A 72,089-nucleotide genomic window follows, 5' to 3' on the forward strand; every position below is an offset into this window, starting at 1 on the left:
TCACTGGGCGAAAGTCAGTGGTCTCTAGAGAGCTAAGTAACGTTTGGTCAATGTCGACTTCGTCATATCAGACGGTAGCTTTCATTTCGAGATGAGACGCTCCCCCTAATAAACAGGGGGCGGGTTTTTAAAAACAAACAAACCGATTTATTGACCTCATTAAAAACTGTCCCGCACAAAATGCTAACTGCGGAATAGCTATCGCCGTCACGTCAATCAAAAATGTACACCTGTATTTTTTTCACACTTTACTATTTTCCAACTGCGCGTCGTCAAGGCTTCGTTTTTTTCTCACGGGCACCTGTTTTTTTTCACATTTCGGGTTTTTTTCACACACACCTACAAACACCCGGGCAACGCCGGGTACCCCTCGCTAGTACATAATAAAATAATATTATTAATAACTAGCATGACCTGTGGAAATTTCACGGCGGTATCGTTCATATATAATATACTAGCCTGCGTGCTCAGCTTTACCCAGGTGTTAGGAGGTGTGTGTTGAGCAAAAAGAAAAAAAAAAGTGGTAGTAGGCAGGCTTGAACCCGTACCGTGAAGGAGGAAAAGAACGTGAAAAAAAATAATGTGATGCATTAGCCGTTGCGGTCATTGTCAAACCGGAAGTGGTGAAGTTTTAAATTAATGCTGGTTAATCGAAAAGAGGGGATGACTTTTGAAAATATTGGCAAAAAAAGCGACCCTCTCCTTGTAGAAAAGAGCCCAGTGGAGGGTGAAGGAATTACTGTTTTTGGCCAATTTTTTAATATTTGTCACCGAAGAGTCGATCTTCAAAACGATACCGATCTTGTGAAAATCCGTCACCTCTGTCGATAGTTTTAGGTAGATATACATACATACATACATACATACATACATACATACAGCCTTTGAGATTTAAAAAAAAAAAATCACTCAACTGCCGGTCGAGTGTGAGGGAAAATATTTTTTCTCGTCCGACTTTATGTCTTTGTTTCAGTCAATAATAGTAAATAATTTTACAACAATTCAAGAAATTACCGTGTGTATAATCTAACAAGAAAATATTTGTTTAACTCTTGTAAATCAACTATTTTATTACTACAAACATTTCAGTAAATATTCAACAAAACGTTAAAATACAACACCAGTTTCTTTATATAGCATCATTCATATTATTGTTCCATAGAAATAAGAATCATTTCTTGGGATGCTTGACGGAACGATGCATTTTTTTTCCTCTTTCAAATGTTCGTCTTTACTTTTGTAAACATGAAGTGTATGTAGTTGTAGCGTCGAAGAATTTTTTTTCCAAATGAATTTCAAAATCAGAGAGCTAAATGAAGGCGCATTTTGACTACACGCTGAATGTGTAAATTTGATCTCTTGTCGACCTTTAGTGTGACCACTCTTTTTTCAATATGATATTTCAATGGTCTCACAGCTAGAGATGAAAGAATTCACAAATGATGAGACATTGAGGGTCATAAAGTAAATGAGTCCCCCCCCGTTTCTTTATTTAAAGAAATTTTATCGACTGCCGGACAAGTGATTTACGACTTTTAGTCGCCCCAAGAAATTTTCAATCGACTGTGGCAACCGATCCTGTAAAGTCTCAAAGGCTGCATACATACATACATAGATTCATACATTTAAACAGACAGGTGAGATTTATATAATAGATTACTGCTAGGCACTTTGCAGACATTCAGCATGAATAGAGACAATTGTAATCCTTTTGTTAAAACTGTAAAATTATTTATCTAAGTATGGTTATATCATCTTAGAATATATCTGGTTAATATCCTGTCAGAATATATCAGCTTATTACAGTTTATCTTCAATATCATTATAAAAGTCAATGAGATAATCTATTGTATGGATCCTCGGCGTGAACGGAAACCCTATGATATCATTATAACATCTTTAGACAGGACAGATACTACTTTTGGACGCTCGCCAGAAGACCCAGAAGGTACATTTTAGTTTCATGTACAGTCCAAAAGCAACATCATTTCTTTTTTATTTAAATGTTTTTTTACAATACATTTTCAGAAGATTCTATATAGTAAAAAAAATGGTAGAAGGTGATAACATATTACGAACATTAAATTAGTATATCTATATACTAATCTAATGTTCGTAGTATGGTGTAACCTTCTATCCTCCTTTTTAATAAATAGGATCTTCTGATCGAATAATTTATAATCTGGAAACTATGACACAGCATGTACATATATTTAAGACACCACAGTATTAATATAAATATATATGTATTAAAATGATTAATAACATAAGAATGAAATTAATAATTAATTCATAATAATAAAATGAATAATAATATATGTGTTATAATTAATAACATAATTAATTAATAATAAATAATAAAATTAAATAAAGAATATATAAATGTTTTTTTAAATTAATTTTAAGAACAATCTAAAAAGACTTTCAAGAGAACACGAACATGTTCTTTTTCCAACCTAATAAGAACAGGCCAGAATAATCAGAAAATTTTGTATAAAAGGATGCATAGTTTTTGTAAACAGTTGCTAACCTGTGAGTTAACAACTAGTTTGAACTCAGACAATATTTCTATAATAGGACGTCGTTCCATCCGAAAGAAACTTCAAAAAGACTATTCCCAGCATTAACTAAATAAATTGAATTATTGGTAAATACAAAGATTTCTCTATAATTTCTCATTGACCAAAGTTATACTGTCAAACTCATAGATTCATTTATAAGCATTTGATTTTTAAGTTAATAAGAGTTATTTCCCTTTGAACTTTGACTTAATATTAACGTTCAAGTCTTGTTATGTTTGTCTATAAATGTTATTTAAATGCCTTTGTTTTTGTAAAAATAAATATCTCATTTTTTATAACTCGGAGTTAATTGGTTTTATTTACTCTTTTCGTTTGTTGCTTGTTTTTTTTTTTGTAACGATTTTAATAGGAAATCGTAGCCATCACAAGACTGATTTTGATCTCAGTAGTTTGAATTAAGTTGTCTCCCTTTGTTTATTAAACCCGGCGGATCAAAACACAGCTCGCTTCCTCATAAAATTTAATTTTCTTACTTAAAAAACACGACTTGATAAATTTATGTGATTTTTTTGGAATATGACAGGTACGTTCCATGACAGTTACGTTCCATGACAGGTACGTAGATCATAAAGATTTGCCAACATCTATTCAAAGTAGCTGCCTTCCACCTCAATCATTGCCTTAATACAAGTCTAGAACTGGGAGCATGCCTTTTCCACAAGTGCCAGCAGATGTCGACGATCGGGCTGGCTTTTGTGTTGTGGGAGGTCATGTTGGTGATGTTCTTGATGTATGACCAAATGAAGTAGATCAGCTGGTTCAGGTTGGGGAAAGAGGGGAGAGAGGGCAGTGAATAGAAGGGTACAAAGTCATAGCACTCCTTCTGAACCCAAACCTGGTCTCTTTGGATTTGTGGGCTGACAGTGAGTCCTGCTGCCCCACCCAGGGTCTGCCAGCGGCCATTTGATTGCACCAAGGATCACCACATTCTTCAGCACATCCTGGTACACTTTGGCGTTGACTTTCAAGCTGACTTCGAAGATGTGAGGTAGCATGATGTAGCCCTCACTTGAAACCAGACCAAAGGCCATAACCGTGGCCAGAAACTTTGTTTTCATCACCCTGGGCGTGCCCCTGTTATTCGTGGCAATCCAATGATGCATGTTGAAGGTGCTGGCAATGGTCCTGTGGTCATTACTTGGATTGGTAGAGAGCATGACTTGTACAGTGGTGCATCTCCGATCTCGCTTGTTGAACATTGTGTCACTTTCAGACATGATAGAAGGCTCCTATCGCTCTTGGGATTTGTACAGCCAACTAGTAGATAGTCTGCAACAACAACGAAAAAAGAAAACCGGTTTTTATCAAACGGAACTAAAATCATGACGTTTTTTTCTAGGGAGAATTTTTTAAAAATAAATTTTATTGTACGGCGATAAAAATTTTTCTTTTAAATAAGTCACCATTAAATTTACAAAAAAAAAAAACCTCAGTTTGGCAAATATCTTTTAAAGTCCATATTCACATACAAGTTTCTAATGACTAGGGCTAGGACAACAGCATATTATTTTCATTGTTTTTACTCTCGAATGTGTACCCGTTGATTTCTTATATGCTTTTATATAAAGTGATGTGGTTCTCGGTTGATTAACTGTGTCTGACTGTGTTGGATATATGCTCAAGAGTCAAAACAATAAAAACAATATGCTGTTGTCATAGTCCTACTAATGACGGTCTTCTGGAGGTTAAAGGTTCAATCTTCAGTACAGGCAATATGAAAAATATGATTAAAAAATGTTTAAGATTTTCACACAGTTATGGATGACAAAACAAAAAAACAATCTACCCCTGTTGAATAAATGAAGGAGTCCATTTGAAATCCCATACAGAGTAGAGAGAACAAGATGCCCCTCAGGAAGATGAAGATTACATCAGCCGAAACATTGTGAGAACAGCATTCAACATGAGAACAGTAGACTGAAAAATTCAAATTCTTTTTCTTTTTCTGAAGATCTAATAAGCTTTTTTGTTGAAACACTAAGTTATAACGAATTTCAGTGTACACTTGAAACGGAAAGAAAAAAAAAATTGACTGGAAAGTATGGTCACAATATTTATGAACAAATCCAAGGACGATAATTCAAGTTTGTAAATTTTCTAGTCTGATTGTAAGATTTATTATCTACTAGTGGGGGTACCCGGTGTTGGCTGAGTGTGTTGCGGTTGTGTAGTAAGAATGTGGAAAAAAGCAGCCGGGGAGTGGGGGGGGGGGGCACAAACAACAGGGTGGAGAGAGGTGTTAAAAAAAAAATGGTGGTCTGTAACGCGAAGGAGGAAAAGAAGGCAAGGTTAAAAAAAAAAAAAAGTGATAGTAGGCAGGCAGGCTTGAACCCGTAATATGAAGGCGGGAAAGAAGGTGAAAAAAAACGTAACGCATTAGCTGATGTCACCATCGCACAAGCAGAAGTTGCGCGCGTCGAATTTAAAGCATAGTCAATCGAACGTACGATGATTTAAATGCTTTGTTGCTTTTTCAAACAGTTTTGCTTTATACGAAAGAGCCAAACAAACGCCCAAGACGATGCCATGGTAGAAATTTTGTTTAACTCGATCAAAAAAAAAGATAGAGACGGTGTCCGTTTGCGAATCTGAGATATTATAATCTGGGAAATATGGAAAAACTTCTCGCAAGAACCCCGACGGAAAAACTTCTCGCGGACATACACAAATGCTTGCACCTGTTTTGTCTTTTATGTATTAGATTAGTTGGAGGTCCTCTGGCTTTGCCGATCGTAAAAGACGCTTACATATATTTTAATTCATGCAAATTTCGTATCTATTATTACAGAGTCAATTCTCTATTGAGTATTATATTTTAAAAAAAAAATTATTTTTCATTCAATTTTCACCCCAAACAAGGTACAGTGCCACTTTGAAGCAGGGGGCTACTATCAGGGACTTAATTTGCAGGGGCATTATGAAGGGAGATGAGTAGAAAGATGTTTGTTCACATTACACTTGAACTTCTGCATATCAGTACAGTTGGGAAAGCAGAATCCCGGAAGGGAGTTCCAAAGACCTACAGTTCTGGGGAAGAAACTATTGGAGTACAAGGCTTTCTTGCACCTAGGGATCTCTACTGTAAAGGGATGAGACTTACTAGTTTGTCGGGTTTGTCGGGGGTAGTTACGTCGAGGAGGTACGAGTGTTTGCAGTTCGTCAGAACATTCACCATTAAAGTATTTGTAGAACAGGCAGAGGGATGCAACATCTCGTCGATGGGACAGATGCTGAAGCCTAGATGATAGTTCAGGACCTATCAGGTTGGCGATTCTCTTTTGAATCCTGTCCAGGAGCGAGAGACAAGCAACAGATGCACCAACCCAGATGTGACAACAGTACTCCATACATGGGCGAATGGTGGCCTTATAGAGGTACAGGATACTTTCAGGCGTAAGTAGCTTTCTAGCACGGTAGAGGGAGCCAACATTCCTTGCAGCAGCCTTGGCAATGCTCTCATATATATACATAATATTGATTTAAAAAAAATTTTAACTGACTTGGGTGCCATCAGTTAGAATCGAAACCAAAACATTTAGCGCTGCAACTATGTTCCAATTTAATGATATCTATGATTGAATTTGCGTATGTATAAAACTAATAGAAATATGTCGGCAAGCTGAAATGAATATTATGCCTTTCAACTTGCAGACATATTTCTGTATGTGCTATTAATCCATCACAACAAACATTTTAATCGTTATAAACCATCCTTGGTCTACGATTACTAGTTCCTGTTAATTTCAATATTATGTGACCAGTAGTTTAAGAGTTTAATGGTTAAACAGAGATACACACACACACATACATGCACATACTGATTTATTTATCTATATATTAATACGATGGAGTGTGTATTATTTTGTGTGTCACGTTTACATCTTTTTTTTCTTTTGAGTGACTGTCTTTTGATTGTTATGACCTTCCATTTCTTGTAATAAATAATTTTACTAAGAATTCTTCATAGGTTTCGGTTTCAATTATAGCTGATGGTACTCAAGTCATCTACTTTTATTATAAACAATTTTACCAAGAATTCTTCATAAGTTTTAGTTTCAGTTTCGATTAAAGCTGAAGGAACTCATGCTATATATATATATATATATATATATATATATATATATATATATATATATATATATATATAGCAAAACTGGTAATTAGTAAAAACCTGAAGGAGGTGTTCAATACTATTGCAGAGCAAAAATATTTTTTTTTCTTACCGTTTTATCTGTTTTAGTTACACATGTTTCTGTTATTGGATCGTATCAACGAATACGAAGTTGCTAGATCGTTGATACGATCCGGTAACAGAAACATGTATGACTAAAACAGTAAGAATATATATATATATATATATATATATATATATATATATATATATATATATATATATATATAGGTTTGAGGTGTTCAAAAGTCGGGACTAATGAAGACAATGAGGTTGTTAGATAGTGCTCGATAAGAAGAGCAAAATTTTTTTTTTGATTATTTGAGGGTAAACAGTTACATATGGTCGCTACAAATAGCCATCTGTTTTGGTCAAAAACTTCCTCAGGCAACCTAGAACCTCTCGCCGTCAAAAAGAAAAAAAGCCCATTTTTTTCTTTTTGGCGGCGAGAAGTTCTAGGTCCCCTGAGGAAATCTCTTTGACTGAAACAGATGGCTATTTGTAGCGACCATATGTAACTGTTTACTCTCAAATAATAAATATATATATATATATATATATATATATACTAGCAAAAGTACCCGTCGTTGTCTGGGTTCAAAAACAGCCTACAGAAAATGGATTCTGATTTATGAAAGTATGATTGGTTATGAAAAGGAAGGGTTGTAAAGAGATAGCTTTGAATTTGGGGGTATCAAAACCAAAGCAAAATATGATGAAAGTAAAAATAAAATAGATAGCCCCCCTAATTTATTATACCATACCTGTTCACACTGAAACACTTATCACAATATTCTGTGGATCTATATTAAAAAACCTTGTTAAACTTTGTGACATATTTCCATTCTATGGAGGTCATGCGCGAATGAACACACCATAATTTTATTATACCATATTTCTTCAAACTGAAACATAATTATCAAAGTATACTTATGCAGATAGATATGAAAAGTCTTTATTAAAGTTTGTGCCTATTTCCATTCTATGGAGGCCAGGTGCGAACGCAGATCTCACAATTTTATTATACCATCCCTATTTAAGTTAAAACATACTTATCAAAGTATTTTTATGTACATCTATATCAAAAACACTTGTAAACGTTTTTTTTTTAATTTTTTATTTCCATACTTTGTGGACCAGGCGCGAACGCAGACCCCACAATTTTAATAAACCACCGTTCTGCCAGATCAAACATACCCATTCCTGTTTTTCGATACATCTTCTTTCATTATATGTAATCAGTTTTTTAAAACAGTCAACCATATAGGAGCCTATTCGTGACCAGACACACACATTCAGCTTTATATTATATATATATATATATATATATATATATATATATATATATATATACGTTTTATTTTTTATTACCGTATCTTTCTGTTAAGTTACATCATTGTTTCGGCTACTCGGCCGTTTTTTTGGTCGTCTGTAGGGTCCTCAGACTTTTACAGAAATGTTCGCTATTTTCGGATGAATATATAGACTTGTATGTAATATACTGAGTTCGTGTAATTCAGTAAATTTTCATATACCAATAAGTTTTAAGCCAAAAAGAGATGACTTAAAAAGTAAGCCACAAAATTATCATATTTCATAATTGAGCATTAATATACTGTGTAAGCAAAATGAAGACATTCAAAAAAGGTGTTTGAAATTGTCGACTGGACATGAGAACAATTGTAACGTAAAATGAAATACACTTTTTGTTGCCATCAACACCTTTTTTGAATGTCTTGATTTTGCTTACACAGTGTGTGTGTGTATATATATATATATATATATATATATATATATATATATATATAGTTTTAACCTTACTACTATTTATCATGTTTAATATAATAAAAAAATGTTTTTATAATAATAATTATGTGATCTACATATATCACCTGAAAGTTTCGATTTCTCTGTTTCAGATATTGACGGTGTGAGACTCAAAGATATCTACTCCTTTTGATAGACATACACCAAAAAACAGGAATTCCTGTTATTATTTTAGTAAGAAACTTTTAGGTGATAAATTCATGGGATTAGTCAAAGAACAATATAGTTTGCAATCCTTTATGCTCCCATTCTGTTAGTATAAAAATAGGAGACATTATTTAACACACAAACACACATGTATAATATATATATATATATATATATATATATATATATATATATATATATATGTGTGTGTGCTGACAAAAGAAGAACTCTCTTCTATGCCTTCCGGAAGCGAATTACTTCCCTTACCGGAAGCGAATTATTTCCCTTTAGTTTTTATCCTATGTATGAAATGTAGAACACGTGGACTCGCTTCTCCGTGTTGTTCTTAGTGAAATAAAGCTTACTTTAAGCTCACTCAGTTCTCCTGTCCTATTTATCACAATTTATTGACCGGGCGAGGTGCACCGCCAGAAATTCTTTTTGCAAAAACTGTAAGAAGAAAGGGCATTTCGCTTATGTCTGCAGATCGCCAACGGCTGCTGCTATAAACTACGGTGAGTCTCTTCTTGCTTCGTCAGTTCCTTCTCTTAACTTTTCGGAGAGTCGCTCTCGTTCGTCCTTATGGGGAAAAATCAAAGGTGAACCCATGAGGATACTCATCGATACTGGGAGCTCAGAAAATTTTATCCATCCTGACAAAGTTAAGGTACTCGGGTTAACGGTCCTGCCAAGTTCTGAGAAGATTTTGATGGCTAGCAGTTCTCATTCGTCCTCTACTCTCGGTCATTGTGTTGTATCTCTGGGTCTGAATGGAAGGGAGTACGATAATGTCAAGTTATCGATTATGGCCAACCTGTGCAGTGATGTAATTCTCGGACATACATTTCTGAACCAACACTCGTCGGTAGAAATACCTTTCAGAGGACCCCTCCCCCTCTCACTGTTTGTGGGCTTACCGCCATTAAAAATGTCCCTTACCCGTCTCCCTTTACAAACTTAACCCCAGACTGTCGCCCAATTGCGGTTAAATCCAGGAGACATACCCTACCAGATGCCAAATTTATTAAATCGGAAATAACCCGCATGCTAAAGGAAGGTATTATAGAGCCCTCTCAATCTCCATGGCGAGCCCAAACGCTCGTAGTGACTCCTGAGAATCACAAGAAGAGAGTTGTTGTGGATTACTCTCAAATGATAAACCGTTTCACTCTCCTAGATGCTTATCCTCTTTCTCGAATGGAGGACATGGTAAATGAGATTGCCACTTATCAAGTATTTAGCACTCTTGATCTAACTAGTGCTTATCATCAAGTTGCAATCAAGCCGGAAGAACGAAAATACACAGCCTTCGATGCTTCTGGATCCCTGTACCAGTTTCGGCGAATTCCGTTTGGAGTAACCAATGGAGTAGCTAGCTTCCAACGAGTAATCGACGATATCATCAAACGAGAAGACCTCCGAGGAACCTTCGCCTACATCGACAATGTTACAGTTTGTGGAAAAAATCAGGCAGATCATGATGCTAATTTAAAATGTTTTATGAAGGCTGTAGAGAAATATGGACTGACACTGAATGAAAGCAAGTGTCACTACTCTCTTGTTTCAGTAGATTTGCTCGGCTATACAATAAGCAAAGGTTCGGTAAAACCAGACACTGACAGGCTTAAAGGGTTGATGGACTTGCCTGTCCCTCAGGATTCTCCTTCTCTTCGACGAGCTATGGGAATGTTCTCCCACTATTCAAAGTGGATATTTAACTTCTCTGAGAAACTACATCCCCTAACTAAGATTACCAACTTTCCCCTCTCTAAGGAACAAACCAACGCCTTTAGGGACCTAAAGAAAGATATTGCTAAATCCTCTCTAGTAGCCATAGACTCCTCTCTTCCCCTTGAGGTTGAAACTGATGCCTCGGAACATGCCATCGCTGCCTCTCTGACCCAGAACTCTCGGCCAGTGGCTTTTTTTTCCAGAACATTAACCTCCGCCGAGCAAAAGCACTCCTCAGTGGAAAAGGAGGCCTATGCAATTGTGGAGGCGATCCGAAAATGGCGACATTTACTGCTCGGGAAGCATTTTAAGCTAACCACTGACCAAAAGTCTGTCTCTTTTATGTTTGACCCTAAAAGAAAGAGCAAAATAAAAAATAAAAAGATAACAAGATGGAAGTTAGAACTTGCCTGTTTTAGCTATGATATTGCCTATCGACCAGGGAAACAAAATGTTACTGCAGACACTCTGTCTCGAATTTGTTCTTCCGCCACCTCCGCTGACAAATTACACTCATTACACACAGACTTATGCCATCCGGGGGTAACCAGGATGCTACATTTCATCAAAACCAAAAATCTGCCGTACTCTGTGGAGGAGGTGAGAGCTGTTTCGAAGACTTGCCGGGTATGTTCTGAAGTAAAACCTAGGTTCTTTAAGTTGGCACCTCAGATTCTCATTAAAGCAAGTCAACCATTCGAAAGAATAAGCGTGGACTTCAAGGTTGACGAATACTCTCGTTTCCCCTTCGCTCTCCCCTGTGCCGACATCTCAGCTGCTACTGTCCGAAAACACCTAATTAGCTTATTCTCCATGTTTGGAAATCCTTCCTTTGTACATTCTGATCGTGGAACAGCCTTCATGTCAGACGAACTAAGAGAATTCTTACTTTCTCGTGGCATTGCTACTAGCAGAACAACTGCCTTCAATCCTCAAGGTAATGGACAAGTGGAAAGATATAACGGTATTATCTGGCAAACAGTGAGTCTAGCTCTACGCTCAAGAAATCTCCATGCTATAAATTGGGAAAGTGTGCTAGATGTAGCCCTCCACAGCATCCGCTCATTGCTTTCCATCTCTACGAACAGCACTCCTCACAAACATCTCTTTAATTTCCAAAGGAAATCAGCCACTGGGAATTCTATGCCCACCTGGCTAACAAATGCTAAATCTGTTCTTTTAAAGCGACATGTACGCGGGAGCAAATACGAGCCCCTAGTCGAGCCTGTAGACCAACTTGAAGTCAATCCTAGCTATGCTCATATCCGTTTCAATAACGGACGGGAAACGACAGTGTCCCTACGCCACTTATCTCCATTGGGTGATAGATCGAGCATTCTAGAGGCAGAAATAGATCCTGTGCCAGAGAACCAACAGCTACAGGACGTACCTCAGCAGCCCGATTCGGACCCCCTGCCACGAGTGCACGAAAACTCTCCCCTCGAGAATTCGGTTCCTACTTCTCCCCAATCAGACGATCCACAGAGGAGATCATCGGAGGACAATGAGGTGCCGAATCTTCGACGCTCTACTAGAGTTCGTCGAAGCCCCCAATATTTAGCTGAAAACTATCTGCTTTGAACTTTTCTTTTCTCTTTTGCTTTGCAGCTTAAACAGAAACCCGCTCCTGCAGTTCCTGGTAACTCTACATCCTAAGATCATCATACAGCCTTGGATTCCTCTGAGTGGCGGAGAATGTGCTGACAAAAGAAGAACTCTCTTCTATGCCTTCCGGAAGCGAATTACTTCCCTTACCGGAAGCGAATTATTTCCCTTTAGTTTTTATCCTATGTATGAAATGTAGAACACGTGGACTCGCTTCTCCGTGTTGTTCTTAGTGAAATAAAGCTTACTTTAAGCTCACTCAGTTCTCCTGTCCTATTTATCACAATATATAAGTTATGCATTTGGATTTTACTGTCACTGGATTATTTATCTTCCACCAGACTATCCATTCATGTGTAATCACCTTTTTCTTCACCATATCCCCTCTGCTTCACTTTTTTTGTTTTCAAGTAAGATCTTTGACTTACTTGTTGTTTCATCAAATACTTTTGCATGCAAAATCCGATCCCGCATTTTGCTAATTCCTACCTTCTGATGAAAAGGAAAGTATTTCTTCGAAACTCCACAGATTAAGGACTATCCACTCATTTAGTGTTTCCTTTTCAGATTCAATATGTTTTTAACTCATTTCAAAGTGTTTTTTTAACATGTTTTATTAACTGTTTGCACGTATATATATATATATATATATATATATATATATATATATATATATATATATATATAGTGAATAAATGACAGAAGACTATATTCCAAAGTTCATGATGTTGACCATCTTATAATTTATTCCTTTAATTCAGTTGACATTTACAATTCTTGACAGTATCTGTTTTGTAGCACAAAATCAATCACTTAATTATTACATCAATCAGTGAATCTATTTTGCCCTTAACTCATCAGAAGAAATAGCAACAGTCAATCCGTCAAAAGGAAATAAAATACGTTTTGACATGATTAAAATCCGAAAATTGGAAGAGAAGCTGTAAATACCTTATAATATGTTTCCATTACGCCATTTTGAATTTCGAAACATTTTAGGAAATAGTTAATTTTTTCTTACTAAAATAATAACAGGAGAAATATATCTTTTCTGGTAAATGCGTAACTGAACTAAAAAAAATTTTAAAAGTGCAGCAAAAAAAAAAAAAAAAAAAAAAATTCCGTTTCATTTTGTTTTCGAGTTCTGGTTCAATGTTTAAGTTTAATGGATGCAGACCATAAAGACCTGTATGATGCACTGTAATTCACTGGTTGCCATGTTGTACACGCGTGCAATAAACAAATATACTTCTCTGTGACTGACACTGCCACCTAGCGGAAACAAATCCACTTTTCTGCGACTGACATTGCCCACTCCCATTTTTTTTTTAATAGTATTTGCGGATCACAACGAATATCAGTTAAATTTGGGCAAATATTTTTCTCTCCCCTCCAAATGGGGTGTGGTCCTGGATATGACCTAAAACTATATCCGATGTTGAGGCCCCAGCTTGCGGGCTTTGGGGAGTGTGGAGCCACCCTTTAAGTGCCATTGCTCCCAGGTCCACTCTGACCCGGAGTGGTAGTACCTGTTAGGGTCCCAACTATGGGTTAAATAGAATCTGTCTTAAAAAAGAAAATACATACTCCATTAAAAATCGTTCCTCAAAATAACTAGATTCGGCATTAAATAACCTGAAAAAGGTTGATATGCCGTAAAACAAAAACAACCAACCAACCAACCAACCAACCAACCAACCAACCAACCAACCAACCAAATGGGGTGTTTATTCTGAAAGCTGTTCTTAACATGGGGAGGTTGGGGGTGTTTATTTCGAAAGCCGTTCTTAACATGAAATTATGAAAAAGTCATAATTGTTTTGTTTTATACGCATACACATTACTAATTTCTCGGTTGTGAAAAAAAAAATGGACTTGTTTCCGCTAGGTGGCAGTGTCGGTTGCAGAGTAGATTTGTTTATCGTGCATGCGTACAACATGGCAGCCAGTGAATCACAGTGCATAATACAGATCTTTATATCTCAAAAACTACTTGTCTCTGCAAAATTTGAATGAGATTTTCTTATTCAGCATAGTCGAAAACTTATAAAAGTCGTAATTTTAAAGAAAATTGTGGAGGTGGACCTAATGTAAAAAAAGGGCTTAAAATCAATGTGGCTATTTTCTGAGGGAAAAAGGTGATCTATATATCTATAAAAGTGAACGTGTCTGTCTGTCTGTGTGTCTGTCTGTTTGTGTACATTTCCCTATGCAATAACTCTGTCAATTTTTAGTCTATAGACTCGAAATTTGAAATACCGGGTACTGAGATTTGGGAAAATCGATGTGACGGGTGTCAACCAGAAATTTGGCTGTTAAGGGGTCAAATTTCAACGATTTGACCTTTAAGAACTCTACCAAACTCCTCCGACAATTTTGGGTCTAGACACTTGAAATTTTAGATATAGGTTCCTTGAACCTGGATCTAACTTAATAAAGTGATTTGAGCCCGAAACTATAAATTTTAAGGGGTCATAATAGGGGTCAAAGTTTTAAAAAATTAACCATTTTTTTTTTGTTTTTTTGCTTTTTTTGCACAGCATACACCTCCAAACACCCGAGCAACGCCGGGCACCCCTGCTAGTTTTCTATAATACTAACCTGGGTGCCCAGCGTTGCCCGGCATTGCCCGGTGTTGCCCGGGTGTTTGGAGGTGTGTGTTGAGCAAAAAGAAAAAGTGGTACTAATTAGACAGCCAGGCTCAAACCCGTACTGCGAAGGCTGAAAAGAATGTGAAAAAAAAAACAAAAAACGTGACGTCTTTGCTGTTGCGTCCATTGCCAAACCAAAAGTGACGTAGGTTTAAATTAAGGCTAGACAATCGAAAAGAAAGGATGACTTTCGAAAATATTGGCGAATAAAGCGACGCCTACCTGTAAAAAAGTGCCCAGTTGAGGGTAAAGGAATTAATGTTTTTGGCCAATTTTTCAATATTTGTCGCCAGAAGGGACGAGTTTTAAAAGGATACCGATCTCATGAAAATCTGTTGAAAGTTTTAGGCAGACATACAAACCTACATAAATAAATACATACATTTAAACAGACAGGTGAGATCTATATTATAAATAAATCTCAAACGTCTATTAGTGTGTGTGTATGTTTGTATATCCTGCTAAAACTTTTGACACACGCAACCAATGCTGAAAAAATTGGCATCATTTGAAAGTTCGGTCTCTCGGATGACAAATATAAAAAAATTGACTAAAAACATTCTTTGATCGTCAACTGGGCCGTTTTTCACAAGTCGACACTTTTGCAAAGTCATCATACGCCTTTTCCTCTTAGCGTTACAGGTTCGAGCCTGCCTGCCTGTTTACTACTTTTTTAGTTTTTGTGCTCACACAGGTACCTGCTGCTATTTTCATTTTTTTTCGGGGGTCGGTTAATTTTTTTTTTTTAAACATTCTTTCAGGGCTCCGTTGCTCAGTACCCTTACCAAAACACCTCTCCACACCCGGGCAACGTCGAGTATTCCCGCTAGTAATTAGTGTGCACATCATAAGTAGTTTGAAATACAAATATTTGATAGGAGATTTGAGTCCTCGCTACCTGGTAAATTTCCATAAAGATTATTGAAGTTCATCTGCATTGCACATAAAATCAAAACCGGTGTTTTTAACGTCTCCCGAAGGAAGATGGAGTTTCTTCAAACACGTGTTGCACTTGAGAAATCGAAAAGAAAACTTTAGCTGTTCTGTGGCATTCTTAGTGATGCTGTTTTTTTTTGTTCTTTTTACAAAGGAGCCACCACTTATCAAGGCCCAGAGGCCACTCGAGGATAAGGGTTAATGAGTGTACAGTGGTCAAGGGGAACATGTCAGTCATTGTTAATAGTGGAAATTTGGTAAATTGGATTACTTAAGAGGGTGGTTCATCAAGAATTTATTTACGTTGGACTTGAAGACAACCATATTGTAGTCAGTTGGAAAGCAGGAAAACTGAATGGCTCATCCAGAACTTGTTCAGATTGGACTTGAAGATGGCCATATTGTAGTCAGCTGGAAAGCAGGTAAACGGAAAAAGTGCCACAGGCATGCACTTCTAAGAAAGAAACTTTGTTCATAGAATTTACGTTTTGATTTAGGCACAGATAAAGAGTGGGGAAAATTCCTGACAGTGGTTTCAGCTAGATGGGTGTTTTTCGTGAAAGATTTGCGGGGAGGGGGGGGGCAGAGGTTGGAGCTCAGATGAGCACTTGCTATGAAAATAACGATAAAGCAGAGACAAGCTTGCGACGTCTCTTCTGTGGGAAAGAGGTTGCAGGGAAGAGAAAAGGGCATTCCCTACTAGGCTACAAAGTCTATTTTGAACTTTGTCAAGGCAGGATAGGCTGCTTCTAGTAGTTCCTGCCCAGATGTGGCAATAGTACTCCATCCTTGGATGCACCTGGCTCTTATACATATAAATAAACAGAGTCTGGCATATGTGACAACCATAAGCAGCGGTGATGGTTACTTATGGAACTGCTTCCTGGATTGTTTAAATTTTGACGGGTTAATCTTTATATACAAGCTTTCTGGAATGTTCCAGCTTGTTTACTATATTCATACACGAGAGTGTGTAAAATAGTTCCTTTTTTTTTATGTGTGCAGTGGTCGCATCACATCACATTCCTACGCGTTTTTCATATGCGTGGGTGTTTCAAAGCGGTGATTGCTGTGAAATGTTCCTGCCACGTATATATTCCAGCTGGGCATAGTGGGTTGCTACACAGTTTTTACAATGTTTTTATTTATTAAATTGTTAGTTAATTTACTAGAATAGCTTGTAAAATTTAGTAAAAAAAAAAATTGAAATCTTTACTCGTTTCAATAATTCGAAATAAGAAAAATGAACCTTTTTATTTTTGGTGTACTGTTGGTAAGGTCACTAAATAGGGTTTGTGGTTGATATGAGAAAATAAGTCTGTGTAGGCATAAAAAATGTTGGCACTTCTATACTATCAGAACAAAATTCTGGAAATCGTAAAACCGAACTTCACATGAAAACAATGCTATCTACGTAATCCTCATATGATTATATCCAAAAATTACGAAAAATCGATAAAGTAGAAAATTATTTGTTAAAGAAAATAAAAAATAGAATTTTATGAAAACGGTCGTAAGACACGGGAGAGTTCAAAAGGGAGGTTATTTTCCGTTTGGATTCAAACAAGATAGTAGAAAATTTTCATCTGCTAACGTGATTAAATTTGTTTTTTTAATTCAATAATATTCGGGCAATTTCGACTGCATAATTTGGAAGCTACCATTGTAACTTATTAGGATTGACAAAAAAATCAGTTGAAACCACTGTTTTTGTACAAAATCTCGTACCAATAGTGTAGAAGTGCCAAAATGTTTCTTATCATAGACATTATTACAAGAGGAGTCATTTCGGATAAAAAGTTAATTTATTTTTCCAATCTAAACTCGAGAAATGCATGATTAAAATGTGTAAACATTTTAATCTATATATCTATAAAAGTGAAAGTGTCTCTGTGTGTATGTTTGTGTATGTGTGTGTGTGTGTGTGTGTGTGTACATTTCCCTACGCAATAACGTTGTCAATTTTCAGTCTACAGACTCAAAATTTGATATACAGGGTATTGAGATTTGGGAAAATCTTTGTAATCTGTTTTCGGCCATAAATTTGGCTGTTAAGGGGGTCAAAGTTCAACGATTTGACCTTTGAGAACTCTACCAAACTCCTCCGCCAATTTTGGGTCTAAACACTTGAAATTTTAGATATAGATTCCTTGGACATGGATCTAACTTAATAACTTGATTTGAACCCAAAACAATAAATGTTAAGGGATCATAATAGGGGTCAAAGTTTAACAAATTGACCGCTTTTTTTTTTTTTTGCCCAACATACACCTCCAAACACCCGGGCAACGCCGGGCTGAAATGCTAGCAGTGTAAAAATCAAGATGGATGACACCTGCAATTTCGTAGAGCAAGTACCAGCTTTGATCTTGCGATCAAAAACCAAGATAAAATGAAACGGAACGAACCGAGGCAGACTGACAATGTAACAACTGAAAAGAAAAATAATTTAAACTACTTTTGATAAAACTTGAGAATGCTCTCATTTATAAGGTTGTTGTAAAAATGGAACGGAAATTTAACTTTCGTTCCATTTTAATCTTTTTTATTATTGTGCCCCCCCCCCCAAAATGAAAGTACCTATTTACTATGCCTCCCCACGGGACAGAGTTAGACACCAGGGTCGTTCCCCTTAAAATGAAAGTAATCGAAAGAATACCATTCAACAATCATACTTTTTATATATAAAAAAAATGAAAGATTTTTTTATAAGAATAAAATTTTATCACAAGAAACGAAATTTAATTTTTAAAAGAAAAAAGTCAATTTCGTATATCTATTTAGTATTTTTTTTTTACATTAGTCCAACTCACCATTCACATTGCAAATGTCTTTTATAGGTTTTCGGGTATGCTTACAACAAATAAACACCTCAACTTCCCTAGGTAAAGAACGGTTTTCAGAATAGACCCCCCCCCAACCTTGCCATGTTAAGAATGGCTTTTGGAATAAACACCCCCTCAACCTTGTCAGCATACCCGAAAACCTATAAAAGTTGACATGACGAGTTGGACGTAATGTAAAAAATGTACCAAATTTAAAATGGAACAAAATTTAAATCTCCGTTCCATTTTTACAACAACCGTAAAACAGAGCATTCTCCTCAAGTTTTACCCAATTTTTACTTGTGTAGAATAAATGCAAGGAAAAAAAACAAAAAAAAAAAAACATGAAAAATAATTTAAACAACTTTTAAACAATTTTTTGGTTTGTTTTACAATCCAGAGATTCGAAAAAGTGATAAAAAAAATATGAAATCTATAACAAATAAATGTTACCTAAGATACGTTACTCTTCTACCTAACTGGGCAGATTTTTTAGTGTTTGTAAAATGTTATTCGGCTCGAAAAACAAGCAATGTCAACAGGTACGCGACCACAAGAAAAATGGCCACATAAATACATTGTATCCATTTTTTTCTTGTGGTCGCATACCTGTTGACATTGCTTGTTTTTCGAACGGTATAAACATTTTACATTAAGTAAAAACACTAAAAACCTACCTAGTTGGGTAGAAGAGTAGCTTATCTTGCCTTTGGTAACATTTATTTGTTATATATTTGTTTTCTGATCACTTTTTGAATCTCTGTAATTTGTAAAACAAACCCAATTTTTATTTCAAATCAATTTTTTTTATAATTTAGAATGACAAATAATTTAAACAACTTTTAAGAAATTTTTTTAAATAATTTTTTTTTTATTTTAATTTAAAATGAAAAATATTTTATGTCGAATAAATGCACGGGATGCAACAAAAGTTTTTGCCGACTTTATTTGTGCCACTCTCGCTTCCCACATAAATTCATAAAGATATGAACTAAACAGATTCACTGAAGTCTCACACTGATGGTGCAGTTTATGTTTTGCCCGCATCCAAGTGTTCTCAATTGAGTATTTATTGCGACACTGTTCAGGTCTCTGGTCTCCCCTCGCCAATCTTTCACGAAAAACACCCGTCGAGATGAAACCACTGTCAGTAATTTTCCCCACTCTTTATCTGTGCCTAAATCAAAACATAGATTCTATGAACAAAGTTTCTTTCTTAGAAGTGCACGCCTGTGGAACTCTTCTGTTTGCCTGTTTCCCACCTGACTACAACTTGGATGTCTTCAAGTCCAACATAAACAAATTCCTGATGAACCGCCCCTTTAAGTAAGACATTTTACCAGATCTCCATTACTAGCGATTACTACAATATTATCCCATTGATAACTGTACACGCAATAACCCTTATCCCTGAGTGGCTTCCGGGCCTTGATAAGTGGTGACTTCCTCGTAAAAAAAAAAAAAATTTCTTTTGTGTACAACCACACCTTGGCTGTATTATAAAGTTTAGGTCTCCTATACTACCATAGGCAATCCACCCATCGCTGATAATTTGTGTGCTTGGTAAAGTCCACTGTTGGATTAGTGGAAGAAGCATCTGTCTCTTCCTGTCTGGCACCTATATCGAATGGTAGTGACCAGAGCCTCGTTGAACTATGCCAAACACCCAATGACCGGTTCCGACAGAACCTCTGCGATATTTTTGAGGATAGAAGTGACTTTCGATCTCTAACTCTTTGCAGTCCCAATTTTCATCTAAATCATCAAATCGGATTTTATTTACATAGATTTTGCTCATTAAATGAGGGTAATGTCACTAAATAGAGTTTGTGGTTGATATTGAAAAATAAGTTCGTATAGGTATTAAAAATGTTTCTTTATTTTAAACATTATTACATGAGGAGTCATTTTGAATAAAAAGTTTGTTTATTTTACCCATCGAAACCAGAGATATGCATGATTAAAATGTGTAAACATTGCACGAAAAATGCTCAAGATGGCTGCCACATGTAATTTAGTAGAGCAAAGTAGCAGTCTTGACTTTGAGATCAAAACCAAGATCAAGTGAAACGGAACGAACCGAGGTAAAACCAACATGTCAGAAAATGACAATGAAACAAGTGTTATATTTTTTTAAGTAAAAAGAAATTAAAAGGAAAATAATTTAAACAGCGGACCTTGTCGGGAGTGTACGACCCTTAAATTCCACAATTTTCACTTTTTTTTTTTTTTTAAACTTTTTTCTTGTTAATATCATTGATTACAGACTTAAACTTGAGATTATAAAAAAAAACAAAAAAAAACAACGTCCGCCGTTTAAACAACTTTTATTTTTCTGATATAGAATAAATGCACAAAAAAAAAAAGATTAATCAACTTTAATTTTTAATTGTTTATTTTTTTTAAATTTAAAATGAAACCGTTTTATTTTTCATGTATTTATTCTACATCAGTAAAAACAAAAGTGGTTTTATTGTCGTTTTCCGACTTGTCAGGTTTTCCTCGGTTCGTTCCGTTTCACTCGATTTTGATTTTTGATTGCAAAGTCAAGGCTGCTTTGCTCTACGAAATTGCGGCTGACAGCCATTGTGAATATTTTCTATGCAATGTTTATACATTTTAATCGTGCATTTTTCGTGTTAAGATGGGAAAAATAAGGCACTTCTGCATGACAATAACATGAAGCGACTGAGACAAGTTATCGACACGTTCTTTGAATGAGAAATGCCCTCTATCGATTGTTCTGTAAACCTCAAATATAAACAAGCGTCTCCAAAAACCCAAAAATGAACTTTCTACTCAAAACAACTCCTTATGTAATAATGTTTAAGATTAGAAACATTCTTATCTTCAGCCAATGAAGGAGAATTCCTTCTAGACTGAGGCAATTTTAATTTGGTGCTTATGTACTCATTGTGCCGTGCTATCTTTTTTTTTTTTAAATAGTATATTTAAGTTTACAACATTTTTTTTTTTTTTTAATAAATTGTTAGGTAAAAGTACAGAAAAATACACCCCCTCCCTATTGCTAAGAACAGCTTTCTAAATAATGTTATTATTTCAGCGCAGTACTTTTAATTTTTGTTCCAATCCAGAGTGCCATATTTGGGAAGCTGGACTGGCGGACGTACACGAGTGAGGCCCCCATTACCAAATAGGCACTAGGTGTGTGAGAATTTTTGACACCCTTAACACAAAACTGCGAGTAAAATATACAAAACTCGCAATTTCTTTTTTAAAAGTGGGTTATTTCATTTCTTTATGGAATATATTTCCAAAATAAACTATTAAAGTTTTTAAAAAAATAGAAGTATTATTTTTTTAAAAAAGTGTTTACAAAGTGCATGCGCACTCATGCAGACATTTTTTCTACGTAATTAAATCAATTGAATTTTATGAGGTAAATTTTTTTTCAATTTGTTTAAATTTAAAAAATCTATCAAAATTTTTCTATTGGTTCAATTTTTAAGATATTTTAAGGTTTAATGTGAAATTTTATGCTCTTTCCAATAAACTGAATATAATATTCTAGACAAACGTTTTTTTTTTAAATTCACCCCTCCCCCATTTTGAAATGTCTATCAAAAAGAAAATAATTTTCTCATCTAAGGTTTGCATATCACAAATTGAAAAGAAAAGATCACTAAATAAAATAATCTAATTTAAAATAAAAACAAAAGAATAGTTATGTGCAAATTTACCTCTAAAGTCAAACATTTAAAACCTTTTTTAAAAAAACATGATTTTTTTTTTTAAGTGAAACCTCATATTTTGAAAATATTGTCCTGTAAAAATTGAATACCTACATCAATTGTTTCTATTTCATTCAATGTTTTCTAAAGAATTTTGAAAAAAAAAATATTCATTGCATAAAGAAATAAAATATTTTAAATCAAAAACTCATGTAATTCTTTAAGAGAATAAAAAAAAAATGAAAAATTTATCAGCGGGTTTGTTTTTAAAATTAAACTTCATTATTCAACTGATGAGTGAAATGTGATCATTTTTCATATACGATGACCCATATCTGACTAACTTAGTTGTTGACAGCAAACACATGTCAGAAATTCAAAGGGGAGATAAGACACATATCAGCACTTCAAATGTTTGTTTCTTTATATAGTTACTACCGGGATTACGTTTGAAATATATTCGGTCTAATGTGTTGTTTTTAGGTTTTTGAAATAATTAATTATGGCGGTTTCTCAACTAGAAGAAAGAGAGACCACTCCGTTGTGAACCTCTCAATATGAAAATTTAAAATCGCGGTCTTTTTGAATCCTTGCTTAAAAAATTCTTTTATTTAAAAAGTACATGGAATATAAAATATAAATATGAATAAATTCTTAACAATGAAGAATGGAAGCACCCATTGATTATTATTTTTTATAGGTAAGTGATTTTTCGGAATTTATATATATTTTTATATTTGAAGTAAGTTAAAATTTGTTGATTTTCTTGAAATCTTTTTTAAAGAAAACCGATTTAAAAAAAAAACACAATATTGCATATTTTTCTATTAAACCTTTTATTATTTTAAAATTTTGTCTTTGCTCCTCTTATTGAAAAATGAGTGATAAAAATTTGAATAATTAGACTCACTGTCTTTCGAAGCTTATAACTACTTGAAAACTATAATTTATACCCTTATTTTTATAAGGGTATAAATTATAGTTTTCAAGTAGTCATAAGCTTCGAAAGACAGTGAGTCTAATTATTCAAATTTTTATCACTCATTTTTAATGGCGACATCTGACACAGCTAAATAGGTACTGGCTACAATTTTGAACGCAGCGCTTGCAGGGATTGTTCGGTAAACAAAAAATGTGTGTATGCGTGGTCCCATTTTTACTTACGTTTTTTTTATCAAATAAAAAAAAAAAAAAAGGGAAATTATAGTTAGAATTTTTTTTTTCCGAGATTCATCATGCGACATATAGTTTCTAAAACAAAAAATAAACATTTTCATGATAAATATGGTAATTAAAAAAAACTCCCAGCAAGTTTCAAAAAAAAAAAAAAAACAGGCTTTGAACAATTAAAAAAAAATATATTTTTGAATAAAAAATAATTTTGAAAACAAAAACAGTCGTATTCTTGTCGAGTAGTTATTTTGGTATTTTTCCATGACCTGCCCCAGCGTAGTATAAACACTCCGAACCATTACATGTTAAGAACGTCGGTAAAAATTTACTTTAAGGCCCGTTTCACGTTCGTATCGAAAAAAAAAAATTTTTTATTGTAGATTTCAGTATGCTAAAAACGAATCTGTTAACAGTTTCCATTGCAAAGAAATAGTTTTCATGATATAAAGAAATTACTTTTTCAAAAAGTGGGTGATCACTTTTTCATGTAAATTTAACTCAAAATGAGCACATACTTTCTAGCCACATAGTGAGGGGAGCATGTTTTTGTTTATTGGCATGTAATTTCTTAGGTTATCAGTGGTAACCATTTCTGTATGCGTAAGCATGCATATTTTTGCTGCAAACAAGTAGTTTCCCGGATATTAAGAAATGTAATTCCTTAGGTTATCAGTGGTGACCATTTCTATACACGCAAGCGCACACACATTTTTGCCGCAAACAAGTAGTTTTCTAAATATTAAGCCATGTAATTTGTAGAGGACAAGGATATATAAATCCTAATCCCGTTACAAAAGAAAATAATGAAACGAATGGAATGAAGGAAACAAAGACTCAATTGATGGATAAGATAAACGTGTCGTTTATTTACTGTTGGAAGAATGAATGTTTTAGATATAACACGTGTTCATGTCCGCGCGGGTGTAACCATTGTTTGTTGCGGTATTGGTAGTATAGAAGGAAAAAGGAAATGTGTGTTCATCTCACGTTCGGGTCACTATCGTTTGTTCGCGCATAGGAAGAGAAGTGAGTGATATAGTAGAAATGAGAATGATAGTCCAGCGTGTAGACAAAGACAAAGGATAGAGGGTTGACATCAGTTAGCAGTCAGCTACGCGAAGGTATTCTCAGGGACAAGTTGTATATATATATAGAGAGAAAGAGTGAGAATGTCAATCCAGGTTATGTAGATAGAAAGCGTATAAAGTGTACGTACTGTCTGTTTGCTCTTTGTCCCACATAGTAGCAAGTGGCGTGAGGCACATGCGTGCGCGTGCCTGCCGAAAAGACACACTGTCGGTCCGTAGACCGCCCAGCTAGGAAGCTGGTCTGAAAAGGGCTGGAAACAGCTTGTCTCTTGCTTTTATAATTGTTTCCGGTGGTCTTTTGCGCATGTGTGGATTTCCTTTGAAAGGGGAAATGACGTTGCCCATGTGTGCGTGTATGTGCGTACGTTAGCGTATGTGGGTGTATACACGTGAATGTGAGTGTATGTACGCGAACGTGAATATATGTACGTGTGTGGACGTGGGCGCATATGTTTGTGTGCACGTATGTATATGACAGGTAATATATCTTGAAATGTGAACGTGTGTTTTTGTGTGAGACTAGAAAAGGCTCGCGCAAATTCTATGTTACCAGTGGTGGCCATTTCTGTACGCACAAGCGCACACATATTATTTTTGCCACGTGCACCGAAATGGCCACCATTGATAACGGATATAGAATTACACGGCTTGAGGGTCTGTATTACTGTACACATAGATTCGAAAAAGTTGTCAAAAAACAAATATATAACAAATAAATGTTATCAAAGGCAAGATAAGTTACTTTTCTACCAAACTGGATATAATTTTCGTGTTTTTATTCAATTTAACATGTTTATTCAGCTCGAAAAGCATACAGTGTTTACCGATATATTGGAAAATTCAAAATGGCGGCCGACTCTCTCTTTAACACGGTAAGTTCGGGAAAAGGTATTATAAATAATAAACTAGACAAAATACTATTAAAAAACCATCAAATATATGTCAAGTTATGTCACGGTAACATATATTGAGCGAATTTCTAACAGTATTTTGTCTAGTTTATTATTTATTACACCTTTTTCCGAACTTACCGTGTTAAAGAGAGAGTCGGCCGCCATTTTGAATTTTCCAATATATCGGTAAACACTGTATGCTTTTCGAGCTGAATAAACATGTTAAATTGAATAAAAACACGAAAATTATATCCAGTTTGATAGAAAAGTAATTTATCTTGCCTTTGATAACATTTGTTATATATTTGTTTTTTGACAACTTTTTCGAATCTATGTGTACACAGTAATACAAACCTCGGTTATATTCTTTTAAAGGATACCGAAATCTACAACAAAAAAAAAAAAAAATTCTATAAGAATGTGAGACGGGCCTTAAAGTAAAATGATACCCAAAATTGTAGCAGGTGCCCATTTGGTAATGGGGCCTCCTCATTCGTGTACGTTAGTCGCTGGATTTCCCCAGATATAAAAAAATATCGACCTTGTGTCTAACTTTGCCCTCGTAGGAAGGCAAGTGAATAGAAACTATATTATACACTTTCGTACGTTAGTTTACAGGTGTGTGTGTGTGTGAAAGTAAAAAATTAATTCATTGAAACGATAAAAGACATAATTTCGCCAAATTTATTTGCACCGGCTTTCTGTCGCCACGTAAATTCGGCTAGATATGCACGATTTTCGTCACCGACGACAGGGTTTTCGTCCATGTTAAGATCTCCAGCCATGTGCGCTTGGCCGGGGTCTTCGTCCACTTCAATTTTGATAGACACTCCATCCTCCCGGACCGGTTCCACCTTTAAGATCTCATCGCAAACCTTCTGTAATGTGTGGAACCACTCGCCCACCGTCTCCTTGGAAACGGCAACCTCCCGGGCTACGCTGCTTTGCGGAAAGTGATAAGCCCACAAATATATTATCCACAGAATTTTCTGAAAACTTAAAGGGCTTTTGGAGAAGAAAGAATTCCACCGGACGGATCGTGTTACCTTGTCTGTTCGACATCGCCATTCCCAAACGTCCACTCCGCGCCTGGAGCATTTCAGAGTGAATGGCCTCCCGCATTCGGGGCAATCCATTTGGTTTAAGATCAGACGGCGCCGAGCAAGCCATTGGATTACCGATAGATTATCCGTAGTTTCCAGCACCAACTTTGCAAATGTGATATTCTCATGTTTAATATAATCGTCCTCGAAGATCTCGTCCACAATGGCAGTCCGTTCTTGTGCGCGACCGGACATTGCGAGCTTACAAACACGTGCTCTCTTTCTCGGCGAAAGCTTTCCTGGTCTGTTTCAGTGTTATGTAATAGATTCCTGAACTCAATTTCGATTCTTCCACCTAAAAAGGTGATTAAATAGATCGAACTCTGTGTCAAATCATATGTTATTGGCTTGGTAAAATCCGGCAACGAAGTAGTTAAAATAATAAAACGCAACCACATAAAATCAAACCTGGATACTGAAACGGAAAACGAAATCATAACATGATCCCTACCCCCAAAACTAACATTTCTTGGTTTATTTACATCTTTTAATGTTTATGCAGAATATGGGCCGTATTTTTACTATTATTTTTATTTATTTATTTATTTTTTTAGATAGGAGTTTCGAGTTAAATTCAATTTTTACATTATCTTTTGTTTATTAGGTGAAAGTACAGAATAGTTACAAAAACGCCTTCTCCCTATGTTAAGAATGGGATTTAAAAAAAATAACATTATTTCAGCACGGTCCGTATTCTGCATAAATACACTTCACTTTTTTTTTAATTGTTGTTTTTATTTTTATTATTTATTACTTTAATAACGGTCGGTTTTTAAAACCTTTAACTAATTTATAATTCACCGACAGAACCGCAACCATGCAAAATCAAATCTGGGTCTCTGAAACGGAACACGCACATCAGAAAACGAAAACCGTTGTTTATTTTAATTTTTGTTGTTGTTTAGTGATTTTTTTTTTTAAATTCATTTATTTAAGAATTGTTAGAGCTTTTTCGTTAAATACCGAAATCCAGCAAACTGAAATATTGAATTTCAAGCAGAACCAATGGTTGAATTTAATAACTTATCCAAAAATTACGAAAAACGATAGGATAGAAAAGTAATTATTAGGTACCTCGAACGCAAGGCAGCCGAGGAGGCACAAGTTTAGGCAGTCTTGCAGTTAAGGGGGGGGCTATTTATTTGCTCCCCCACTGAGCAAATAAGGCACAAGGCCGATTTTTAAAGTGAGGAGTGAAGGGGAAATGGGGACCAACTCCCCGGGGAGTACGGGAGCTGGATAATGACAATTGGTATGAAGGGTTTCCCCTACATTGACCAAGGTCTTATATGTGGGGTTGGGGTTGCCTCCACATATGGTCTTTGCTTGACACTTGTTGCCAAGGCTCCGAAGGACCAGGGCCGGCAGTATTTACACCGTCAAATCATTTGAAAATTATATTGAACGAATTGGAAGTAACCACTTGATTAAATAAAGCAACGAACAAAATATACATTTTTATATATTTATAACTAGTTATTTAACAGAAAAAAGAAACAATTTTTAAAAAGTGTATTGTCTTAACAGAAAAAAATATAATAATAAAAACAAAAACTTTGTCGCGTGTAAAGCGTAAAACGTGAAATAAAATATTTTTTTAAAAATATTTTTAAATATTTAAATATTAAAAAAAAATATTTTTAAATAGCTAAATATTAAAAAAAAATATTTTTAAATATCTAAATATTTAAAAAAAAATATTTTTAAATATCTAAATATTTAAAAAACATATTTTTAAATATCTAAATATTTAAAAAAATTTTTTAAATATCTAAATATTTGAAAACATTAATAATTCGTAATAACGTGATAAAACTTTAATAATCCATCCGTGTGCCCGATACTACTGGTCAATATGCAAGCCTCCTAGACCTTTTTCTTTCAACTTCCCCTGAGCTATGTTCATGTTCCGTTCATTCTCCTCTAGGATCCTCCGACCACTCTGTCATATGAGTTAAGATAAAAATGAAATATAATAAGTCCCCAGACGTACCTCTCCACCATACTGTATACCGATACTCTATGGCTGACTGGGATAGCTTCCGTACATTTATAGCTGATCTACCTCTGCATTCCATGTTTAAAAAGGATATGTCCTCTATAGTATCAGACCTGATCGATTGGTTAATTGTAGGCATAGACCGATTCAAACCATCCAAAAAATTCCAAAACAAAAACCTAACAACCAGCCGTGTTTCTCCCCAGAGTGTGCTGCTGCCATCGCGCACAGAAATCACTTTTTCCATAGCTACCAACGTAATAGATGCACTGAGACTAAAGCTGCTTTCAGGAACGCCAGCAACCACTGTAAAAGAGTAATAAAAAATGCAAGAGAGCCATATGCCCAGTCTGTTAAATCCAAAGAAGCTGATCAGCGGCTTGGTTCCCACCAGTTTTGGCAAATAACAAATGGGATCCTGAACAGAAGTGTGCGTTCTATCCCAACCATTATCAATGGACCAGAGGTCATCTCATCAGCATCAGACAAGGCCAAACTATTTGCCAAAAACTTTGCAGCTAATTCTATCCTATGCGACGAAGGCCATCAACTCCTCATATTTCCTCCTATTTACACAGAACACGCTAGGTAACATACAAATATCTGTGCATGAGGTCGCCAAGCTAATCAAGAACCTTGATTCCAGTAAAGCAACTGGCCCTGACGGCATCCCAATTATAGTGTTAAAAAAGCTTCAACCAGAACTTGCTTCCATACTTACGAAACTGTTTAAGCATTGCCTTAAGGAGAAGTGCTTTCCGACTCCCTGGAAAACCTCATCAGTATGCCCTGTATTTAAGAATTCAGGTGATAAGTCATCTCCCTTTCAGTAAAGACCAATAAGTCTCCTGTATGTTATGAGTAAGTTGCTGGAATCCATATTAAATGGAGAAATAGTGAACCACCTCAGCAGAAACAATCTTCTTAGTGACACACAATATGATTCCCGTTCTGCAAGATCTACCGCAGATGTGCTAACGGTTATATCTCACAGGATTAGAGAATCTCTTGACAAAAGTTTCCTTTCTAGGGCAATTGCTCTTGACATATCAAAGGCCTTCGACAAGGTATGGCATAAGGGCCTACTTCACAAGATTTCCAGCTACGGTATAACTGGAAATGTTTTCTCAATCATTAAATCATTTCTCTCCGATAGGCTCATAAGAGTAGTGGGCGATGGACAAAAATCAGAAGCCTGCAGTATTAATGCTGGAGTCCCTCAAGGGTCAATCCTGGGCCCAACTCTCTTCCTGATCTACATCAATGACCTCCCTAAACACATATTTAAATCATTCGTTGACATCTATGCTGATGACACGACCATCTACGGCAACACATCAAAGGCTGTAAATGACAAAGTTCTCTCTGATTCTCTCTCCTCTGATCTTGAGCGCGTGGTTCAGTGAGGGAAGACGTGGCTGGTTACCTTTAATGCATCTAAAACCAAACTCCTATCTTTACATCATCAACGCTCTAATCCCCATCTGGCATCAATTGAAATGGATGGCTCTCGTCTAGGAGAAGCCCCGTGTTTTGACAAGCTTCTGGGTTTGACCTTTACTCCTGATCTGAAATGGAACACGTACATCAAGTCTGTTGCCAAGGTCGCTGGAAAGATGGTGGGATCCTTCTACCGCTCCAGGAGATATCTCACTACTGATGCAATTCTCTATCTGTATAAAAGCCAAGTACGTACAAGGATGGAGTACTGCTGCCATATCTGGGCAGGAGCTGCTAAAAACAGCCTATCCTGCTTTGACAGAGTACAAAATAGACTTCGTGGCTTAGTGGAGGATGCCCTTTTCTCTACCCTGCAACCTCCCTCCCACAGAAGAGACGTTGCGAGCCTATCCTTGTTTTATCGTTACTTCCATGGCAGGTGCTTGTCTGAACTCCAATCTCTGGTCCCCCCTCGCCAATCTTTCACGAAAAACACCCGTCTAGCTGAATCCACTGTAAAAAATTTCCCCCACTCTTTATCTGTGCCTAAATCAAAACGTGGATTCCATGAACAAAGCTTCTTTCTTAGAACTGCATGCTTGTGGAACTCTGTTCCGTCTGCCTGCTTCCCACCTGACTACAACTTGGATGTGTTCAAGTCCAACATAAATAAATTCCTAATGAACAGCCCCCTTAAGTAAACACTTCATCAAATCTCCACACTAACGTACTGTACTTGCAATAACCCTTATCCCTGAGTGGCTTCCGGGCCTTGATAAGTGGTGACCACCGTATAAAAAAAAAAAATAAAAATAAAAAAATAATATCATGATTTGACGATTTTACCCTCAAATTAAAAAAAAATATTAAAATATTTTTTAAAAACCATGAAACTTTGCTGTGCATAATAAAAGAAAAAAAAAGAAAAATACTTAAATAATTTTTAAAATATTTTTTATTAAATATTAATTAAATTTTTTTTTTATTTTATGTTTTAAAACTTTAATAATTCGTAATATCGTGATTTGACGGTGTAAATACTGATGTGGCCCTTCTACAGTTGTCAAACTTACTTTCGAGTTTGCCGGGCTTAACTGCAAGACTGCCCAGATTTAACCCCGGTATATGTAATACGATTGAACTGTAATTTAATTTAATAGGTAATCTGGAAGAAAGAGAGAGCCTGTTTCCTTCGTTTGACTATAGGTGGCGTTACTGTCTGTCCACCCTGTTACGGAAGCACAAAATGTATATAATGGCACCCTTGAAATAAAAATAAATGTTTTTGTTATATTTTAAATTTAAACATGTTTTTTATTGTTTTTTTTTTCAAACATATTTACGTTTTGTTTTTTCTTGCAAACATATTTAAGTTTTATTTTTCCAAACATTTACGTTTTGTTGCTTGTTTATTTTCAAACATTTATGTTTTTTTTGGTTTACGTTTTTTTTTAAATAAAACTTAAATATGTTTGCAAAAAAAAACAAAAAAAACCTAAATATGTTTGAAAAAATAAAACTTAAATATGTACCCCCACGACATGAACACCCTCGACAAACCCGAAAGGCTGCTAAATCACACCCCCACACTATAGAGATCCCTAGATGTAAAAGATCTTTCTACTCCAGTAGTTTCTTCCCCAGAACCGCTAGACTTTAGAATTCCATTCCAGGTCCCTGCTTTCCCAACTGTACCGACATGCAGAAGTTCAAGTGCAACGTGAACCGACATCTTGCTGCCCAAATCCTTACATAGTACCACAGTAGTTGTTACCTCTGATAGTAGCTCCCTACACCAAAGTGGCAATTTGCCTTGTTTGGGGTGAAAATGTAATAAAAAAAAAAAGAAAAAGAGATGGGATTCATTTCTAGAGGACTTCTTTCAATCCCGGCTCCAAACCAGGAGTTTCAAAGGTCAAGAGTTTTCCTAAGGATGTTGGTGGTACCTACGATAGCAGAGGTCTGAAGACCGCCTAAAACATCGGGAATTCATAGTTTTTTCAATTGTTCTTCCAGACGACTTGATACTACTCCTAACGTACCAACTACAACTGGAATTATTTGGAGTTTAACCTCATGTATAGGCCTTATCTCCAAGGCCGCTGGAGTATAATTTCACCATTTCTCGTTTTCCTTCTCTCTCATGTTCCTGTTCTGTGTAATAAAAAATCTACAATTTGGCAGTTTTTTGAGACCTTGACAATGACGACCAAATCCGGACGATTATGTTCCAATTGATTAGTTGTTATGACACTTTTGTCCCATCATACCGCTACATTGCCATCCTCACTTGTTCTCACTTCATCAGGCACCTCCTCAAACCACTTTCCAGCACACTTTACTCCAACCTTCTTACAGACCTCCCAATATATCTGGAGTCCCATGTGAACGTATCTTTTGCGATACTCTCCCTGGGCCAATCTGTTACATCCTGCTGCAAGGTGCGCAATTGACTCTGAGACCTTACCACAAATCTGGCATTCTGCAGCAACTTCCTCTCCTAGAACCACTTTTTTGAACAATCGTGTTCCTAATGCCTGCTCTTGTGTTGCACAAACAAAAGCTTTAGTACTCTTAGCCAAATACTCAGCTCTAAGCCATTGCCATGATCTTTCATCAGCCACTTCTGCTATATCCTGGAGGAACTTCCGTGCATTTTCTTCCTAGCCAGTTCCTCTGCTCTTTCTCTGTCCATACGTTTCACATAATCAGCCTTGATCTCACATACCTCCACTTCATTGGCTACGACCTTGAGCATCCACTCATCACTTCTAACCACATGCTCCTTCAACAACATCTCCTCAGTTCTAACACAATCTTTTACACTTTTCAATCCTCTCCCACCTTCTTTCCTCTTTTGATACAGCCTCACTATGCTACTTCTAATGTGGAATATACCAAACATTACTAAAACTTTTCTTGTTTTGATAACCATAGCATGCAACTCTTTGTCAGACCATTCTACGATTCCCGCACTGTATCTCAAAACACTGACTGCCCATGCATTCACCGCTTTCATTAGGTTTCCTCCATACAATTTCGACTTTGCAATTAGTTTCACTCTCTCAAGATACTCCTTCCTGACTTTCTCTTTCATCTCTCTGTTCATGATGCCTACACTCTCCAGCACTCCCTAATACTTATACCCTGTATTTTCTATTTCTTTCATAATTTCTCCATTTGGCAGCACTATTCCATTTGAATGAACTTTTACTCCCCTTTTCATTACCAGCACCGCACATTTACTAATCCTAAACTCCATCCTGATATCTTCTGAGTATGTCCCGACATGCTCTACCAGTCTCTCCATTTCTACTGAATATCTTCAAATCAGCCATGTTGAGGTGTCTGCCACCAGATCCAAAGTTATACCCCCAGCTTCTCTCTCTTCAAGAGGATGCTCAGTGGCATTATTATCATGACAAAAAGAAATGGAGATAACAAATCTCCTTGGAATATTCCATGTTTAATGCCAACTTACCCCAGCACCTCTCTGTTTGCTCCAGCACCATTTTCCGTTGAGTCATATTTGTCTCCAAAAGCTTTATCACATTCCCAGCAAACTTAATCATTGATAGTGTTTCACGGATCCACAAATGAGGAATAATGTTGTAAGCCTTTCTATAATCAATCCATGCTACACTCAAATTCCTCTTTGCACCCTGCATTACTGCCTTATCAATCATTAGTTGATCCTTGGTACCCCTCGAGACTTTCTGGCATCCTTTGTGTTCATCAAGGAGTACACCATTGCACACAAGATGTCCATAAGCTTCTTCTGCAAAGATTCCAGTTAACAGCTTCCACATTAGTGGTAGACATGTAATCGGTCTGTAATTGATGGCAGCTGTTTCTTTTGCAGGATCCTTCCAAATCAATGTCGTCTTTCCCTTAACAAGGCAATCAGGGACATCTCCCAACTCTACAACCCTTTGTAACGCAGCAGGTGAATAAAGGCATTTGAACTGCTTGAACCAGAAGCCCATCACTCCATCTGGACCAAATGTCTTCCAGTTTGTCATCCTTCGTATGCCAGCCTTCACATCATCAATGGTTATCTCAATGTTCTTCATCTGATGCATTCCTGATAGCCTTGCTCTGACCTCTCCCAACCAACTAGCCTTCTCATTATGTCGCCCTTCGACAGACCCAATCCAACTCCAGAACTTCCTGGCATCATCTGCATTTGGAGTGTTGTTATTTCCCGCCTGTTTACTACCATTTAATTCTTTATACAGCTGAGACTGATTGTTCCGGAAAAGGTTGATCTGCCGAAACGTAACGCTTTTTCCAACAAAGTTCCTATTTTTCATACCACTAGTGTGGACCTTATCTTTCAATATTGTTAGAACGGTCATCATCTCCTTTTCCAGCAATCTATACCTCCTTTCAAGCTCGTCCTTGGCTTTCTGTTCTAGTTCAACTCCTTTTCTTATTTCTTTGATTCTACCAATGTCTTTCCACCACTGTTTAATATTTTCCTCAAGCCATCTCTGCGAGTATGGCCTTCTATCCTTTATTTTCCTCTTTTTCTTCTGTATTAAGCCAAGACGACTCGCAAGAACATATGACGCTCTATACAGAAGCCTGTTAAGTTCCGTAATGGATATGTTCTTTCTTATGATGTTTTGAATTACACCTTGAACTATTTTCACCTCACTTTTAATAATAATAATAATGGCTACAGTAACTGACATCGAAAATTGTGAATGGTGTTGATAAAAAAAAACATTTAATCCTCAATTATATCTAAGGTAGGATTTTGTTTTTGGCAAATTTGTTATCAGCATTTTTTTTTTTTTTTTTTTTTAACAAAACAGAAATCAAACCGTTTTGGAATTAAACAAAATAATTTTGAAAATTTAATATTTTAATTATTGAAAATAATTTTGAGAATTTAATATTTTAATTATTGAAAATAATTTTGAAAATTTAATATTTTAATTATTGAAAATGATTTTTAACAAATAATAATATTAAACTGCTGGTTTTTATACATAATTCTTTTATATTTCTACAGAATATGTATAAAAAGTGAGTTTTGCTTTTGAAAACAAAAACAGAGAGTGGCAACCATAAAATGGGAGGTAACTCTTTTCTGAAAATGTGAACCAATTTAGCAAAACTTAATATTTGTTAGTTGTCTTCGAAAAATGGTTTCATTAATAATTAATTGGTAAATGTTTCGTTTAGGTCCACCTCCACAATTTTCTTTAAAATGACGACATTTATAGGTTTTTGACTATGCTGAATACGAAAATCGCATTGAAATGTTGCAGAGATAAGTAGTTATCAAGATAGAAAAAAATGCATTATGCACGGTAATTTTGGCGGCCATTTTTTACGCGCATGCGCGCGCGCCCTAAGCATTCAGAATTTTACACGAAGGAAAAAAACCAAGATGGCCGCCAAAATTACCGTGCATAATGCATTTTTTTCTATCTTGATAACTACTTATCTCTGCAACATTTCAATGCGATTTTCGTATTCAGCATAGTCGAAAACCTATAAATGTCGTCATTTTAAAGAAAATTGTGGAGGTGGACCTAAACGAAACATTTACCAATTAATTTTCTACTTTATCGGTGTTCGTAATTTTTTGATATTTTTATTACTGTGACATGACAATTAAGTAAATATCATTAGTTTTACTTGAACTGCAATATTTCGAATTTCGCTCTAATAACTTAGAAGCTCCGATATCATGCTGGTGTAAGAAGAGGTCCAGCCTTCTCTCTTTGAGAACGGGTGAGATCATTGCTAATCGCCTGATGCGCCTCCACCGGGGAATGCCGACGGATGCGCTGACATTTGCAATCCCAATTTCGACCCCTCCGTCACATTTCTCAGTAAAGGGAGATTATTCGGACACATTTCCAGGCTCATTTTTAATATGACAACCAAAATAAAAGTTTGAACTCGAATGAAAATATAATGTTATTATTTTAGGTTAGCTTATGTACAAAAAAAACCCCAACAATTCTGATTAGAAGAATAAATTAAATATAAAGATTAAAAAAGGGTTTATATATGAGTTCTTTTTTAATCTTTTCGTTTTACGTAAAGGGAGGTAATTCATGAAACCTCGTGGTTTAATTTTGGAGCACGAGATCTATACGAGATTTCCTTCGAGATTTGATGTACCACGTGGTTCACCATCTTTCTTCCTTTCTTGCTTCTGAGCATTCAACATGGCTGTCGGTAAAAATAAGCGCTTGACGAAAGGTGGCAAAAAGGGCCAAAAAAAGAAGGCCGTCGACCCTTTCACGAAGAAAGACTGGTATGATATCAAGGCCCCAAGCATGTTTAACATCAGGCAGGTCGGTAAGACGTTGGTAACCCGTACACAAGGCACGAAGATCGCCTCCGAGGGTTTGAAGGGCCGCGTGTTCGAGGTGTCCCTCGCCGATTTGCAGAATGATGAGATTGCCTTCCGAAAAATGAGGCTGATCGCTGAGGAAGTCCAGGGAAAAAATGTCCTCACTAATTTCCACGGCATGGACCTCACCAGGGACAAACTCTGCTCCATGGTTAAGAAATGGCAAACATTGATCCAAGCTCACGTTGATGTCCGAACCACAGACGGTTATCTCCTGAGGATGTTCTGTATCGGTTTCACCAAGAAGAAGCCGAACCAAAGTAAAAAAACTTGCTACGCTCAACACGCCCAGGTAAAAAATACAGTTTTCTGTATAATATTTCATTTTTTTTTTCATTGTCCTAAAATACCAAGTTATGATTTTGAAATTGTGAAAAGCTAAAAAAAAAAAAAAAAAAAAAAAAAAAAAAAAAAAAAATTAAAACCATGTGTTAACAAAAAAATATGGCGGAATCTGCTCAATTTTAGCATAGAAGCAAATCAAAAATAAAAATCTTTTGGTTTAAATTGCGAAATAAAGTTTTAATTGTGCTTCTTTTCAATTTAGTTTATATTTTTGAATTAGAACAGGCTACTCGTGCAGCAAACAAATCTTTTTGTACTCATGCAGAGAGTGATCCGTGCTGAAATAATAACGTTATTATTAAAAAAAAAAAAAAGCCATTCTTAACATGGGAAGGGTGCTTTGTACCTATTCTGTACTTGAAACTTACAATTGAATTTAAAAAAAAACAAAAAAACTATAATTAAATGTGGAAATACGATTTAAAAAAATTAGCGCCGGCTCGATCACTTTCTGCATGAGTACCAAAAGTTATATTTTTTTTAGTACTAGAACAGCTTATAAACAATAACATTTATGTGTGCTTGTTTCAGAATTATATAAAAAAAAAAAGAATTAAAAAAAATAAAAAAGTACAAATCTTCCATGATGTACGGTCACGGACTCTTCACCAAACGGAGATGTCATATTCCAAAAATGGCGTAAATTGACCAAGTATTATATTTATTTACTTTTTTAAAAAAATTTTATTTATTAAAATCAAAATTTAAGATTTTTAAATATTTTACTACTATTGGCCTTTTTGGCCAAGATCAAAGTGTAGTATCTGTCCTTCAGATGCAGCACTTCCATTTCTTCTCTTTCGGTGGAGGAGAAATCCTTCACGACTGAGACAATTTTTATTTTTGTACCTTTTCTCCACGTTTAAAAACGACCCTGTGGTGTCTAACTCTCTCCCGTGGGGAGGCATAGTAAATAGGTACTACCATAACCAGACGTCTGGGCATTCGGGCCAAGATCAAAGTGTAGTATCTGTTCAGACGCTGCACTTCAATTTCTTTCTCAGTAGAGAAATCCTTCACAACTCAGACAATTTTTGGTACTAGTGCACTTATTGATCCGTGCTGAAATAACGTTATTTAGAAAGCCATTCTTAACATGGGGAGAATGTTTTGTAGCTATTCTGTACTTTAACTTCACAATGTAATTAAAAAAGACATAAAACTTTAAACTTGAAAATATTAAAAAAAAAAAAAAAAAAAAAAAATAGCGCGGATCAATAAGTGCATTAGTACCTTTATTTTTGTTCCTTTTCTCCACGTTAAAAACCGACCCTGGTGTCTAATTCTGTCCCGTAGGGAGGCATTGTAAATGTACAATAACCTGAGACTGATTTTGTTATCGTAAAGATTAGCATTCCCTTGTTTCTGCGGTACTGAGTATCGGCAAATTGGGTTCACGTGTAGGAGCCGTACCCTCTTTTTGTTTTCGTCTTTTTTCAGCGGATTATTATCGAATGGACAGTAATCTACCAAATAATAAAAAAAAAAGTCACTTAAATATTTGTGGGGGGGGGGTGCTCAGTTTCTAAATTACGTTTTTGTAAATCGATCACCCATTTTAGAACCACTCGATGTTTTTAAGGTAAATTTCGACATAGTTTTAGTTTTTAAATTAACAGGAAAACTCTTACCAACTAAAGACTTTGCTTTGAAAAGTTTCGTGCCAATGTGTATTGGAAAAGAAACCCAATCTGGCTTTGTTTTAATTATACACAAAGATTCAAAAAAGTTATCGGCCAATAACAAATATATAACAAGTGTTATCAAAGGCAAGATAAGTTACTTTGGTAAATTGGTATTATTTTACTTTAAGGCCCGTCTCACGTTCGTATAGAAGAAAATGTTTTTTTTTGTAGATTCCAGTGTGCTGAAAAAGAATATGAAAACCGTTTCCGTCGGAAATTTACCGTTTGCATGGTATGAACCCAGGAATGTTGGAAGTACGCGCGAGCGCGCGGAAACATAAGCGAGCTTTTTCAATGGCGGAATCGCGCGCGCACTCGCGTACCTGACGGCCTTTTCACAGAGTAATAGTAATGTTTGGCGGATAATTTCAAAGTAGATGAAAAACAAGAAAAATAAAACAACTTTGCGGGGGAGGGGGATGTCGGAAAGACCCTTTTTTTTGTGGCGGACAAATCTTTTTTTTTTTTTTTTTTTTGAGGGGGGTGGGTGTTGGAATATAGCATTAATAATCTCGGAAAGACATTTTTTTTTTTTTTTTTTTTTTTTTTTTTTCAAAACAATTCTTGGTAAATATCCAGATACGCTACTACAGAACACCGACCACTCTAATTTGTTTTTTTATAGGTAATTGAGGTCGCTGACAACGAATCTGATAGTCATACTTGGGGCAAATTTACCGTTTGCATGGTATTTACCCCTGAACCCACGAACTACTTTTCACCATTTTGCAGCTTCCGTTTATGCTACGCGCATGCACGCTGTAGCATAAACGACGGCTTCACCAAGCAAACTACGTTGGGGGGTGGGGGTGATTTTTTTTTTTTTTTTTTCCAGGACATAGAATTTTCTCATTTTCAAAAATATATAGCACTTTTTGGGTGGAAAATGTAAAATTAGCTGAAAAAGAAATAAAACAAGAAAAGGAAAGCACTCCAAGTTGGAGTAGGGGGGGGGTAATTTATCTTTTTTTTTACCTGGAACATAGAATTTTCAAAAAGTAACGTACTGACATTTACCAATTAGAACATCATTTAACATTTTCCGAAGAGTTTACTGTGTACATTAGGGCGCGAGCGGGGGCGGATGTGATGTTGGGGCGCGGCGGCGCGGCGCGCGCCCCAACATCACATGTTAAGAATGGCTTTTTAAATAATAACGTTATTTCAGCACGGATCAATAAATAAAAAAAAAGTGAGACATAAACAGTAAAACGTAGTCATTTAAAAAAGAAAAGAAAATGTCGATAAAAGTGATTAAAAGTGAGATATTATTAATAAATGTGTAGTAATGTCTTTTATTTCAATATTCATAAACAGTAAAACAAAGTCGATAAAAATTCATGATCGTTTAGTTACTATGGCAACTAAGGGAGAAGTCAGTGCTTTTTTAGGGTGTTCGGCAGGGAACTCTAATCGCGACCAGTACCGGTGGTGGTGGTGGTGGTGGTGGCCTGGTAGACCAACACATCCTATATTTTAAAAACTAGTTTTCTCGATATTGCAAACAAACATTTGCCGCACGTTTCATGTCGCAATGTGAAGTGGCGGCCATATTTGTTTATACCGCGCGCAGAAACGGGGTGGGGGCGTTACTTTTCTACCTAACTGAATAAGTTTTTAGTGTTTAATGTAAAATGTTTATTCACTTCGAAAAAACAAGAAAAGATGACTGCGATATCTTTGAAGACTTGATAATCACTTCAAAATAAAAAATGGTGTTAGAAATCCACCCAGTAAATGGCAGTTATGTGATCTCTTGGCCCAAAGGCCAAGGAATAAAAACCTCCCAAAACTTTCAGTCTTTTAATTAAATGAGAATTTGCTTATAATTTTAGAGTTATGACTTTTTATTCGACAGGCATAAAGTCATTTTTGTTTTTTTTTTAAATGTCATGGCTGTAAAATTTTCAGCAAATTTTCATTTAATTAAAAGATTGAAAGTTCGGGCCAAGATCACATAATTCTTGTTTATTTGTCGTGTTATTTGACCAAGAAGAAACTGGAATTTAAAAAAAAAATTTTTTTATTTCGCTATTTCTTTCATTTTCAGTGAATTTTATTCAAGTAAGCATGAAAAACAAAAGAATTAATTCTATTTTCGTAAAGAAGATAACGAAATAGTAATTCGTTCTTACTAAAATAATAACGGGGGAATACATTTTTTTCTGGTAATTATAAAGTTGATTTCATTTTGTTTCCTATTCGATGTTAGTTTGGACGCGGAAGGTTTTTTTTTTTTTTTTAGTTGTTCGCTCTCGAATTCAACATTGCGGGTAGATTTTCCCTCATAGAGCACGTCACGTTGTTTGGTTTTCTTGAATTAAGAAAAAACAAAATTACTCGATCGAATTACGATTTAAAAAAGAAACGCCATCTTTGTTTCATGACAGGTGCGTGCATAAACTTTTTGGTGTTTTCTTAATTAAAATGTTCATAAGTGAAAAATCAAATACCCAATCTTTTTAATATTCCCTTGGCCTTTTACACATAAAGCAAAACACATTTCCATAAAACAAAGACGATTTTAAGTTATCGAAAAGTTTTACAAATTTGACGAAAATTCTTTAAAATTCTATGACTGTCTTCTCTTGTCCCAAACGGTGCTAAACTGCACTTGTACTCATTTCCTTCTGATTAATGTTTAATAACGTGCCAGAAACAAGAATACCGTGGTGTTTAATATTCCGCGTTTGATCTTATCTTGACACTCCACACCAACCTCCTGCGGTTTTGTATAATCATCGATGCAAGGGAAATAACTCCGTTTGGCGAAGACTTTCTGGTTTGTATTACTATACACATAGATTCGAAAAAGTTGTCAAAAAAACAAATATATAACAAATGTTCCTATTTACAATGCCTCCCCACGGGACTACACTAGGGTCGTTTTTTAATGTGGAGAAAAGGAACAAAAATTAAAAATCGTCTTAGTCGTGAAAGGACTTCTCCACTGACAGAACAAGAAACGGAAGTGCAGCACTGCAGCAGCACAGCAATACAGCATCTGACTACACTGATCTCGGCCCAAAGGCCAGGTTAGTATAACAAATTTTATCAAAGGCAAGATAAGTTACCTTTCTACCAAACTTGATATTTTGTACGACCTGCTCCAGCGTAGTATAAACACCCGCCAACCATCCCATGTTAAGAACGGTTTTCGAGGTTGGGTAGGCGTTATTCCGAAAGCCGTTCTTAACATGGGGGTGTTTCGCTGGGGGCACGTCATAAAAATTTACCTTTTTTTAGTGCTTTTATTTAATGTAAAATGTTTATTTTGGCCCGAAAAAGTGTTTACCGATGTATTTGAAGAATACCAATAGCAGCGGACTCTGAACACGTTAAGTTTGGGAAAATGAATTAAAACTAAAAAAAACTATAAAACATACTGTTTAAAACTCACCAAGTATGTCAGTCTGTCACGGTAACATACATTGAATGAGTTTGTAACAGTATTTTGTATAGTTCTTAGTTTTAACTCATTTTCCCAAACATAACGTGTTCAACACAGGCTGCCGCCATTTGTATTTTTCAAATATCGGTAAACACTTTCTTTTTTTTTTCTTTTTTTTTTTTTTTTTTCCGAGCCGAATAAACATTTTACATGAAATAAAAACTCTACAAAATTATCCAGTTTGGTAGAAAAGTAACTTATATTGCCTTTGATAACATTTATTTGTTTTTTTGATAAGTTTTTCGAATAATACAAACCCAAGATTTTTTGTTTTGTCAATTTACATTAACAAATATCCCAAAATGTTTGTAAAATATCTTCACAAGATGCAAAAATTTATTGTAAAACAAAACCAAGTTTTTAAAAATTATAAAATGTTTTAAATTTTATAAAATCAAAAGCACGTTTGATAAACTTTGTATAAAATTACAAACAATATTAAATCACTCTGCCCCCAAATCAGGCCCCGATTGAAATGAATGGCTCTCATCTTCACAAGCTTCTGGGATTGACATTCACTCCTGATCTTAAAATGGAACATCTACATCAAATTTGTTGCCAATATCGCTGGAAAAATGATTAGATCGGTCCAGTAGGTATCTCACTGCTAATGCAATCCTGTCTGTATGAGAACCAGGTACGTCCTAAAATGGAGTACCGTTGTCACATCTGGCCAGGAGCTGCTTGGCATGCTCTGTTCTGCCTTGATAGTTCAAAACCAGCATTTTCTCTTTCCTGCAACCTTTTCCCCACAGAAGAGACGTCGCAAGCCTGTCTGTGCTCTATTATTATTATTTTCATGGTTAGTATTCCATTTCCACTGAGTCCCAATCTATGACCCCACCTTTCCAAACTTCCACAAAAAAAAAAAACAAAAAAACACTTGACTAGCTACAACCACTATATACGATTTCCCCCCAATTTATCTGTGCCTAAATCTAAACGCAGATTCAATTAACAAAGCTTCTTTCCTAGTGTTACCTGTCTGTGGAACACTGTTCTGCTGTCCTGTTTCCTGGTTGCATACAATATGGTGGCCTTCAAATCCAATGTAAACAACTTCTTGTTGAACCATCTTCATAAATCGAATTCTACCCAATTTACACTATTAACAATTGCTACACTACCACTTTACCTCCATTAACCCGTATCCTCAAGTAGCCTTCGGGCCTTGATACTTGATGACTATCAAGTAATATATAAATTTGGCAGATATGGAGTTAAAGATAGCCTTGCTCAATTAAAAGGGACAATTTATCAAATTAGTTTTGACGTCATCGAAATGAATGTAAATGCTGGAGTTATTAGTTTCATTTTTTATTTATTTATTTTTTTTTTTTCCACTTAATGGTAACACGATACTTATTGGCTGACCTGTACGAGAGTGCCCATCCCCTAAAAATGCGTGTTTTTGCACCTTATCCCCACCCCACCCCATCCGACGATTTTCATAGATTACAGACTTAACATAATATCAATTAGAAAAAAAAAAAAAAAAAAATTAATGACCTTAAGAAGGGGGGGGTCACTTTTTCGTTATCTGACTTACTGTCCATTTCTTTACCGACTTGTCACATGATTAGAACGTTATGAGAAAGTGAACCCCCTTAAAAGCCATTAATTCTTTTCAAAATTCGGTCTGCTAATATACTAAAGTTTGTAATCCATAATAATCGCCGGTAAATAACTAAAAAAACAAAAAACAAAAGGGTGAAAAACACGGTTATAGGGGATTGGCCACTCTCGTAGAGTTCTGCTGTCGGGATGTCCAAGAAAAGCTTTTTTCGTGGAGGTTCTCATGGCGGTTACTATTTTGTAGAACTTATACTTCCTAGATTATATCTACGATTCGAAAATGGACATCGTCTATCTTTGTTTTGATCAAGTTTTAAAAAATTGTCTTCTTCCCATCCTTTCGCATGTTCGCTTGTCTTTTTCATATAAACTAGCGGAGGTACCTGGTGTTGCCCGGGTGTTTTGGAGGTGTGTATATAGGAGATGGTGACCCGGTTTTAATATTATTAAAAAAACATGATGTTAAAAAAAAATTGGAAAAAACAACAAACGTAAAAGAGGGAAAAAAGTTTAGGTAGAAAGACAGGCTCTAACCCGAGGCTAAGGCGGAAAAAAAATGCCCGACACGTTACCCCTACGCCAAAGAGACATACACTTAATAACGGATAAAATTAAACCTTTAAAAACACTTGCAGGTGGTTGAAACTAACGTGAACGTTTTCTAGGTCAAGCATGACGTCATTGTCGTAGTAGCAGGATGAGAGAAAATGAACGATTTTTTTGACACCCCTTCCTGTACAAAACTGATGATTTTAAGGTGAAGGAATTAATGTTTTTGGCCAATTTTTCGATATTTGTCGGCGAAGGTTGGAACTTAACAATGATACCTATCTGGCAAAAATCCGTGGCCTGTGTCGAAAGTTTTTGCGAGACATACAAACACATATACATACACACATTTTTGCTTTTATATATAGCGGAAGGTACCCGGCGTGACCTGGGTGTTTGGAGGGGGGGTTTGTTAAAACAACCCTGTTTTTAAAAAAAACGTTGGCCGAGTGTTTGGAGGTGTAAAAGAAAAAGTTTTAGTAGGAAAGTAGGCTTGAAACCCGAACCTTTGACGTGGAGGTGGAAACGAATGGAAAAAAAACCCTGGTACATAATCATCTCGGCCACAAGAGATGAGGAATATAAAATGAAATTAACAGGTGCGAGAAACTTAAGTCGCGTGATGTTTGACCTTGAAACATGACGCGGCTGCAAGCCAGTTTTCGCTTGTTTTAATACTGAAAAGCGAAAGACACATGGGACGCTCTAAAAATCTGGAAAAAGTAGCGCGTGAAAGTTTGGCAAATTAAATAGACAGGCGACCCTTGTTCATAACTCTTATATATTGTGATTTAGATGTGATATAAAAAGTTTTAAGAAAGAATGAGCTGACCGAGAAGTCCAGTGAAAAAAAGCTTTTTACAGACATACACAAAAAACGAACATATATACATACATTTTCGCTTTTATATTTATGGATAAAGCAAAACTAATCGATGCAAAGGCAGCCGCCTGGCCTTCCTCTCAAGGATGTCTTAAAGGCAATCAGCTTTGATCAATGTGGAGGAAACCCTTCATATCAGACAACTGCTATTCATTTGGACACTGCCAGAGTTACCCCTTTTTGGAGGGAACTGGTTTTCCCCAACATCACCGGGAAACAAATAAATAAAACGGGCAGAAAGCTGGAAGCTTAACTGGCCTTCAGCCAGCTATAAAAGCAACGTTCATTTCTGTGCCTGCATGATTCTTAACCTAAAACTCATTCACTTAACTATCCATTTCTGCAAGTCAACGTTTTGATTGACATTGTCAAATTTGAACGTTTTTCACTTTCTATCCCGTCAGGTAAAAACGCAGGGGCATAAACGAACGTGGCAGCAAGATGTCAGGTTTTCATTCACTTTCTTTTTCGTCCTCACATCACGGGTTCGAGCCTGCCTGCCTACTACCACTTTTTTATGCTCAACACACACATCCAAACACCTGGGCAATTCCGGTCACCAACGCTAGTCTTCTATATACATAAAAGGCACAATGTGTGGTAGTGTGTGCACATTTTGTGTATGTCCGGCAAAGGCTGGGGGAGGGGGACTGTTTCTTAGAACTTTTTATATTCTACCTAGATTATAATATCTCCCATTTACGAAACGAGATATGTGTATCTTTTATGTGGGCGACTTTTACACCCTATTTTCGCGATATTTTTTGGTCTCTGCGTGTTACTTTCGCTTTTCCGTATATAAGCGAAACTGAACCTGTAGCAAAACCAAGCTCCCTGGTATTCACTATCTTCTTAAATATAAAAGGCAAAATGGGTACGCATGTTTTTTGTGCATGTCCGAGAAAAGCTTTTTTCTCCTGGCTTCTCGACAAAGTTACTATTTTTGAGTAGTTTCCTTATACTCCCTAGATTATAATATCTCCGATTCAAAAATGAACATTTTTCTTTATCTTTATTGTGATTGAGTTTAAAAAAAAAAAAAAATCCCTGGTTTCCAGTGTTTTTTTTTTTTTTTTTTTTTTTTTTTTTTTTTTTTTTTTTTTTTCATATAAATAAAGCGAAACTAAATTGGAAGGAACGCATCTGCTTGGCCCTCTTAGCCAGGACGTCTTGAAGGCAATTATTGCTATTCATTTGGATACTATCAGAGTTCCCCCTTTTGGTGGGTGGGAGGCTGGTTTTCCCCAACATCGTGGGGATACAAGTACGGGGCAGAAAGCTTAACTGGCCTACAGCCAGACGTTCATTTATGCGCCTGTGTAGTTCTTAACTTAATTACCAACTTGTTCACTTCTTTTTCATCCCTAAATTTTAACACTTTACACTTCCGCTCGTGTCCTGGCACAGCGTTAAACTCTCAGGGTTTCTTTCACTTTCTTTTCCGCCTTTGCATCAGCCTGCGTACTGACATTTTTTTTTTTTTGACATCTCCAAACACTCGGACATCCCCGCTAGTATATATATAAAAGCCAAAATGTGTGTTAGTGTGTATGTTTGTATATCTCGCAAAATCTTTCCACATAGGTGACGGATTTTCTGTCAGGGACGTTGATTTTCGCCAGATCAGTATCATTGAATCTTGAACCTTTGGACGACAAATATCGAAAAATTGGCTAAAAGACGTTAATTTCTTGGACGTTGACAAAATTGATATCGTTGGATGAAAAATATCTAAAAATTTGCCAAAAAGATTAATTCTGTGCTGCCCCCCCCCTCCCCGCAAGTTTATTATATAAATCTCAGACGTCTGTTTGTTTGCATGAGTGTCTGCTAAAAACTTTTGTCATCTGATTGAGTCAAAACCTCAAAACCAGTACCATCTTAAAGAGCAATGCCTCTGCTGCATAATATGTGAAAATTAGAAAAACAAGATTCTGTGGTGGTCAACCAAACCACTTTTAGAAGGAGGGGGTGGGGGCAGTTTTCACGTCGCTGTCTTTGCAAATCACGCACATGTAATTAACTAAAACTGTTTAAAACCCTTATTTTGCAATGTCATGGCGTCATAAGCAGTGGTGGTTGTCTGTAAATGCGTTTGTCAATAACTTTTCCCTTTTTTTCCATTTACTCATATCATGTTGGAGCCAATGGCTTTTTTTAAATTTTGGAAGTTAAATAAATTCATTGTGTTATATAGAGATCTTATTAGTATTGTTATTGTGGTTGTTGTTCGTATTTCTTGTTATTGTTAGGTCTTATTAATAGTGAGAGATGTTGAGTCTTAAGAGTGATGCTGAGAGACTTAGAGAGATGTTGTGTTCTGTGTTCGTGTTATGAAGAGATTCATATATATAAAATGTTCATACTTAGAAGTGTAGAAGCTCTTTGAGTGTTGAGATAGTCTTAGTGTTCACATTGTAGATATGAGATGTCGAGACATTGTGTAAGTGAAGACATTTTAAAACACAAGATATATAAGACATATAATCACTTTACCTTTTGATAGAATTACAACACAAAGACGACGTTTATAAAAACACATGATGGGTTTTTCTTCTTCGACCGGCCGTGGTTTTCTTAGTCAAGAATTCAAATTTTTACACACAATGTTTCAAAGGTGACCGTCTCGCTTCCAGACGTTCGACTCCCATGTCCAGACTGTCGTCTGTCGTCCTCAGACTCTCCCTCAGTTTCTCTCTGCTTAACTCTAAAGTTTCTAACTATATCGAGAACTTCCCATTTTCCATGGTTAAAACATGTCTTCTTTCACGTGTTCTGGAAATGCGTGTCCAAAACTTTTTCCTTTGTTTACAAAAGGAATTTTAACCTATATTCCCAGTAAAAACATGTTTATTAAATTATCTTAGTTGCATTCTTCAATTGAATTTTCATAACAGAATTGACAATGCATATTCTTTTCTTAAAACTATTTTATCTCTAAGCTAAACAATGGTTTGTTTTTTACATTCCATTTGCTAATTCTCTCTCGTAATCTATTTCTAAACCTAAATTACGAGGTTCGAATTTCGTCTATTCTATTTCATTTTCATTTTAACTAAATCTCTATTTTTATACTTACATGAAAAGGGGACAGCTCTTATCATGTAAAAATTGTACAAATCTTTTGAAAGATAAATAGTTTTTATTTATTTATTTTGGTTTATTTCAAAGATGATTAGTAAAGTCCTAAACATCTTATTTGTACAAAAAATGGCTTAATTAGCTCCTAAAAGTAAGATTCTTGCATTGCGCAATCACAACAAATGAAAAATCGTTTAAGTGTAAATTTTACGGAAGCCCAAAATGTCAGTCAAAACGCAGTCTGAAAATGACGTTGAGTAGTTAAAAGGAGGTAGGGATTGGTTTTCTTGTTTTCTTTCCCCAGCCACATTCCTATCGTTAAACGTTTGTATAATTTTTACCACTATTTAATTTAATTATTTTTCTATGTTCCTGCTTTTAAATTAAAACAGACAGTTTATTTTTCAGGATTATATAAAAATTGTGTTAACCGAAAGTTTGACGTTCATTCAAGCAAGCAAAATGTTAGAATCTTACTTATAAAAATTATGCAAAACATGTTAGCAAAATAAAAAAAATAGAAATGTTTGTTTGCAATTATAATTTTTTTTGTGTGAAAATATTAAACAATGCTTAATTCAATGATAATATCGGTTCAAGAAATTAATTTTTCAAGTTATATCGAATTAATTAGTACGGACTTTAGGGATGTTTTTTTCATAAAAAAGCAAAAATAAATATTTTTTTATTAACAAAATAAAAAGGGAAGGATCAAAATGTTTATACGTTTTGAGTGTCGGCCATTCATTTTGCTCATGCCTATTTTTAATATAGTTGACCGATTTAAGCAAAAATAGTGCTTGTCAAATCATAATATATCAAAAAATTATGAACATTTATTGATTAGAAAGTTATTTATAGTTTAAAGTAATTTTTGGGTAAAATTGCATTTTTCTTGGATGTTTTTTTTTTTTTTTTTATATTTATATATTTTTCTTTATAACAATAAAGTAGATGGTGACGAGCTCACAGACAGGGAGCATAACTTGAGCGGATATGTTTATGGCTTCTAACCTATACTGAATTTATTTTACTAAAAACACAATAGCAGTTCTCAAATATCGGGTCATTTTTTGATAAATTACTATTTTCGACATGACAAATCTTTTTTTGTTTAAAAATGACATATTTATAAAAAAAATCAATCTACTTTATTTTAACAAGCATCTAATTTTTACTAAATGCAAAAAAAAAAAAAAAAAAAAAGTTTTCTACCAAACTGCATAGCATTAATCTCGCGCTGCTGTTTAACGAATATCAAAGTCAGTTCTTGTTCTTCCTGTTAGCTTATTTAAGAAATCGAGAGGTGGGTAGTGATAACTGACCAAACGCATTGAAGTTTAATTTTTAGCAGATTTATATATTTTAACTTTATGTGCGCAACTTGTATCTCTAAGCTTACGGCTGCATGTGATTGACCGCTGTTAATGTTATGTTAGGATCAAAAACAAATTCTAAAAAAAAATTTCAGCAGTGTAAAACTATACCGGTCGATTTGTATATTTTCTTTTCTGGTTTGTTAACTATACAGCATGATTGCTGATTTGTCTATTAACAGTATTTCTGAATTAATTTTCTAGAATGAGGTAAAAGAAGTTATTATTTTGTGACCTTGAAAGATATAAGACCAAATTAGTTGCCGCTATCACTTTGCCATTGTCGGGTCAGCCTCCTAGAACATCACAATAACTTAACCTTTCCATATTAAAATATTTTCGTTGATTGTCTTTGCAGGTGAAACTGATCCGTAAAAAAATGTTAGACATCATCACACGTGAAGTTGCAGCCAATGACATGAAAGAAGTTGTCAACAAACTGATCCCAGACAGCATCGGCAAAGATATTGAGAAGGCCTGCCAGGGCATTTATCCGTTACACGATGTGTTTATCCGCAAAGTGAAGGTTCTGAAGAAACCCAAGTTTGATCTTGGCAAACTGATGGAGATGCACGGTGAAGGCAAAGGGGCAATCGGTGCCCCCGGTACAGAGACAGGAGATCGACTCACCCGACCCGAGGGCTACGAGCCACCAGTCCAGGAATCTGTATAAATGGGAACAAAAATAAAATCATTTGATTTTTGAATCAAACAAGTTTTGCATTTTCATTTCTTTTTTTCTTTCTTTCTCTCTTTCTTTCTCTTTTTCTTTCTCTTTTCCTTTCTCCTTTTCTCTTTTCCTTTCTCCTTTTCTCTTTTCCTTTCTCCTTTTCTCTTTTCCTTTCTCCTTTTCTCTTTTCCTTTCTCCTTTTCTCTTTTCCTTTCTCCTTTTCTCTTTTCCTTTCTCCTTTTCTCTTTTCCTTTCTCCTTTTCTCTTTTCCTTTCTCCTTTTCTCTTTTCCTTTCTCCTTTTCTCTTTTCCTTTCTCCTTTTCTCTTTTCCTTTCTCCTTTTCTCTTTTTCTTTCTCCTTTTCTCTTTTTCTTTCTCCTTTTCTCTTTTTCTTTCTCCTTTTCTCTTTTCCTTTCTCCTTTTCTCTTTTTCTTTCTCCTTTTCTCTTTTTCTTTCTCCTTTTCTCTTTTTCTTTCTCCTTTTCTCTTTTTCTTTCTCCTTTTCTCTTTTTCTTTCTCCTTTTCTCTTTTTCTTTCTCCTTTTCTCTTTTTCTTTCTCCTTTTCTCTTTTTCTTTCTCCTTTTCTCTTTTTCTTTCTCCTTTTCTCTTTTTCTTTCTCCTTTTCTCTTTTTCTTTCTCCTTTTCTCTTTTTCTTTCTCCTTTTCTCTTTTTCTTTCTCCTTTTCTCTTTTTCTTTCTCCTTTTCTCTTTTTCTTTCTCCTTTTCTCTTTTTCTTTCTCCTTTTCTCTTTTTCTTTCTCCTTTTCTCTTTTTCTTTCTCCTTTTCTCTTTTTCTTTCTCCTTTTCTCTTTTTCTTTCTCCTTTTCTCTTTTTCTTTCTCCTTTTCTCTTTTTCTTTCTCCTTTTCTCTTTTTCTTTCTCCTTTTCTCTTTTTCTTTCTCCTTTTCTCTTTTTCTTTCTCCTTTTCTCTTTTTCTTTCTCCTTTTCTCTTTTTCTTTCCCCTTTTCTCTTTTGCTTTCTCCTTTTCTCTTTTGCTTTCTCCTTTTCTCTTTTTCTTTCTCCTTTTCTCTTTTTCTTTCTCCTTTTCTCTTTTTCTTTCTCCTTTTCTCTTTTTCTTTCTCCTTTTCTCTTTTTCTTTCTCCTTTTCTCTTTTTCTTTCTCCTTTTCTCTTTTTCTTTCTCCTTTTCTCTTTTTCTTTCTCCTTTTCTCTTTTTCTTTCTCCTTTTCTCTTTTTCTTTCTCCTTTTCTCTTTTTCTTTCTCCTTTTCTCTTTTTCTTTCTCCTTTTCTCTTTTTCTTTCTCCTTTTCTCTTTTTCTTTCTCCTTTTCTCTTTTTCTTTCTCCTTTTCTCTTTTTCTTTCTCCTTTTCTCTTTTTCTTTCTCCTTTTCTCTTTTTCTTTCTCCTTTTCTCTTTTTCTTTCTCCTTTTCTCTTTTTCTTTCTCCTTTTCTCTTTTTCTTTCTCCTTTTCTCTTTTTCTTTCTCCTTTTCTCTTTTTCTTTCTCCTTTTCTCTTTTTCTTTCTCCTTTTCTCTTTTTCTTTCTCCTTTTCTCTTTTTCTTTCTCCTTTTCTCTTTTTCTTTCTCCTTTTCTCTTTTTCTTTCTCCTTTTCTCTTTTTCTTTCTCCTTTTCTCTTTTTCTCTCTCCTTTTCTCTCTCTCTCTCCTTTTCTCTCTCTCCTTTTCTCTCTCTCCTTTTCTCTCTCTCTCTCTCCTTTTCTCTCTCTCTCTCTCTCTCTCTCTCTCTCTCTCTCTCTCTCGTTGTCTCCTTTTTATTTGCATATTTTTGTTTATATTTTATTTTTATTCGATTTTATTTATTTTTTATCCCCCCAGCCATCATTTCTCTTTACAATTCTGAATTTTTTGAGATGTGGATTGTCTATTTGGATTTTTCAAACTACTGATCCCATCTTGAATGACCCCATGGCACATTAAATAAAATATTTGGTAAAATTCAGTTGTAAAAGCTACACTTTTTTCTGGATATTAAAGGTTCAGTCTTCCGTATGGGGAAACACCCAAGATACAGTTGCGAATTATTTCTACTCGGCCAGTGGATTCCATCAAAGCTTTTCAAGAATTGCCTGTCTGTGTTCCGCTGACTGCTTTCCAGCTGATTACAATATTGTCGTCTTAAAGTCCAACGTAAACAAGTTTTTATTAAAACGTCCTCGTAAACAATCTAATCATACCAAATTTCCACCGCAAACAATTACTACACTACGGTCCCAATGACTACAATACACACATTAACTCTTATCCTCGAATGGCATCTGGGCCTTAATATGGTAACCTCTTTGTTAAAAGAAAAAAAAACAAACGTAACCTTTGATTTTCTAGTGTATCTTGTCAAATTTAGGAATCTGTAAAAATACCGTTGGGACTTGTTCAGGATTTTTACCCAGTCATGGCTGACGGAACTGGAGCATGCCCTGTAGGTTTAAAAAGTTCTGTTCAAAATTCTTTGTAGGTTCCTGAGTTCGACAAGATATGGCTGAAGGTCAGAAGTTACGTTGACTGAAACGTAAAAATGATACTGAAGATGAAAACAGTGGTTTGAATATAAGGAAAGATTTCACTCGTGTATATGCGTTAAGCTTTGCTAATGAACGTTGCAGGTTGACATGATCAACCCCATGTGTAACAGAGCGCATTGGAAATTAGCATCAAAGGATGATCAAAGGAAGAGATTAGCAGCAGTAATAGTATAAAAAAAACCGCATCATTAGGAAGTGTGCACAAGAAATGAAAGAAATGGTCACGGGTGGTCGGGAGGGGGAAAAAGAAAGTCGACTTCAAAGAAAATGGACGTGTAAATGCGAAAGCGAAAAGATCAGAAGAAATAGAAACAGTGCGCCAGATAAGATGAACATGGCAGTGCGAGACTAAGTGATGACGACAGTAACGGGAATACTTTTTTTTTTTCTTATTTAAAAAAAAATAAATAATTTTTTATAGAAAAAATGCTGACCCAGATTTTATTTATTCCTTTTTGTAGCTAGGACCGTTCTCACGTTAGGTCATTCATTTAAAAAAAAAAAACAACGGCATGCTTTTCTTGATGAAATTTTTAACTCTAATGGTTGCCAAGTGTTTTCTCCCATTGCAACCGGTTTGAGATATAAATGTCATTTTTGTTAAAAATAGTAGCAATGATACTTTTTATTGCAACTTAAATAAAACCGATCGGCATTACTAAGCCAAAAAGCTAGATAACTCTAGTAGTGTAACAGTGAGTGTGAGAAACTCAGCAGCCGTTAATAAACATATATGCAAATTAGCAAGTGTGCGTGAGCCGGCATCACAAGAAAAGGGGAGAAAAATGCACCACATTGTCGAGGAGAGAAGCAAAGTGGGTGCAGGCAAGATGGACATGTGAATACGAAGGCAAGAAAGCACTGGTGTGAGGTGGCGAGGAGATAACTTGTAAGAAGCACGTGTGTGCGATAGGATTTATGCAAGATAGTCGAGTGTGTTTTGGTGGAACCATGAATAAATGCATTTCATTTGCACTTAATAAAAAAAAAAATGTGATGAATCGGATTCATTTCTTTCCTTTGCGACATTTCCAGATGGTGTGTAGGTCCGAAAGGTTTGAAGTGTAATGACACAATTAAAAAATAATGACCGCGTTACAACATGAGGCGCTTAATATCTTTTAATTCATGCAGATTTCCAATTCTCTATTAAATATTATCTATATATCTATGAAAGTGTTTGTGTACATTTTCCTACACAATAACTGTCAATTTTAAGTCTACAAACTCGAAATTTGATATACAGGGTATGCAGGTTTGGGAAAATCTTTGTAATCAGTTTTCGGCCAGAAATTTTGCTGTTAAAGGGGTCAAAGTTCAACGATTTGACCTTTGAGGACTCTACCGAACTCCTCTGCCAATTTTGGGTATAAACACTTGAAATTTTAGATATCGATTCCGTGGACATAGATCTAACTTAATAACTAGATTTGAGCCCAAAACAATAAATGTTAAGGGGGTCATAATAGGGGTCAAAGTTTTAAAAAAAATTGAGCTCTGCAGTCTCTACCAAATTACTCAGACAATTTCTGGTCTAAACATTTGAAATTTTACATAATGGGTATTCAGAGATAGAGCAAGCTTTTTAATCAGTTTGGGTCAAAAATTTGAGCTACCAATATATAAATGTAGGTTTGCATGTCTGCCTAAAACTTTTGACAGGCGACTGATTTTCACAAGATCAGTATCATTTTGTTAAGCTCGACCCTTCAGACGACAAATACCAAAAAATTGGCTAAAAACGTTAATTTCTTCACCCTCAACTGGGCACTGAGGGGTTGCTTTTTTCGGCAATATTTTTGAAAGTCATCTTTTTTTCGATTGTCTAACCTGAATTTAAACCTTTTCCCGTTCTGTTATTTTTTTTACTCGTATGTTTAATGTTTGTGCAAAATTTCCAAACTTTAGAAGGTGTATTTATTGAGAAAAGTACGAATGGATGAGGTTGAATTTACAGGTTCACTCTCCTTTTTATCAGGAGACCAATAAAACATTTGTTTATAAATTAAAGTACTTTTTGACGTAATCTTGTCTTCATCAGGGTCAACATTTTTTCTTTTCATCTTACTTATCTAGTGGTATGATGCCACTAAGAAAAACAACCTGTTCGGTGTTATTAACTGTGAGATAGTAAATGTCTAGGTTAGGAGATTTGCGTGGAAAAGTTTTTTTCCATGATAAAACGCGTTAAATGCTAATTCAAAATGTAAGTTTAGTAAGCCAATTCAATGCAGATTTTTTTTTTTTTTTTTTTTTTTTTAAAGAAACCATTTGCTTATGCATTTTGAATTTTCACGTAACAACACTTTTATCCCTGAAAGAACTTTTATTTATATAGATTAAAAAAGAAAAAAGAAGTGCATTTGTCTAATAGCTTTGATCCCAATTTCACGTTTTCCAACCCTCATGAATTTCAGAAAATGCAATTAATCTAAATTGGAATTTTTTAATGTACTATCAAAAATTAATTGGGGGGGGGGGGTAAAGGATAACGGTTTCCATTTAGTCGTTGTAAAGCTATAATCTTTTGTGTGTCCAGGTTGACACTCCAATCTTTTGATTGGAAAGAAAACAAGACAGCACTTACATCCGTATGCTACGAACAGTATTAAATATATCTTGGCAAAATCCCACGAAGCAGCAACTTTATGGCAACCTACCTGCCATATCTAATACCATCAGGGAAAGATGACTACGATTCGCCGGTCACTGTTTGAGGAGCAAGCATGAATTGGTGAGTGGTGTATTGCTATGGACTCCATGACACGGACGCGCAAGCAAAGAACGACCTAGATCCACATACATCCAGCAAATAGCACACGGCGCCAACTGTGAACCTGAAGATCTGAGGCCACTGATGGTAGACAGAAAACTCTGGAGAGGAAGAGTCACATTGGTCCGGGCAGGGAGCCTGTCCTGATAGTGATGATGAAAGCTGTAATTATTCTTAATTCTATAAGAATCATAATCTAGTAGGTGATGACCTTTTCTCTCCTCTGCAACCTCTTTCCCACACAAGAGACATTGTGAGCCTGACTTTGCTCTATCGTTATTTTCATGGTAAGTGTCCAAATGGTCCCCCTTGCCAATCTTTCACAAAAAAAAACACTATCAATACATTCCCTCACTCTCTATCGGTGCTTAAACTTAAACGTGGATTCCATCAACAAAGCTTCTGCCCGTTTGTGGAACTCTGTTCCGTTAGTCTGCTTTCCAGCTGACTACAATATTATTGTCTTCAAGTCCAAAGTAAACAACTTCTTATTGAACCGTCCTCGCACATAATCTGATCATACCAAATGTCCATCACAAACGATTACTACACTACTATACTAATGACTACAATACACACATTAACCCTTATCCTTGAGTGGTGTCTGGACCTTAATGTGGTAACCGCTTTGTAAAAAAAAAAAAAAAGTCTAAATTGGTTAGTTGGTAGTATGATAGGATTATTTGTTTGCTTTCTAGACAATTTGTCAACTGCAATATTGGGTCCCATGGATTTTTTTTCTTTCATCTTCCCTTCTGGCTAAGTTGGCCTCTGCCAGAGGGGAGGGGGGGGGGGGCAATAGTTCGCAAGTACAAAACTTTTTTTCATCTCCAGGACTTGTACAGATTAGCTACCCCTCAGAAACTCTTCTGAAATTAAAAATGGCTTTCAATTCAAAAGTTATGTTTGAAAATTTTTCTGTATTTTGAACTAGCCATACATTATGAGTGACTGACCCATTTAGCACTTATCTAGCTAGTTCTTTCACAGCTTTCACTCTATATTGATTCAACCACTCTCAAATGTCTTTATTTGCGGGCATCATTTCATGACTTAGGGCCTACTGCGTAAGTAATTTAACATAAATAACTCAGTCTATTAACATTGTGTGTGTGTGTATATATATATATATTCTACCATGGATACTACACCTGCTATACTAAGAATATTGAGCAGTTTTTCATTATTATATGTCACCTCCATCATCACCCCAACAAAAATTTCAAAAATAAAAGAACGGATGAAAACACGAAAATGTAACCCCCCCCCCCCAAAAAAAAAGAAGTACGTGACAAACTCTCAACCAGATATTTCGGCAGAAGGGATACGAAGAGAAGCTGTTCTCCGGATGTTGTGCACCTAGTAGATTTCTTTAATGTTGCCTCAGTCTAGAAAGATTCCATTTACCATCTGTTGCAACGAAAATAAACTAAATAATTCAGTTTAAAAAATTCCAAAGTAGAATTTGTGTTAACTGAAATACATGTTTTTATGTTATAAAAATGACGAGTTATGACTCACTTATTAAAAGAAAAAAATTAGCAGTTACGATGTCAAAAAAAAAAAATGTAAAAAAAAAAAGAAACTGGTAAAAAAAATGCAAATGAATGTTTTTTATTTTTTGTTTTTTGTTTTAAATAAAAAATCGTACTTGAATTGGATTGTTTGTTTATTTGAAAATAAAAAATCCACTAGACCACAATGTTAATTGCGAAATCACGTTGGAAATTATTTTATTTAAACTAATTCCAAAAATAATGCTTGCAAGTTTGTGTGAATTATTTTTAGTTTGATATTCGCCGAAAAAGACCCCCCCCCCAAAAAAAAATAAAAATAAAAAATAAAATAAAAATAAAAAAAAACAAAGTTGGCACCCAAGGGAAATAGCCCAAATCGGTTTATCAAAAAATCTATGTTGGTAAAAATAAATTAAATTAAATATGTTATCAATATATATCAAATTTAAATAACAAACTTAAATAGAACATTTTAAAAAAATGTCTCACTATAAACAATAATTAATTACTGCTATTTAATAAAATCAATTTTCCTTAATGTGATATGCAAAGGAGGTCATCTATTAATCATATATTTTTGCAAGAATCATACTATATATAGGGATGAATGGAATTATAAAGTAATTGGCCTTTTGTATATATTAATCATTGTGAACAGACAAACAAACAGACAGAATTATGAATTTATATATATAGATTAGAGATTGGACGATTCCAATACAATTTCTGATTCCGTACTAAATTCTTGATTTTGATACAATTACTGATTTCAATTCCAATTCAATCTCTAACTATTTAACTATAGAGTTGCTGTTTTTTTTTTTTTCCAATTATTGTGAAAGCATGTTAAATGTGCAGATATTTTTTCAAACGTAAAAATACACTTTTGTGGGGGATGATCTATAGATTTTAGTTTTACTATTAGTAAAAAAAAATCAATAAATATCGGTTATTTTATCATTGCTGTGATCATTTATAGAAAAAATTATTCTAGGGATTAGTATTTAAATTCCACTTTTTCGAGGAAACTACTGAATCGATCTGGCTAAAATTTTGTATGGATCTTTATGACAAGGTGCAGCGAACTAAGTATTATGGTACCTATTCAATACACATTTAAGGGTCAATAGGAATTAGTATTTCTCCCGCATTTTCTTAGAAACTACTGGATCGATCTGGCTGAAATTTTGTATGAATCTTTATGACACGGTGCAGCGAACTAAGTATTATGGTACCTATTCGATACACATTTAAGGGTCAATAGGAATTAGTATTTCTCCCGCATTTTCTTAGAAACTACTGGATCGATCTGGCTGAAATTTTGTATAGACCTTTGTTATGATAAGGTGCAGCAAACTAAGAATTATGGTATCAGTTCGATGCACAGTTAAGGTTTAATAAAGATTAGTATTTAATGCCAAAAATGAGCACAAATTTAACCATATTCAACCATCAATTTGACATAAAGCACTCATTCTGAACCAACGGGCCATAACTTTTGCCTCAAATTCCAAATGTTTTAATAATGAATTCAGACTAACGTATTATCTTTCAGATTGAGAGTCAAAACAATAAAAAGAATATGCTGTTGTCATAGCCCTAATAATTAATAACAATAATCTGTATATCTGGATATATATCTTAATAAAATGATAACGATTTTTCCCCTCTACTGAACGGTCCTGGATATGACCTTAAACCATATCCAATGGTGAGACCAGCTTGCGGGCTTTGGGGAGTGTGGAGCCACCCTTTAATTGCCATTGCTCCCAGGTACACTCTGACCCAAAGTGGTAGTACCTGTTAGGGTCCCAACTATGGGTTGAATAGAAACCAACTTGAAAAAAACAAATATATTCTATTAAAAAATATTTTCTTCAAAATCACTGGATTCTGCATTGAATGATCTGAAAAGGGTTGATATGTCATAAAACAACCAACATCTACTCAACTGGCATTATAGTTGCGAAAACACAGATGCCACATAAAAAAAAGTCAATATGTTCTCAGTACGAACCATTAACTGATGTTGGGTTTGCAATTATTACAAGTCGATTGCATTTGTTCTCACAGTTAATTATATTATTTCCTAGGAGATCAACTTTTATTCCCATGTCATTTTTACAGGTGGTCGCACACTACTTACTCTGTCATTATTCACTACTCTTCCTCTCCTCCATTTCTCCACTTCTTCCCTCAGCTTGTCCATGTTACATTATAAATACATTTGACTGTTATAGTCAGCAAGCGTACTTCCTAATTTCTTACATGGCTGCTTTTTTAAATTCAATTTATAACATAATATAATCAATTCTTAATGCTGCAATATTTTAAGGTTTTTTTTTGTTTTTTTTTACATGGTAGTCACCACTTATCAAGGCCCAAAAGCCACTCGGGGATAAGGGTTATTGCGTGTACAGTAATCAATGAGATATATAGTAATAAATTTATTATATTTTTTTTACCATTATAGCTTTTCCTTTTCTTTTCCAGTTTTAACAACTTGTCCTGTACTTTTCCATGTTTAAGCTTAACCACATTACTTTTTATACTCGCATTTTTCTATTGTACCTATTTACTATGCCTCCCCACGGGACAGAGTTAGACACCAGGGTCGTTTTTTAACGTGGAGAAAAGGTACAAAAATAAAAATTGTCTCAGTCGTGAAGGATTTCTCCTCCACCGAAAGAGAACAAGAAATAGAAGTGCAGCATCTGAAGAACAGATGGTATTTATTTGCTCCCCCACCGAGCAAATTAGGCACAAGGCCGATTTTTAATGTGAGGAGTGAAGGGAGGGGGAAGGGAAAAAGGGGACCAGCTCCCGAGAGGTGGGAAATGGGAGCTGGTTCGGAACAGATACTACACTTTGATCTTGACCAAAAGGCCAAGAGAAGTTTCTATTGTAATACAATATCATGCTTGCAATGTGATTTTTTTATATTGCGAATTAGGTTGATTTTGGCAGTTCAAAGCTTTTATATTCATTTAAGACTATGCTACATATATAACAGAGTGCGTGGAAAAATAGCAGCAGCAGCAGCAGCTGTAAAATAACTGGCATGCAAAGATATTAGCAGCAGCAGCAGCCTAAAAAACACATATGCAAATTAGGAAGTGTGCAGAGGCTTGCCTAACAAGAGGTGGCTGGTTACTTTTAATGCATCCTAAACCAAGCTCCTATCTTTACATCATCAACGCTCTGATCCATGTTTTGACAAGCTTCTGGGTTTGACCTTTACTCTTGATCTGAAATGGAACACGTACATCAAGTCTGTTGCCAAGGTCGCTGGGAAAATGGTGGGATCCTTCTACTGCTCCAGAAGATATCTCACTACTGATGCAATTCTCTATTTATATAAAAACCAAGTACGTCCAAGGATGGAGTACTGCTGCCATATCTGGGCAGGAGCTGCTAAAAATAGCCTATCCTGCCTTGACAGAGTACAAAATAGACTTCGTAGCTTAGTGGGAGATGCCCTTTTCTCTTCCCTGCAACCTCTCTCCCACAGAAGAGACGTTGCGAGCCTGTCTTTGTTTTATCGTTACTTCCATGGCAAGTGCTTGTCTGAGCTCCAATCTTTGGTCCCCCCTCGCCAATCTTTTACGAAAAACACCCGTCTAGCTGAAACCACTGTCAATAATTTTCCCCACTCTTTATCTGTGCCAAAATCAAAACGTAGATTCCATGAACAAAGCTTCTTTCTTAGAAGTGCACGCTTGTGGAACTCTCTTCCGTTTTCCTGTTTCCCACCTGACTACAACTTGGATGTCTTCAAGTCCAACATAAACAAATTCCTGATAAACTGCTCCCTTAAGTAAAACACTTCATCAAATCTCCATTACTAACGGTTACTACGATATTATCCCATAGATTACTGTACATGCAATAACCCTTATCCCCGAGTGGCCTCCGGGCCTTGATAAATGGTGACTACCATGTGCAAAAAAAAAATAAATAAATAAAAAGTGCAAATAAAGACTAATTGTGTTATTTATTTTTATCCGTATAAGTTTGTTAATATTTATTGTATACTTTTCAATAATGTCCTTCTCTCCTATTTTATTTCAAGAAATTGTTTCACTATAGAAATACTGAAGAACAATAAAAGTGAAGCAACTGACTTGCCTTGTTACCGCTTCCGCATTTAAATCTCTTAAGACTATTTTCATTGTCAATATCATTTCTCTTCGTATTAAATGGTGTGCTTAAATATTAAATGAATTACATTATCATTTTTTCCAACACATTATAAAGATACATTGCCAGAAAGTACTTCGTTTAAACTTCTTGGCTTAACTTTCCCAGGGAACATGAATTGAAACAGATACAGCGAGAGCATTGCCAAGGCTGCTGCAAAGAAGGTGGGCTCTCTCTACCATGCTAGAAAGTTACTTACGTCTGAAAGTATCTTGTACATCTACACGGCCACCATTCGCCCATATATGGAGTATTGTCACATTTGGGCTAGTGCATTTGCTTCTAGTCTCTCACTCCTGGACTGGGTTCAAAATAGAGTTGCCAACCTGATAGGTCCCGAACTGTCAGCTAAGCTTCAGCCTCTGTCCCATCGATGAAATGTTGCATTCCTCTGCTTGTTTTACAAGTATTTTAATGGTGGATGCTCTGATGAACTGCAAGCACTTGTATCCCCTCGGCATAAATACCCTTGACAAACCCGATAAGCAGCAAAGTCCCACCCCTACACAGTAGAAATCCCTAGATGTAAGAAAGCCTTCTACTCTAATAGTTTCTTCACCAGAACTGCTAGACTTTGGAATTCCCTTCCGGGTTCCTGCTCCCCAACTGTACTGACATGCAAAAGTTCAAGTGTAATGTGAACAGACATCTTGCTGCTCAACTCCCTACATAGTATCCCTTCAACTTATGTCCCTACATCAAAGTGGCACTGTGCCTTTTTGGGGGTGAAAATGTAATAAAAAACCCCCAAAAAACCAAGAGAGAGGAATAGGCTGAGTGATAGTAAAAGAGAGGGTTAGGTAGAGGGAAATGTGAGGGAAATTATCTCCCTCTACCCAACCCTCTTTTTTACTATCATTTTTTTTTTTTTTTCATGGGGGGTCACCACTTATCAAGGCCCGGAGGCCACTCGAGGATAAGGGTTAATGGGTATACATTAGTCATTGTGATTTTAGCGTAGTGAACATTTGTGGGAATTTTGTAACTTGGATTACTTAGGGGGACGGTTCAATAAGAACTTGCTCACGTTGGATTTGAAGACAATCAGATTGTAGTCAGCTGGAAAGCAGACAAATCATATCCTGCATCTCTACAAAGCCACCATTTGTCCATGCATGTGTAACGCAGCGCATATGGTATGGGTGCATGTGGGAAAATCAGCAGCAGCCAAAGGATAGCTGGCTAGCGAATATATTAGCAGCAGCAACCATTAAAGCACGTATGCAAATTAGCAAGTTTTGTGCGAGTTTGCGTCAGAAGGAAAGGAAAGAAAAATACTCAACATGGTCAATAGAGCAGTAAAGTGTGTGCCAGGGAAGAGGGACATGTAAACACGAGGGTGAGAAAGTGCTGGCTAGTGCCAGCATCAGGTAGTAAGGAGACAGAGACTTTTAAAAAGCACATGTGTGTTGGAAATATAATGAAATGTGTTGTTTTGGAGGAACCATGTATTTCATTTGCACTTAAAAAAATGCACAGTCGGATTTTTATTTCTTTCCGTTGTTTGTTTGTTCCTGCAACGCAACACATGGAGTATTGTTGCCACATCCTGACTCATGCACCAGTCTTTTCTTAAACAGGGTATAAAAAAAAGAGTCTCCAACCTAATAAATCCCACACTAGAAAGGACTTATCCTGCCTTGATAGAGTTCAAAATGGACTTCGTGGCCTCGTGGAGGATTTTTTTTTTTTTTTTTTTTTTTTTTACACAGTGATCACCACTTATCAAGGCCCGGAAGCCACTCAGGGATAAGGGTTATTGCAAGTACATTACGTTAGTGTGGATGTTCTTTTCTCTTTCCTGCAGCCTCTTTCTCATAGAAGAGATGTTGCGAGTTTGTCTTTGCTTTATCGTTATTTTCATGGCAAGTGCTCGGCTGAGCTCCAATCTATGGTCCCCCCTCACCAGACTTTCACAAGAAACACCCGTCTAGCAGAAAAAACTATCACTAATTTTCCCCACTCTTTATCTGTGCCTAAACCTAAACGTAGATTCCATGAGCAAAGCTTCTTTCTTAGAACTGCACGTCTGTGGTATTATCTTCCGTTTTCCTGCTTTCCAGCTGACTACAATATGGTTGTCTTCAAGTCTAACGTAAACAAGTTTTTGATGAACCGTTCCATATAAGTTAACAAATTTACCGAATTTCCATTATTAACGATTACTATATTGTCCAATTTCTACTGTACACTCTATAACCCTTATCCTCGAGTGGCCTCTTTGCCTTGATAAGTGGTTATGCCTATGTAAAAAAAAGTAAAAAAAAAAGCTCTAACTCCTGTCCCATCACCACAATGTTGGATCTCTGTGCTTGCTTTACAAGTATTTTAATGGAATGTTCTCTGACAAACTCGTAGCACTTGTGCTCTTTGACGTAAATAGCTCCAACTAACTTGACAAGCAGAAAAATCTCACCCCTTCACTGTTTAGGTCCCTAAATGCTGGAAAGCTTTTTACTCTAATAGTTTCTTCCTTTGAACTGCTAGACTTTGAAATTCCCTACTGGTCTCCTGCTTTTCTGATTGTACTAACATACAAACATTTAAATGTAATCTGAACACACTTTTCACAGCTCAACTCCCTACATAGTACCCCCAAATACTAGCCCCTAACGTTCAAGTGGCAATATGCCTTGTCTGGGATAAATAAGAGTAAAAAAAACCCAAAAAACGAGAGAGAGAGAGAGAGAGAGAGAGAGAGAGAGAGAGAGAGAGAGAGAGAGAGAGAAGTTTTAATAAAAAAAAACTTGGCGCTTCTACACTATCAGAACGAAATTTCGGAAATCGTAATTCTGAATTTCACATGAAAACAATTGTATCTACGTATTCCTTGTATTTTTAGATGATTTTATCCAAAAATTACGAAAATCGATAAAATAGAAAATTATTAAAGAAAATAGAAAATAGAATTTGAAAGAAACAATCGTATTTGCTTATGTAAGACACAGAAGAGTTCAAAAGGGGGGTAATTTTCCGTTTCGATTTAAACAAGATGATCGCAATTTTTTACCTGTTAACACGATTAAAGTTTTTTTTTTTTTTAATGATTCAGTAATATTCAGGTAATTTCGACTGCATAATTTGGAAGCTACCATTGTAACTTATTAGAATTAAAAAAAAATCAGCAGAAACCATTGTTTTTTTTTATCTGATAAGCCTATTTATCAACTACAAAATTTCGTTCTGATAGTGCAGCAGAGCGCCAAAAAACTTATATATATTTCTAACATACGTCTGCTTTGGTGGCCACTCTGCTCACGTTAGGAACCCTTTGTATGACAATCTCTAACAATTGCACTCCCTAAACCAAGATGGCAAATGCATACGGAATGGAAGTCACCACGCTTGAAACGAAACACGAAACCATACTGAAACACCTCGTTTCAAAAACACTATCCCAGTTTCAACACTTCCTGTGTTTATATATTTAATATATCACCTTAAAAAAAAAAAAAAAAAAAAAAACCCACAAAACTTAATTCATAGAAATGTAAAAAGAAAATTTTTCTTAATTTTTCGTTTAATGTTTCGTGATAGGATAAGTGTTAAAAAAAAACTTTATTTAAAGAAATGTAAAAATAAAGGGTTATCATTTTTTTTTATTGTTCCATATCATGATAACACAAGAAGTAGGTACGGACAAAATGAATGCCGATGCTCCAGATGTATAAACATTTTGACTCTCCCTTTACTTAAAAATTCACCAAAAATCAGGAAATTAACCAATTTTAATGAAATTTTCAGTATTTATCAAATAATGATCGCGGAATATAATGAACTAATTATTTTTATTTAAATCTTAGTAGAAATGTATTATTTTGTTTAAACAAAAAATACCTTTTACTGAAGTTATGGTTTTCAGTAGTAAATAAAATACGCAAGAATTTATTTTTGCTTTTTTTATATAAATAAAGCATCGTAATTTGTAACAATAAAAATAAAATAAAATCATTTTTACATGAGCATTACGACAAAGCCCCTAAAGTCCGTATTAATGAATTCGATATAACTCAAAGAAAAATGAATTTCTCGAAATACCGATATTATCATTGAATTAAGCATTGTTTATTAAACATTTTCACACACAAAAAAATATAATTGCAAAAAATATTTCTACTTTTTAAAAAAAAATTACAGGTTTCGCATAATTTTTATATACAAGATTTTAATAATTTCCTTGCTCGCAAGAATGTGAAACTTTCGGCGTAACATATTTTTTATATAATATTGAACAATAATTAAGAAAAAAAAAAAATTTAAAAACAGGAACATAGAAAAATAATTAAATTAAAAAGTGGAAAAATTTATACAAACGTTCAGAATAGAATGTACGGATGCACGTCTGGGGGGGGGGGGAGGAATTATCACACCCCTATCTCCTTTTTAATTACATGACGTCATTTTCACAGTTTTTCGACTGGCTGAAATTTTGGGCCTCCGTATATTCCGTGTTTAGAAAAACTTTAATTTGTTGCGTTTTGCGAACGGCAGAATCACTCGGTTTTGGGCGAATTAATTTATGTTTTGTACAAAGAAGGTGTTTTGTTATTATTATTATTATTATTATTATTATTATTATTATTATTATTATTATTTAATTCAATATCTTAGGACTTTACTTTACTAATTATCTTTGAAATAGACCCAGAAAACTAATATTTATCTTTTAAAGAATTTTTACAATGAATTTATTTAACTTCAAAATTTAGCTGAATTGAGTAGCTCGCCGTGAAAACATTTTTCATAACTTTTTTTTTTTTTCACGTGTACAAATATTTTTCCCCTTTTGGAAATTAAGTTTAGTTCTTAATCTTTCAAATACAATCAAAAAGTCGTCGGAAACTTACACAAAAAAGTATGATAAATCGCCCTTCAAAACTAGGTCCCCCCTATCGTTGTCCGCCGCGCCCATTTTTGCCCATACCTAACAAGTGTCAAAACGAACACAATTTCTTGATACAAAACGCCTCTACAAGGTTTCGCACTTTGCACACAATAAATAAATAAAATAAATTTTCTTGTTTTTACATTTCTATAAATGAAGTCTTTTTGAAATAATATATTAAATATCTTTACACACGAAGTGTTGAAACCGGGATAGTTTTTTTTTTAATTGGGTGTTTCTGTATGGTTTCGTGTTTCGTCGCATGCTCAGTGGCTTCCGTTCCGTATTTGCATAAACTATCCATTTCCCCCATTTGGTTTTGGGAGCGCAATTGTTAGAGATTGCCTAATGTATTTTGTTAAAACGATCACATCATCATTAGCATGTGATATTTCAAGGGAGGCAACTTTGTCATATGGGGAAACGCCAGTGATCTCCCTTGAACTTTTTCATGACGTAAGTGATAAGCTGTATTTATGTATTATTACGCATCCAATACAAAAAAAAAATAGTTCTGGGTATAAATATAATATTTTCCCCATCATTTGATGATATCGCTCCGCAAAAGAAACCTTTTATATATTACGTAAGACATAAGTAATACCATAAAAGTCTAAACAAGTGTTTTAAAGATTAATTATTTTCTCTCTCGAATGAGTGTTTCGGTCGAACGTTAAAGTTTCATAATAATTGACGCCATTAGTGTCTCTCGGTTTGCTTTCACTCTTGTTTTTCGAAAGTGAAACGTACAAAGAAATTGTTTTTTTATATATTGGGATCAGAAATATTCCGGTTTTATTAGAAAGTTTATCCCTTCTTTTTTCACTTGGATCTCCTGATCTCGTGGTTATTTAACTGAAAATGCGGCTAAAACTCGACCAAAAAGACGACCCTTCGTATATGTGCTGTTTCTGTTGTCCGGTCAGAACAGGAACAATTATTCTCGGCTTGTGGCATTTGGTAAGTGAAAAACAAACAAAAAACTATAACTGATTTCTTTATTTTCAGTTTTTTTAAAAATAGTTTTTTTTTAATTTTAATTAAATTCATAAAATATAAAATGAGTATTTATGCAAAATACAAACCGTACCTTTTTTTTTTTTTTTTAAATAGGATTTTCAAGCAAAATCCATTTTTTTTTTTACCTCCTTTGTTTATCAAATTGTTAGGTGAAAGTACAGAATAGTATTTTAGCGCGGTCTGTATTCCTGCATAAGTACCCCCAAAAGAGCAGGTGGGTTAAATTTTATTTTGTGGCTAAAATTAATACTAAATTTATTGAAATTATCGGGTAATCTTGACACATAGCTGTATTGAAACAAAAATGGTCGACTGACTAAAGTTTAAGTAAAAAATGGAAATTTAATGAAACCGAAACAAAATAACAACTGAAAATGTTCACAATAATTTTTTTGTTGCAGTATGAAGAATACGGACAGTTCTATTTTATTTATTTTTTATAAGTTCAATTTTTACGGTATCTTTTGTTTATAAAATTGTTAGGTGAAAGTATAGAATATGTACACCACACTTCATACTATTAAGAACGGGTTTCTAAATAACATTATTATTTCAGCACGGTCCGTACTTTGCATACGGTTCTTTTAATTCGGTACGATTACGGAAAAATTATAATGCGCGAAAAATGGCCGAAAACGGTGTTTATTTTGATATTTTAAAGTGATTTTGAAGCCTTTAAACTGCCAATTTAGACTTAATTTAATTTTGATTGCATATAATTTAAGCGCATAGTTCAAAAGTCTAGTATTAAAGTTTACCAATGGTGCGAGACGAAAATAAAAATCACGATTAATGAAGCCGTGTATTCTGTTTTTTTTTTGTTTTTTTTTTTTTTTTCAGGTTTCCCCCCGTAAAGAATGGGGATTGTTTGAAAGAGTTTAAAATTTTTCTGGTTGATTTCATTTTAAATGTTTTCACTATTGTTTTTGTTTGTTTGTTTGTTTGTCTCTTAAAAGTGAAATTGGTAATCTTGACGTCTCATTCAGTTTCCGTTTTTACATGAACCCAAAGTAAACAGCCATGTTTGTTTCACTACCGCTATGTGTCAAGATTACCGAGTTATAATTTAGTTTATTTAATAAACTAAATTATAAATCGGTAATAACAAAAGGTTTCTTTGATTTGTTTGTTTGTTTGTGACAAACAAACAAACAAATCAAAGAAACCTTTTGTTATTTTTGTGAGCCAGAAATAGGTAGGGAAAGCAGGAGAAATAAACGAATTTGTTTCGAATTAAACAGATTCGAAAAAGAGGTTACCCCCCCCCTAAAAACAAACAAAACAATTCTATAATAAATACATGCTACCAAAGGCAAGATAAGTTACTCTTCTACCTAACTGGATAAGTTTTTAGTCTTTTTATTTAATGTAAAATGTTTAGTTGGTTCCAAAACAAGTAGTGTTGAGCATCAACTTGAGCAATACATGAGCACAAGCGTGATATCTCATATCTTTCAAGTCTTGTACTGTTAGAAACCCAGCCAATAAATGTTTCCGTCGCGTTTATTGGCTGGGTTTCTAACAATATTTCGTATAATTTTTAACTTTTTGTCGAGACTTCAAAGATAGAAGATAAATTTATGCGGCCAATTTTTTTTTTTTTTTTTTTAATAGTCGTGTAACGTTGGGCACTACTTGTTGTTTCTGACCAAATAAATATTAACATTAAATAAAAACACTAAAAACTTATCCAGATAGGCAGAAGAGTAACTTATATTGCATTTGCTAACATTTATGTTTTATGGCTACCTTTTCGAATTTCTGTGGATTGTAAAGCAAACTCCTGAAATGGTAGAGCTGAGCTAGCTCTACTAGAGCTCAATGATAATAGAAAATAAGCTAAAAGAAAATACAATTAAAACTTAGTCCGATCTCATAAATTTATTTCGATCGAGTAGGACTTCTTGAGAGGTCTAATTGGGATTTGCTGATCAAACACAAACATATATATATATATATATAGAGAGAGAGAGAGAGAGACTAGAAATGTGTGTCTGTGTAAACTTGTTTTCTAAAGTACAGAAAAATCTTTAAAAATCATTATACCTTACATATCTATTGTGGAACAAAGATGTTATATTCCAAAAATCACGTAAATTGATCAAGTAGTTTCATTTTTAATTTAAAAAAATCTTTTCTTTTTTTTTTTTTTTTTTTTTTGAGTAAGCAAAAAGGGACGATCTCTCGTCATTACCTTGAAAAACAAGACAGATAAGTCCATAATAATTAAAACTTGCGAGATCAACCTTGTAATGCTAACGATTTCACATTAATCGCTAAAAATCGTGAATTTTGATTTTTCTTTATTAAAAATGAAACTACTTGATCAATGTACGCGATTTTTGGAATATACCTTCGTTTCATGACAGGTAGGTACATCATAAATAATTTCCTGCAATTTTTTATTTTTATTTATTTTTTAGATTTAAATAAGCAAGGTTGAGACAATTTTGTGCGTACGTGTGTATTTATGCTGTTTAATTTTCGATTATTTGGCGATTATTATCAAGTGTCCAAATGCTTATAATAAAACCACCTTGTTTCGTCCTTACTGAACAGACTTGACATTACTTTTGTTTCAAACGTTTTAAAAAAGTGTGTGTGTGTATATATATATATATATATAAAATCATAAATTAGTAATTTAAATTCTATGAGGTGAAATGGTTAAGTTTCAAATCTAGAATTTTTCTTAAATGCAAGACAAAGAATACAATTCAAAAAGTATATCTCTTAACCTTTCCCCACTCTTTATCTATGCCTAAATCCAAACGTAGATTCCATGAACAAAGCTTCTTTCTTAGAACTGGACGCCTGTGGAACTCTGTTCCGTCTGCCTGCTTCCCTCCTGACTACAACTTGGATGTCTTCAAGTCCAACGTAAACAAATTCCTGATGAACCGCCCTCTTAAGTAGACACTTTAAATATCCACACTAACGTAGTGTACTTACAATAACCCTTATCCGTGAGTGGCTTCCGGGCCTTGATAAGTGGTGACCACCTTGTAAGAAAAAACCCAAAAAAACCTATAGGTATGTTTTTAGCGGGTAATGGTCAGCATTCCTTGTCGAGCGTATTTAGGAGGGATGTAAAGTAGAAGCTCAACCTAAGTTAGAGGGAGCTTAATTTTCTTCAAAATAGTGTAATCTACTGGCATGGAAAGCCAGCGATTATTGGTCTTACAAAATACTGTAGACTGTAGTATTTTATAAAGACAATAATTTTGTAAGACCAATAATCGCTGGATTTCCATGCCAGTAGATCTATTGTGTTACAGTATTCTGAAGTGTGTGTATGTGTGTGTGTGTGTATATATATATATATATATATATATATATATATATACACATATAATAAATATAAAAATGGCGCTGATAAAAATCAGTGTCAAGATTTAAAAAATTCAAAAATAATTTTTTTTTTTTTAATTTTTTTTATTTTTATTTATTTTTTTTTTTTTAATATCTAAGAGTCTAAACGTTCTTTCTTTTATCGATATAGTAAATGTTAGTTTTTATTTTATTTTTGGATTCAAGTGCTTGACAACTTAACGATAACAATAATAATCTACTATATATATATATATATATATAATAGGAGCAAACAGTTAATAAAACGTTAAAAAACACTTTGAAAAAGAGTTAAAAACATATTTAATCTGAAAAGGAAACACTTGATAAGTGGATAGTCCTTAATCCGCGGAGTTTCGAAGAAATACTTTCCTTCTTATCAGAGGGTAGGAATTAGCAAAATGCGGGATCGGATTTTGCATACAAAAGTATTTGATGAAACAACAAGTAAGTCAAAGATCTTACTTGATAACAAAAAGTGGAGCAGAGGGTATATGGTGAAGAAAAAGGTGATTGCACGTGAATGGATAGTCTGGTGAAAGGTAAATAATCCAATGATGGTATAATCCAAAAATATAACTCCAAGAAAGTTAATTGAGTTTCCATTTGCACAAGTAAAATCCATTTAATTTATATATATATATATATATATATATATATATATATATATATATATATTTCAAAAATACAACTAATCCGGGTATGTAGAAGAGTAACTTATCTTGCATTTGGTAGCATTTATTTATTTATTTTTTTTTTCCACCTTTTCTTGTTTTTGTTGGCTATTGTAAAAAAAAAATGAAAAAAAAAAAAAAAAATGGCGCTGATAAAAATCAGTGTCAAGATTTAAAAAATTCAAAAATAATTTTTTTTTTTTTTAATTTTTTTTATTTTTATTTTTTTTTTTTTTTTAATATCTAAGAGTCTAAACGTTCTTTCTTTTATCGATATAGTAAATGTTAGTTTTTATTTTATTTTTGGATTCAAGTGCTTGACAACTTAACGATAACAATAATAATCTACTATTCTAGTTTTATTCAACAAATCAGATTTTTGAACTGTGAACCAACCGGCTTTATTATTTACATTAAGTAAACTGACGACCCCCCCCCCCCGTCCCCTGTCTGTCAGTCTCTCTCTCTCTCTTATATATACACACACACACACACACACACTCTTTATTTGTTTTTACATAAGCAGCAATATGTTGCTACACAGCCATGAGCATGTTTCGGTCAGCTAGTTACCAGTAACTAGATACCTCTTCAGGCGATACAGCCGAAACATGCTCATGACTGTGTAGCAACATATTATTGCTTATGTAAAAACAAATAAGAGTGTGCCTTGCTTTACTTCGGTATTGAGCACTCTTGTATTAACTTCGTTAAACTTTATTGGTTACTTAACCTCTGGAAAACAATAACCTCAGAATATATATATATATATATATATATATATATATATATATATATATGTCTGAATATATGATTTTTTAAAAAAAATTTTCAATTATATTTCACTTTTTATATATACAAATCCTGAATTTAAAAAGCTCAATGTGATTACAGAGCATATAACAAATAAATGACAAAAGTCTATATTTAATTCAGTTGACACCTACAATTCTTGACAGTAACTGTTTTGTAGCACAAAATCATTCATTTAATTATTATATGAATCTATTTTGCCCTTAACTCATCAGAAGAAATAGCAACTATCAGTCCACAAAAATAAAATAAAATACAAAATCCGAAAATTGGAAGAGCAGTTGTAATTATCTTATTTTTATCTTGCATTTATGCCATTGATTTATATAATAATTAAATGAATGATTTTGTGCTGCGAAACAGTTACTGTCAAGAATTGTAAATGTCAACTGAATTAAAGGAATAAATTGTAATATGGTCAACATCATGAAATTGGATTATAAACTTTTTTTTTTAATGAAATTTCACACAAATGTACTTTACATGCCTGGCAGTGTTCTTAGATTTTAT

General features: G+C 34.8%; 2 protein-coding genes across 2 annotated transcripts in view; both read left to right on the forward strand.

The window, feature by feature from the left end:
- The first annotated feature begins 35,982 nt into the window (after nucleotides 1–35,982).
- LOC145266933 (small ribosomal subunit protein eS1-like) lies at nucleotides 35,983–49,914 on the forward strand. Its single transcript, XM_080122735.1, has 2 exons — nucleotides 35,983–36,534; nucleotides 49,546–49,914. Exons 1-2 carry the CDS (start codon nucleotides 36,055–36,057, stop codon nucleotides 49,858–49,860), a joined length of 795 nt encoding a protein of 264 aa, XP_079978861.1. The 5' UTR covers nucleotides 35,983–36,054; the 3' UTR covers nucleotides 49,861–49,914.
- A 16,263-nt stretch (nucleotides 49,915–66,177) lies between these two features.
- LOC145266935 (lysosomal-associated transmembrane protein 4A-like) overlaps nucleotides 66,178–72,089 on the forward strand; it is an 81,273-nt gene continuing 75,361 nt past the window's right edge. Inside the window, exon 1 of the mRNA XM_080122737.1 lies at nucleotides 66,178–66,681. Within this exon, the coding sequence (XP_079978863.1) occupies nucleotides 66,583–66,681 (99 nt within the window). The 5' untranslated portion in view covers nucleotides 66,178–66,582. The remainder of the gene's footprint in view (nucleotides 66,682–72,089) is intronic.

Source organism: Euprymna scolopes, chromosome 42 (assembly GCF_053919585.1).
Source record: "Euprymna scolopes isolate OS-2025 chromosome 42, ASM5391958v1, whole genome shotgun sequence".
Taxonomy (NCBI): Eukaryota; Metazoa; Mollusca; class Cephalopoda; order Sepiida; family Sepiolidae; genus Euprymna; species Euprymna scolopes.

Coding starts and splice junctions, on each gene's coding strand:
- LOC145266933 (XM_080122735.1), top strand. CDS start 36,055: ATGGCTGTCGGTAAAAATAAGCGCTTGACGAAAGGTGGCAAAAAGGGC. Junction 36,535..49,545: donor GCTACGCTCAACACGCCCAG/GTAAAAAATACA, acceptor TTGTCTTTGCAG/GTGAAACTGATCCGTAAAAA.